General features: G+C 43.6%; 1 long non-coding RNA gene and 1 pseudogene across 1 annotated transcript; both read left to right on the forward strand.

The window, feature by feature from the left end:
• Positions 1-22,672: 22,672 nt before the first annotated feature.
• LOC101018211 lies at positions 22,673-23,107 on the forward strand (annotated as a pseudogene).
• A 24,336-nt stretch (positions 23,108-47,443) lies between these two features.
• On the forward strand, positions 47,444-59,335 carry LOC103885676. The gene is made up of 3 exons (XR_004185235.1): positions 47,444-47,740; positions 53,877-54,047; positions 57,246-59,335. It is a non-coding gene; the product is annotated as an uncharacterized LOC103885676 (long non-coding RNA).
• The last annotated feature ends 12,754 nt before the right edge of the window (positions 59,336-72,089 follow it).

Genomic DNA, 72,089 nt, shown 5'->3' on the forward strand with positions numbered 1-72,089 from the left:
TGTAATCCCAGCACTTTGGGAGGCTGAGGCAGGCGGATCACGAGGTCAGGAGATCAAGAACATCCTGGCTAACATGGTGAAACCCCGTTTCTACCAAAATACAAAAAATTATCCAGGTGTGGTGGCAGGCGCCTGTAGTCCCAGCTACCTGGGAGGCTGAGTCAGGAGAATGGCGTGAACCTGGGAGGCAGAGCTTGCAGTAAGCCTCAGACTGGGTGACAGAGCAAGACTCCATCTCAAAAAAAAAAAAAAAACAGATATGGAGATATATTAATTACTTGCCAAAGATCTCAAAATAACTGTTTCAAGGGTATTCAATGAGCTAAAAGAGAACATAAATGGACAACTTCATAAAATCAGAAAAACACATGAACAAAATGAGAATATCAACAAAGAGATAGAAACTGTAAAAGCAACACAGAAATTCTAGAGCTAAAGAATACAATAGTTTAGGAGGACGAGGTGGGTGGATCATGAGGTCAAGAGATCAAGACCATCCTGGCCAACATGGTGAAACCCTGTATCTATTAAAAATAAAAAAAAATTAGCCAGGCATGGTGGCAGGGGCCTATAATCCCAACTACTGAGGAGGCTGAGGCAGGAGAATCACTTGAACCTGGGAGGTGGAGGATGCAGTTAGCTGAGATTGCACCACCGCACTCCAGCCTGGCGACAGAGTGAGACTCAAAAAAAACAAAAAAAAAAAAACCAAAAAACAAAGAATACAATAATTGAATTGGAAAATTCACTAGAGGGTTTCAATAACAAACTTGATCAAGCAGAAAAGAAGAATCAGCAAACCTTCATATGTCAACAGTGAACTCATTTTCAAAGAAGATGCTAAGAACATACATTGGGGAAAGGACTCTCTTCAATAAATACCAGGAAAACTAGATAGCCACATGCAGAAAATGAAACTAGACCCCTATCTCTCACCATATACAAAAATCAAATCAAAATGGATTAAAGACTTAAACTTACGACCTCAAACTATGAAGCTACTAAAAGAAAACATTGGGGAAATTCTCCAGGTCATTGGTCTGGGGAAAGATGTTCTGAGTAATACTCCACAAGCACAGGCAACCAAATCAAAAATGGACAAGTGGGATCACATTGAGTTGAAAAGCTTCTGAACAGCAAAGGAAGCAATCCATAAAATGAAGAGATAACCCACAGAATGGGAGAAAATATTTGCAAACTACACATCTGACAAGGGATTCATAACCAGAATATATAAGGAGCTCAAACAAGTCTGTAGGAAAAAAAATCTAATAATCCAAACAAAAAATAGGCAAAAGGTCTGAATAGATATTTCTTAAAAGAAGACATACAAATGTCAAACAGGCATGTGAAAAGGTGCTCCACATAACTGATCCTCAGAGAAATGCAAATCAAAACTACAATGAGATACCATGTCACCCCAGTTAAAATGGCTTTTATCCAAACAAATACCGACAAGGATGTGGAGACAAGGGAACCCTTGTACACTGTTGGTGGGAATGTAAATTACCACAGCCACTGTGGAGAGCAGTTTGGAGGTTCCTGAAAAAACGAAAACTGGAACTACCATATGACCCAGTAATCCCACTGCTAGGTATATACACAAAAGAAAGGAAATCAATATATCAAAGAGATGTTTGTTGCGGCACTATTCACAATAGCCAAGATTTGAAAGCAATTATCTGTCCATCAACAGATAAACGCATAAAGAAAATGTGTTCTATATGCAGTACTATTCAGTTATAAAAAAGAATGGGATACTGTCATTTGCAACAACGTGGATGGAATGGGAGGTCATTATGTTAAGTGAAATAAGCCAGGCACAGAAAGACAAACTTCATACGTTCTCATTTATTTGTAGCAGCTAAAAATGAAAACAATTGAACTCATGAAGGTAGGGAGTAGAACAACGGGCCTGGCATGGTGGCTCACGCCTGTAATCTCAGCATTTTTGGAGGCCAAGGCGGAAGGATTGTTTGAGCCTAGGAGTCCAAGACAAGCCTGTGCTACATAGCAAAACCTCACCTCTACTAAAAATCAAAAAACTTAGCCAGGCTTGGTGGCAATGAGATCCAGTGGAACTCTTGAGACACCATCAAGCAAGGGGAAAGCTTCATGACAGTGGATTTGGCAGTGATTTCTTGGATATGACACCAAAGGCACAGAAAACAAAAGAAAAAATATACAAATAAGAATATGTTGAACTTTAAAATTTCTGTGCATCAAAGGAAACAATCAAAGTGAAAAAGCAGCTTCTGGTGGGAGAATATATTTGCAAATCATATATCTAAGGGGTTAATAGCCAAAAATTGGAAGAATGACTACAATCCAACAACAGAAAAACAAATAATCTGATTAAAAATTGGCAAAGAACTTGAATCTATATTTCCCCAAAGAAGACATACAAATGGCCAACACGTGTATGAAAAGATGCTCAATGTCACTAATCATTAGAAAAACATAAATCACAACCGCAATGAGCTATCACCTGCTACCCATTCGGATGGCCACTATTAAAATAACAGAAAACAACAAGCATTATCTAGGATGGAGAAATTGAAATCCCTGTGTGCTGTTGGTGGAATGTAAACTGGCGTAATGAATACATTGAAGTAAAAATATATAAGTAGGAGAAAGATATTAAGAATGTAAATTCAGTCCAGTCGCAGTGGTTCACGTCTGTAATCCCAGCACTTTGGGAGGCCAAGGTGGGCGGATCACGAGGTCAGCAGCTGCTATAACAAGCATTATGGAGGTTCCTCAAAAAATTGTAACTAGCAATACCACGTGCTCCAGCAATCTCATTTCTGGGTATACATCCGAAAGGACTGAAAATAAGATCTCAAAGAAATACTTGCACACCCATGTTAACTGCAACATTATTCACGGTAGCTAATAGGTAGAAGCAACCCAGTGTCCATAAGTGGATGAAACAAAAAAGAAAATGTGGGCCAGAGGCAGTGGTTCATGTCTGTAATTCCAGAACTTTGGGAGGCCAAGGCAGGAGAACAGCTTGAGCCCAAGAGCTCAAGACAAGCATGGGCAAAATAGTGAGACCCCCATCTCCACATACACATAAAAATTGTTTATTATTAGCCAGGCAAGGTGTCATGTGCCTGTAGTCTTAGCTACTCAGGAGGCTGAGGAGGCAGGATCACTTGAGAATGGGAGATTCAGACTGCAGTGAGCCATGATCATGCTACTGCACTCCAGCCTGGGCAACAGAGTGAGACTGTCTCAATAAATAAATAAATAAATAAATAAATAAATAAATAAATGAATGTGGTCTATCCATGCCATGGAATATTAGAATATTATCAGCCTTAAAAAAGAAAGAGGCCCTGTCACACGCTACAACATAGATGAACCTTGAAAACATTATACTAATTGAAATGAGCCAGTCACACAAAGCCAAATAGTGTATGATTTCTTTTACATTAGGTTGGAAATTAGTCAAACTCATAGAAACAGAAAATGGAATGGTTGTTTCCAGAAGCCATGGGAGAGAGAAATGGGGAGTTGTTGTGTGGTGGGTATAGTTTCAGTTCTCCAAGAGGAGCAAGTTCTAGAAGCTCGTTATTCAACAACATGTATATACTTAACACCACTGCACTGTATACTTACAAATGGTTAATACGGTAAATTTTATGTTGTGCGTTATCACCATAATATTTTTAAAAGAAGGGGCTTGTGTTTCCCTTTGTTGTGATCACCCATTTTTCACTTCAGCATTTTGAACTTTAGGTTTCCTGTAGCTATTTTCCTGAGCCCTGGAGTTACCAGCTGAGAATGTCTCCACCACCTTGTAACAGCAGGCAGACACTTCTCAGCATCTTATTGGCCTCCGTGTACTTGATTCTTTAAGTGACATGGAGACATGCCACTTGCTGAGAGGCAAAGAAAGGCAAAAGGTGACTGCCTTCCTGGCACTGATGAAGGCAGAGAAAAGGGATCTTGGAGGCACAGAGGTGAAGGCACAAGCAATAACAAGGGTTGCCAACAAAATAACTAACCCCTCTCCCAGCAACATTTGCAGGTGTTTTTCACAGGGCTAGTGGATTTCATGTGAGTGCTGTCCAGCACCAAAGGGAATGGCCAACAGGCATGGAGCAGCCTGCAGCGTCCAGCACCCAGGAGGATGGCCAGCAGGCACGGAGCAGCCTGCCTGTCCCAGGAAAGCAGGAGTCACAGGACACAGCTGGACCCAGGTAGGCATGTATATTAGTTTCCTGTGGCTGTTACAGCAAATTACCAAAAATGTGGTGACTCAAAACAACAGAAATTTATTTTCTCACAGTTTTGGGTAACAGAAGTCCAAAATCAGTACCACTGGGCTGAAATCTAGGTATCGGCAGAGCCAGTGCTCTCAGGGGCTTAGGGCAAAATCCATCCTTTGACTTTCCCAGCTTCTGGTGGCTGCTGGCATTCATTGGCTTGCAGCTCCACCACTCCGGGCTCTGCCTCCGTGGTAACAGGTCCTCCTTCTCTTCTGTCTGAACTTAAATCTCCTTTATCTCCCTAAGGAAGCATGTGCCAGGATTTAATGCCCACTGAGACAAACCAGGATAATCTCTCCTCAAGATCCTTAACTTAATCATACCCAAAAAGATGCTTTTTCCAAATAAGCTAACATGTACAAGTTCTAGGAACTAGGACTTAATGATTAGTTCCCACTTATCAGTGAGAACATGCAGTATTTGGTTTTCTGTCTCTGTGTTAAGTTTGCTTAGGATCATGACCTCCAACTGCATCCATGTTGCTGAAAAGGACATGATTTTGTTCCTTTTTATAGCTGCATAGTATTCCATGGTGTATATGTGCCACGTTTTCTTAAAAAAAGATTTATTATGGGGTCCCGGGTTACGTGATTATGAAGGCAAAGAAGCTGCCATCTGGAAGCTGAAAGACTCAGGAAAACTGGTGATTTAATTCTGTCCAAGTCAGAACTTTTGAGAACCAGGAGAGCTGATGGTGTCCATCCCAGTCCCAGGGGAGAAGATATGATGAGATGTCCCAGCACACGCACAGAAGCAGAAAGAAAGGGGCGAATTCCCCCTTCCTCCTTTTGTTCCACTCAAGCCCTCACCAGGCTGGATGATGCCCATCTCCATGGGGCCATCTACCTTACTGAATTCACTGACTCAAAAGCTAATGTCAAGTTGGCACATAAAATTAACCCTCCCAGTGTAATCCCAGGACTTTGGATGGCCGAGCGTGGCGGATCGCTTGAGCCTGGGAGTTCCAGACTGGCCTGGGAAACACAGTGAAACCCGGTTTGTTTTTTTTTTTTTGAGGTGGAGTTTCACTCTTGTTGCCCAGGCTGGAGTGCAGTGGCATGATCTTGGCTCACCACAACCTTTGCCTCCCGGGTTTAAGTGATCCTTCTGCCTCAGCTTCCCAAGTGGCTGGGATTGCAAGTGTGAGCCACCATGCCTGACTAATTTTGTATTTTTATTTTTTATTTTTTGGTGGAGATGAGGTTTCTCTATGTTGGCTGGGCTGGTCTCTGTGAACTGCCCGCCTCTGCCTCCCAAAGTGCTGGGATTGCAAGCATGAGCCATCGTGCCCAGCCGAGACCCGGAATGGAAAAACAAAACAAAAGCCACAAAGATTACCCTGGCCTGGTGGGCTCTGTGGGCAGTCCCAGCTACTCTGAAGGCTGATGTAGGAGGATTGCTTGAGCCCGGGGTGGAAGTGGCAGTGAGCTATGATGGTGCTGCTGTACTCCAGAAAGTAAATAAAATTGCTAAATCAAGGAACAGCTTGACAGTAATTACTGAGAGAAATAGAGGCAAAGGTTAGCAGACACCGGTGTTCACTTAGTGGGAACTGCAGGTGTTCCCAGACAGGAGGCTGCTACTGTTCCAAAGGAAATCTGCTATTGACTACCAATAAAAAAATACACTGTAGGTTTGTTACAATACACAAATAGCTAAACTTTATATAGCCAAGACCATATTCTAGCACTGCTCTAAGCCTTTTCCTGCTCTGAAATAGCTACTGTTGTTACCTCCATTGTAGAGAAAACAGATTCCAGAAGGAGGACCACGGAAACTATGAAATTGACTTGTTGTAAGTTTTGGACTGAAAGGTTCTTCCTGCTCTGCTCCTTACATTGCCACATTTTAGTTAACATACCTCTTAAAATACTGGTCCTTTCTATATTTGGAGGGACTCCTCTTGCAGTTTGAAGTTTTTTCTTGCACTGAGCATTAGGTCATAAGATCATCTGCGTTTCATGTCAGTTTAAGTACCTCTTTAGACATTGTTCAGTTAGGAATGTAAATAGGAGTTAGCATTGTATGTAAAACGAAAGAGCAGCTGCTTACAACCATTTTTGTTTCAGAATAAATATAAATCAGTATGTTATTGCAAATGCAGGCTGGGCGGGGAGGGAAAATACGCAGAGAGAAAAGCCCCATCTCTGCCTGGAGTTCAGCACTGGTTCTCTTTTCCTTTCCACCTTCCTTGTCAAGGTTGCCACAGTGACAGAAGCACACAGCACTGCCTTTTAGTGACACCTGCTGGGACAGACCTGGCAGAAGGCATTGCCGATGTGCATGTTTCCTGGCTGCCTCTGCCGGCCTGAGTCAGCAGCCCACTGCACTTCATGCTGAGCTTGGACAGCTCAGGTTTGAAAACTTCCCCCTTCCCTTGGAGCAACCGCTTTCCAGCCTCCTCATCATTCCTAAAGGAGGATGACCTACATGCCAGCGTGACAGAGATCCAGAAATTTATAGAAGCTCCATTGTGAGCCTAAATCCTTATCAGGGGCTCAAACTGCCAACACCGAATGAGGAGAGAGGTTTTGCAGTGAGGCAGGAAGTCATTGCAATAATGAATCACCCGGCTGGGTTTTGAGCTCCTTTCCCACTAATTTAATGGAAAGATTTATTGTCTTTACAATGTACACTTTCATAAATGTTGCATAAATGTATTATTTACATCTTAACATAAGTAACTCCTTTGTGTTTTATCACTGAGCAAATTCTACATAGCAAACCAATGCTATATTTTGGCAAACGCATGTTATAGCTTAGAAAATACTAAAGACCCATTGTAAACTGAGGGCAGCATTAAGCAAATTATAGTTACCTTAGTGACTACAAAACTTCACGATTTAATGCTCTTCCCATGAAATTTGTCTTTCAATACTGATAGTGTTTTTAATAAAAAATGTGAATTAAATATGTTCATATTCTTTTAATGTAAACACAGAAAATACATTTTATCTTAAAAGGCAGCGTATCCGATGGGAGAAGAAATAAATTTTTTAGTTGCTTTCTCAACCAAGAATGTGGAAGGAAGTTGTTTCCCTTTACATTTTAATAATTAATTTAGCCAAGGCTGTATTTGGAGCAAGACCGTTTCACTTACGCAGTAGTAGAATTTTCAGTGTTTTATGTCTGCATTCATAGCCCACGACATGAGGTGTACTAGCTCCCGATTTTTGCCTCACTAAATAGGGACGCGTTTCCAGGAAGAGGAATGCTGGGTACCAGGCAGGACTCTGGAGGCCCCACACAGCGCTGGCCTCAGGACACACGGGCTGGAGGAGGCATCCCGCCCAGCACTTCACGTCCTGAGCCTGCTGTTTGATCATCTGTAGGTTCTGCCTCACTCCTGTCTTGGAGGGCTTGGGCAGGAGGGTGGCAGCTCTCGTACAGGGGACGCTCGCATGTGGAGGGGACGCTCTGCGCTCCATGTGGTCCAGGCCAGTGGGAGGTGGGTTCTGTGTCCTGGCCTGAGCCTCTCCCAGGAAGCCACAGCGTTGAGCCGGGAATCTGGCGGAGGAGGTGAGGAGCGGAGATTGTTAGCTGCCTCCCTCTCAGGGCAGACACTGAAAAGAAGAGATGTTTGTGCAGAAAGGCCCCGCCCAGTGCCTCCTGCCCAGCTGGAGCTTGGAAGCTCCCAGGGAAAGGCCCTGGAACAAACCCAGGCAGATGTGAGGATGCTCAGGCTCAGTTCTGCAAGGAGAGAACCAGCTTCCTGGACCCCACGGAGGAGTGGGCCTCACTGGCCAAGCCTTCCCCACTCTAGGCCTCAGTTTCCCCTCAGAGTTGGGAGGCTAAACAGACCATCAGCAAAGGGTCTGTGTAGGAGCCACAGCCGTGGTCAGTACATAGTCACCAGGTGCCAAGCATTGCCTGAAACCAGACTCAACTATGCAAGAAATAGCCAGTCAGCAGGCCTGGCTGCAGGATCTGCAGGGCCTGTGCAAAGCAGAAACAACACAGAGACACCTTGTGAAAGTCATTGTGAAATTTAAGACAGCAACAGGAAAGGACTGAACACAGCAGTGACCCTCTGAGGGCTGGGCTCTGTGCATCAGCACAGGTCGGACACTCATGACATCACACCTGCCATCCTTCCATTTTTCTCTAAGTATTTTCCACAAAATGAATAGATGTCCCAATCTCTACTGACGGGAGGGAGGTTCAGTCTCTGATTTTGAGGGCTGCCCTGCCCTCCGCCCACTACTCACACAGGGCCATGCCAGGCCAGGTGACTACCCCCATCGCATGGGACAAGCCTGCAGGATCCCTGGGCCTGGCCTCCAGCTGCTTCAGACCCATTCCCTGTTAGGCCCTCCCATCGCCTTGGGGACACAAGAACCGCAGGCCACAGCTGCTCCTGGAACCGACCAGCATCTCCTCTCACCTGTGCAGAGGTCTGCAGCTCCTGCCTGGACTGCCTGGAAATGTTACAGCTGGCTTTCTCTCCACCTGTCACGAGCTGAAAGGCCTCCGTAGCAGAATCCTTCCCAGACAGCAAACTACGCCCCTCCCCAACCTTCACATGCTCTCCCAAGTTGAGGGACCCACTTGCATTTCCGTCTCTGAACAGCAAAGAAAGCGAAGAAAAACCAAACAGGGGGGTTTGCCTATAAAAACTGCCTGAACGTTTACACCCTGCCCCACTGTGATTGGGAGCAGACCCCTAACCCTCCCAGGACGACTCCTGCTCTGGTTGTGCTGACTTCATATTCTGGCTTCTGAGGCCACTCGGAAGGCCCGGGGCACAGCCCACCACAGCGCAGTGAGGACTGAATGGGCTCCATGGTCTTGAGAAAGAAACGCCCTCAGGAAGAGAAGAGAACTCAGAAGGAAGGTCCTCTCAGATGAGAAGGCGTGAAGGTCCCTCTCTCCCCGCGTGGTCCACGTACCAGAAACCCTAGACTGGCTTGGGAAAGCTCCCAGAAGGGAGGCCAGCCAGCAGCAGGTTATCTCATTTTTGTTCTTAGCTGTGATCCTTCCCCTTGTGCTCTGTCCAAAACTCTGGAAAAGTCACATTTAAATATTTCAACGTGACCTCTTGTGTCCAGGTGTGATACTGGACATTGAGGGAGAGCAGTGTATCCATAGTTGGGCTTCAGGGATTAACGGAGAAGGGGGCGTGCCTCTGAGCTCAGCATGGACAGCAGCAGCACTCGCCCGGATAACTTCATGACCCCTGGGGCACTGACGAGGTCCAGAAGATAGGGGCATGCATGTGACACATGGCTATCCTTCTAAGGGAGGCTTTCCAGTGCCTCCAGCCTCAGTGCAGGTTCCATTCACCTCACAGAAGCCCCTGCAGGCTCCTGCCAGACGCCCACTTGCACACAACAGGACCCTCACCTGTGGGGCAGGATGTACATGGAGCAGGCGGCAGTGCTGCCAAATGTGGACAGGATTCTTGAGTTTCAGATAAAGGTGGGGTGCCAGGAACACTCCAGAATGGGCCTTTGCGGCAGGGTCAGGGAAGATCCGTCTCAAAGGATGTTGCCTGGGCACTCTGGCCCTTGGGCCTGGATGGTAACAAAGTCCAGGCCAGGGACAGGCTGGGGACTGCAACTGGGTCATCTGTCCTATCCTAGACTGAGAGCAGGACCAATTTAGTGCCCATCAGTCAGAGTCCGCTTTGGAACCGAGATGGGGCCGCAGGGGAAGGTGGAGCAGCAGGGAGTATCCCTCTGGCTTTCCAGGTGAGGAAGGCTCTGTCTCAGAGAGGTCTGGGGAACTGTCCATGGTCATCCGGTTCCAGGGCTGGTATGTCCAGGCAGTGCCCAGGCTTGTCCTCTCTGCCCACCAGCCATGCCCAGACAGAAAAGCGCTAAAGTCACAACTGTGATCTGTGTGCTTTTATTTTTTTCTCTTTGTTCAACTTTTCTATCACCCCTGCTCCAGAAACTCCTACATATGGCAGAGTGCTTTCCACTGAGCTCCCTTTTGACACGCTGGTCACCGTGCAAGCTTTTAATGCACAGCCATGCACACGGTGAATTTTTACACCATTTCGCTCAAAAGGCAGAGCCACAGGTGAGCTCGGACAGTAGGGGGTTTCTGGTAAGAAAAAGAGAAAACAGAAAGTCTCAGAAGCTGCAAGGACAGGCCTCATGGAAAATTGAATCGCCCTTGTCAAAAAGCAAACGCATGACTCCATACAAATATAGAATGGACGTGTCTCGCTGCTTTATTTAACTCATCAGTGAAGAGTCCAGCAGGAAGGCAAAGTTGGTTCAAACGGAGTTCATGGAACAAGGTCTAGAGCATCAATCAGAAAGGAAAGAGGGAAAATGTCACTGAAATAAGTTTGCCAAGTGGCGGCAAACTTGGCTGATGTCCTAAAGTGGCAAAAGGAAAAACAAAGTAAGACTGAACAAAATGCTGAAGGCTTTGATATGATCTTCTCCACTGGACACCAATAGTTTGCATCTCTACTGACCAAAAGCAAGTTCACCAGTCACCTCACAAGATCTAGGCTTGAACGGTGCAGAATCTAAAATGACCCCAGGGCTTTTCACCCTAATCCCTGGGACAGGAAACATGATGAAACACCTTGCTCACAGTTATACTCCCTTATCTGGCAAAGGAGATTTTGCAGATGTAATTAAGGCTACCAAATTAGTTGACTTTGAGGTCATCAAAAGGGAGGTTGCCTGGGTGGGCCTACTTTAATCACTCTTGCCTTGAAGGCCAAGAGTTTTCTCCGGCTGGTGGTAAAAAGAAAAGTCAGCAGGTGGATGTGGGGGGGGGGCGGTGGGGGGAGTCTTGAGTAGGAGGTTTTAGGTTGTTTGGATGGAGGGGCCATGTAGCAAGAACCTGAGAGCAACCTGAGGGAGCTGAGAACCAGACCGGTGACCGGGAAGGAAATGCAACCTCGATTCTGCAATTCCACAAAACCTGCCAACAACTTGGATGTCACTCAAAACTAGAGAAAACAAACAATAATTCAATAAAGCGGGGCAAGAAGTGCAAGAACAGCTCATCTCATAGTTCATTCATAACCTTCCCAGCTGGCTTCTGGATCCCACGATCTCTGCCCCATCCCAAAGAGAAACACACCTGACAGGACACCCTTCCATCAAATCAAGCTTGTGTTTTTCAAATATTTTTGACCAACACCTACACCGTAGGAAATATACTCAAAATTGTAGCCCAATACATGTGTGTGTGCACGCACACACACGAACAGACACATGCACTTGAAGCTAAAGTTTCACAAAAAATACCTGATATGATGTACTACAGGCTGAATCATGTCCCCCACTCCCCACTGCCACAAAATTCTTATGTTGAAGCCCTGACCCCCAGGACCTCAGCATGTTCCCTTATTTGGAGAGGGGGGTCTTCAAAGAAGTAAGTTGAAATGAACTCATACGGGTGGGCCCTAATCCAGTAGGACTGGTGTCCTTAGAAGAAGAGGACATGAGGACAGACAGATGCAGGGGAAAGACCATCAGAGGACACAGGGAGAAGGCATCTTGCTGTCTACAAGCCAAGGAGAAGGCCTCGGAAGGAACCAACCCTCCAGGCACCTTGATGTTGAATCTCCAGGCTTCAGAACAATGAGACAATCCATTTCTGTTGTGTAAGCCCTCCAGTCTGTGGGACTTTGTTTTGGCAGCCCTAGCAAACCTAATGCATGATGCATTCCAATAATTTCTAACCTATTCCTTTTCTTTCCTTCTTCTTTAATGCTGTTGGAGACAAAATCGATTCTAGGATCACAAATAGACCACACATGCAGGTTGAAGAACTGAGAGAAGTCTAAGATCCATTTTCTATACCAGTAATTGAACACATATTACTAATAGCTTCAGAAATGAAAAAGTCCATATATATATCCAAATGAAAAAGTCCATATATATCCAAAACAGAGAATCACCTTGAGGGAGGGAGGCTAAATGTAATGGCTTTAACAGAGGAAATGCATTTCTCCAATCATCCCTGACACAAACATAATGAATGATACATTCCGATGCTCTTTGAAGAAGTACATGAACTCGAGTTGAAGAAGAGTAAAGCAACTTTTCCAGCTCCTTCTGAAGCAATGATCAAGAAAGGTCTTGGTATCTCCATGTCACGCTGCAGAGAGGAAAGCCAGGAGTGAGCCAGGATTGAACCTCTAGGCTTGTGCTGTCCATCCTGGCAATTCTGGGAAAGAAGAGTGGGTACCTCTGGGGCTGGGAGAAATCTCTTCTCTACTAAAAAGGCAAGAAATTATGCCAAGTTGGGTGTGGTGGCTCATGCTTGTAATTCTAAAACTTTGGGAGGCTGAGGATTGCTTGAGCTCAGGAGTTTGAGACCAGCCTGGGCAACAACAGTAAAACTCCGTCTCTACAATTTATTTTTTTTAAATTAGCCAAGCTTGGTAGTGTGTGCCTGTGGTCCCAGCTACTCAGGAGGCTCAGGTGGGAGGATTGCCAGGCATTCAAAGTTGCAGTGAGCTGTGATTTTGCCTCTGCACTCCAGCCTGGGTGACAGAGTGAGAAATTATACCCACATCAGGTGAAAACCTGCAATATTTCTAAGAGTAGAGTATTGCCAAAATGACACCGTCCTGCTTCCACGAACAGCTGGAAAACCATGATCTCGAAGTAAATATCATCATGATCCTCCACATCACATACTGCATGTAACGGGAGGGGTTAGAATAGTCATGAGAATATGTGTCTGGAATTTCACGGCTTAGTAAACACGTCCCACAGATAGCATGTTGAGGCCTATCGGATCTCTCATGAGTTGGGTGTTGGTGCACAGAGGGGCCTGTACAGGGTGAGGGTCCCACGCCCTGGAGCCAGGTGGGCGTGAGGGCCGGGGCCACATGGTGCGTGCCCCCTATCCTAGCCCAAACCTGCGGTGAGCCTCTACTTCTTGGAGCTCGCTCTGTACTGAGGGCAAGACAACACTGCTTTAAGCTGCGGTGAGGGGTAAATATATTAGTCCTGGGAAGCACTTAGAATGGTGCACAGCCCCACCCCCACCCCTTCTACCCCTCACTCCCCCAGTCCCTCTGTCCACCCCATCCCACTGTTTCTGTCCTGGGGTGTCAGTCCTTATTATGTGAACTCGAAACACCCAAGGCCCTTGTGAAAATGCGGGTTCTGTTTCAGTGCCTGGGGTGAGGCCTGAGATTTCACTTTCTTAACTGGCTCCCAGATGATGCTGAGGACGCTGGCCTGCGGGCCCTGTTTTGGGTAGCAAGCGTCTAGAACATGCGACAGAAACTGCTTGTTCCTCAGAGACAGAAGAGGTTGAGTACAGTTAACCATTTTTACATATCTATTTTTTTTAAAAACATGCTTGGATGTCGCCGTGCAGGAAGTACAAACCAAGGGCTGTGTCACACCTCCTGGCCAAGCCAATCACAAAGTAAAATTCCTGTGTGAGTCCACTCACGGGAGGCACCTAGAATTCATAAAGACAGAGTCTTTGGGGAGGGAAACATGGTCTTTAATGGGGACAGATTTTTAGTTTTGCAATATTAAAGAGTTCTTGAGATTGGTTACACAACAGTATGGAATGTATTTAATCCCACTGGACTCTACACTTAAAAAATGGCTAAAATCAGTGCCTTGGAAGACCGAGGTGGGAGGATCACTTGAGGCTAGGAGTTTGAAAGCAACCCAGCAACAGAAACCGTGAAATCTCCCTCCAATGAATACCCTCCACAAGCTACCCCAAACCAACATGAACACAAGGTTGTGTGAAGGTGCGCTTGCTCTTCAGACACCTCAGCACAGTCCTCTGACTTCCTTCCAAGTGGATTGCTGTCATCTCTACAAAAATTTAAAAAATAACTGGGCATGGTGGCATGTGCCTACAGTTCCAGCCACTGGGGGAGGCTGAGGTGGGAGGATGGCTTGAGCCTGGGAGTTCTAGGCTGCAGTGAGCTGTGATCACACCATGCCACTCCAGCCTGGGCAAAAGCAAAATCTTGTCTTAAAAGAAACCAAAAAAGGCTAAAATGGTAAACTTTATGTTATGTGTAGTTTACCAAAATTTTAAAAAAATATTTTTTAAAAGATTTCTTCAAGGAGTCCTCCCTTAGGATACGATGGGCCTAGAATGAAGATCTCTCTTCTCTTCTGGGGAGTATTTCTTGTTTCCACCAGGGGCTCATCAGCGGTGGCTTGAGGCAGGACATACACAGAACTGTGAAATCTCCATCCAAGGAATGCCCTCCACATGCTACGCCAAACCAACATGAAAGTGAGGTTGTGCAAAGGGGAGCTTGCTCTTCAGACACCTCAGCACAGTCCTCTAACTTCCTTCCAAGTGGGTCATGGCATCTGATGCCCTATGGAGCTGGTCCTGCACCTTTAATGTTGGGGGTGTCTTAGTCTGTGTGTGCTGCTGTAACAAAATACTGCAGACTGGGTAATTCGTAAAGAACAGAAATGTATTCTTTCACAGTTCTGCAGGCTGGGAAGTCCAAGATCCAAGCACCAGCAGGTTCAGTGTCTGGCGAGGGCCCAGGTCTCTGCTTCCAAGATGGTGCCTGTTGCTGCATCCTCTGAATGAAAGGAAAGTTGTGTCACCACATGGTGGGAGGCAAAAGCGCAAGCCAGCTGAATGCTCTGTGAAGCCCCTTTTGTGAGAGTCTGATCCCACTCAAGAAGGAAGAGCCCTCGTGGTCTAATCACCTACAAAAGTCCCTCCTCTTAATACTATGACATTGGCCATTAAGTTTCCACACCTGAATTTTGCAGGGGACACGTTCAAACTGTATCAGAGGGCCTCACAGCCAAGCAGAGTTCACTTGATTAAATACATACATCTTGGTACTGCAATCCTGTTATATATCAAATACAGGCACAACTGGGGAAAATCAGGAGATGTTTTTTGGGGATAAGAAGGATAAAAGTCCAACCTTATGTAGTAAGACAGTTTATCCTTAACTGGCCAAATGATAATTCTTCCTTACTGAAATCAGTTACTATCCCATCCATCCATCCATCCATCCATCCATCCCTCCCTCCCTCCCTCCCTCCCTCCCTCCCTCCTTCCCTCCCTCCCTCCATCCATCCATCCCAGCTGCTGGCTTAAAATGTGTCTTACCTGAAAGCTCTCTCAGACCACAGTGTGGGACAGAGGCCTTCATGAGTGCTTCTCACACCAGCACAGAACTTTGTATTATTCTTACTTGGAGGATGTCAAATTAAGTTTATTCTTATGAAAAGAAATTGTTCACGGGAAAGTCACAGGTTTTAAGAGAAATGAAATCAAGATGCCCGAGAGTTGTGCATTTAGAATGCTAGTGGCTATCTTCAGGAGTCTGTGACAAATGGCCATGTCATCAGGCTGTCAAATGTTCCAGCTGCCTTCCTAGACTCTTACATAATTCCCAGACCAAGATAGATCCCATTCTCCTTTTCTACATCTTCCCGCTGCAAACTCTGGCCTCAGATAAGAATACTGCTTTGGCAGGGGATGTACTGTTATTAGAAATAAAGTTAATTAGGAAACCTTTGTGTCTAACCTGTTGAATGTATGAAGTACAATTCACTTTCTGCATCAACTCTCAGAACTGTCTGTGAATTGAGCGGCAGGGGTGAGGAGTGGCAGGGGTGAGGCTGAGCTCACAGGAGGCTAGGTAAGCATTTTGCTTCCTGGGATTCAAAGAATTAGGTCCATGCTGTCAGGGCCCAAGCTTTGCTCTCCGTCTCTTGCTGCCTGGACATCTCTTTCCCCCGCTGTGTCCCTTGAACTGTCCTGGGACAGCATCCTCCAGCCCTCCCCTGTCTTCCATGTCTGCTGTGCCCCATGAATCGCAAGGAAACCCATTCGCCTCCATGCAGCCAATCAGCCCTTAGCCTTTCTCTCTCTCTCTTTTTTTTTTTTTGAGACAGAGTCTCACTCTGCGGCCAAGTTGGAGTGCGGTGGCGTGATCTTGGCTCACTCCAACCTTTGTCACTGGGGCTCAAGTGATTCTCCTGCCTCAGCCTCTCAAGTAGCTGGGACTACAGGCACACACCATCACACCTGGTTAATTTTTTTGTATTTTTAGTGGAGACAGGGTTTCACCATGTTGCCCTGGGTGGTCTCGAACTCCTGAGCTCAGGAAATCCACCCGCCTCAGCCTCCCAAAGTGCTGGGATTACAGGCATGAGCTACCACGTGCGGCCCTCTCCTTAAATGTTTCGAGTGTTTGATGACTGACTATTAGATTTTGGTGAATATTAGATTTCGACACATAGCATGCATGTTCTAACATCTCAGAACCATTCTTTAAAATCAAATACAAATTTAGAGGAAGGGACATGATATTTTTTTCAATAAAAACAGGAAAATGGACTTGGCAATGACTGCCTCCTAGGCAGTAAATGATTGAAGAGTGACTTCATTTCAGAAACACAGCTGCTTTCATCTTTTGGTAAATGAGTCTATGACCTTTCTCAGGGCACATAAAATAAGGCTAGACATTTTGATAAAACTTACATCTTTATTCAAAGTCCAGGAAAAGAATCCAAATGGAAAGCAAGGCAGTGTTCTTCAGGCTAAGCTTTTTTTTTTTGAGATGGGGTCTTGCTGTGTTGCCCAGGCTGGAGTGCAGTGGCACGATTTCATCTCACTGCAAGCCCTGCCTCCCGGGTTCATGCCATTCTCCTGCCTCAGCCTCCCGAGTAGCTGGGACCACAGGCGCCGCCACCACACCTGGCTAATTTTTTGTATTTTTAGTAGAGACAGGGTTTCACCATGTTAGCCAGGATGGTCTCGATCTCCTTACCTTGTGATCCACCCACCTCGGCCTCCCAAAGTGCTGGGATTAGAGGCGTGAGCCAACATGCCTGGCCAGGCTAAGCCATTTTTATTGAGCATTTACCCCCAGAGGGAGTTCTACAACCCACTGAAAGCCAGGCCTGACTGCATCCTCCCAATTCCCTGTTGTCAAGAAACCCTGGGCTGGGTACGGTGGCTCACCCCTGTAATCCCAGCACTTTGGGAGGCCGAGACAGGCAGATCACTTGAGATCAGGAGGTCAAGACCAACCTGGCCAATATGGTGAAACCCCTTCTCTACTAAAAACACAAAAATTAGCTGGGTGTGGTGGTGCATGCCTGTAATTCCAGCTACTCGGGAGGCTGACGGATGAGAATTGCTTGAACCTAGGCAGCAGAGGTTGCAGTGAGCTGAGATTGTGCCACTGCATTCCAGCCTGGCTGAGAAAGTGTGACTACTGCCTCAAAAGAGAAGAAAAAAAAAAAAAAGAAAAAGAAAAGAAACCCTGTAGCTAGCAATGTAAGCTGCGCTCCACTAGCTGGCACTGTCGTTCACAGCACACTGCAGGCCTCTGCACCTTTTGCCTCCAGTTTACCACGGAGCCCTGTGCCACTCAGCCTTCAAGTCGTGTCCCTCCCTTCAGAGGCCTTCCACGGAGCTCAGCCCCTCCCCAGGACTTGGAAGACGGTGGCAACAGACGAATCTACATATAGGCCTGGCATGTGTGGGCTGCATCAGCTGGAGTTTGAAGGAGAGAATCCGATTCAAAAGAGAGCCGGGAAAGTGGTACTGAGAGAAGCAAGGCAGATGGCAGCGCGGAGTCTGAGAGCCAGAGGGGCACTTTCAGCCTCAGGAGACGAGCCTGGTGCAGGTCTAGGGCCTGAGACGGGGCGGTGGCGGGCAGAGAGTGGCTTCCTTCCTTCTTCCCTACTGTCTCCCTCCCTTTCTGCCCCCTCAGGGGCAGCCAGCACACAGAGCGCTGCCACCCTCCTTCATGTAACACTTCATGCTTCACGTTGCCCTCTCTGTGTGGCCCCAGTTAACACACAGTATGTAAAACAAGGCGTTGAGGTGAGACCTCTACCGAATTACAGTGATACTCTGTCACGGTCCTCGTGGCACCTTTTCTTTGTAGACTCAGAACAAGACCCAGAGCACATGGGACGATGAAACCTGAGCGTCAGGGTGGCAGGAGCCATCAGTGAGGAGTGAAGCAGAGAGAGAGGGACAGACACCACCACCTACCCTGCCACGGTGCAGTCAGTGAAGGCAGGGGGCTGGGCGGACTCAATGCATTCACCCAGTGAGTGGGTCGCTCTAAAACACCATCATTTTTTTCCAAGGCAATATTAACATTGGCAGCTTTTAAGAGCACCTCAGAATCTGCTCAGAACACATGAACCCCTGCCTGACTCCTAAACCATGGGATGATTTAGGAGACCTGAGTGATGTGCCCAAGGGTAAGAGCTGAAGGAGAAGGGGGCGGACACGGTGTATTCCCAGACATTCCCCACTCCCTGTCAGCTCCGGGATCATAAGCCTAGGTGGCAGCCTGTGAGTGGTGCCCTGGGAGCCACATTTGTTTTCGTAGTACTATGCTTTGCTAATGTTTGGGAGGAGGACAGCTAGTACATCACACACGGGACAGCTCTGCTGTGCACCGGGACAATCCCCCTTCCAGCCGGGAAACCAGTGGGTTCTAAAAGGACACTGAACACTTTCCTCTGGAGCGGAGCAAGGCACTTTTCGGTTTTGGCAGCCCAAGGACGAAAAAGCCCAACCACATCCTTGTGGAGGAGAGACGGAAAGTCGATTTTAGGGACTCATTCTCCACCCTTTCACTCTCCACACCGCACAGCCACCCCCAAGACCAAATGGACAATTGTAGTGTTATTTTAAGATTTAAAATGTTCCAGAGTTCTGAAACACCCTTGAGAACTTTCAAAAGAAGCTATTTCTGTCCTTTGAAGGTTAGGCCAACATTTAAACTTCTACCTGAATTGTCTAGCTTCTAGCATAGTTAAGCACTTCCCAGCTTCTCCAGAGAAAGCTCTGTTCACGATGAGAAAGTTCTTACTGTGCAGTGATGTGGGGTGACACTGCTGGGGGTGGGCAGAGCCCCAGAGAGACTGTTGGAGATCACATGTTTCCACAGGAGTCCTGAAGAAGTACAGAGGTGGAATAAGATCTCCTTCTGTTGGGCTTCTCCCTCTCCACCAACACGCTCTTAGCTCCCTGAGAAGGCCTAACGTTGGTGTGGAAACCATAGCTTCATACTTCTGTGGGTCACAACCAAATTTATACATGAACAAGACAAAAGATCATTTCTGTTTCTTTTATGAAATAGAATAATTGTATGCCTTTTCTGTTACCAAATGCAAATTCACTGAACTGTAGGAATTTTAAAATTTACGAAGTTAATCATGAATGCACTCCAACCTCTTTTCTTCTAACTCAGCCCTAGAATTTCAGAGATAAGGATGTTCATCCTCAATCAGGGGATTGGCCCTTTCTTTCTCCTGCTCCATTCTCATACAGGAGTGATTTGTATGCACAAAGGACTATGTTAGTGAAGAGAAGCTGATGCTCACATGAGGGTCAGATGCCTGTATGCAGTTCACAGTTAAATATGAAATTGAACGTCAGCAAGCAGTTTGGTACAAAATGGGATATCCCTATAAATAGCTGGCATTTATTGAGGACTCACTATTGCCCCAGAGACTTTCTAAGTATATTTACTAATTATACTCATAGGGTAGGGTTTCTCAACTTCAATAAGATTGACACTTTGAGCTGTGTATTGTAGCATGTTTAGCAGCATCCCTGGCCTCTTTCCACTAAATGCTAGTAAGATCCCCTCCCAAGTCATGAAACCAAAACTGTTTCTGTACATTGCCAAATGTCCCCTGGGAGTTAAAACCACTATGCCATCACCCCCAGGTGAGAAACCACTGCCCTATGACTGTCCCATGAAACATGAAATGGTTGGCAGGAAAGCAGGCCTGGAAAAGTTACTTGGACCTAAGCTATGAACTGGGAGAAATGTTCCCAATGTCTTTGAACACAATAGTGTATGTTGGGAAAAGCCCTCCAGGGAAATTAAGGGGGCAAATTCTGCTTAAGAAAGAATTCTGGAAGTGACATCTGCAAGATGTCAGAACAGGAAGTGCCAGCCCTTGTTCCCCTCAGAAACACTGATTTAATAACCATCCATAGATAAAATTACTTTTCTGAGAGCTCTGGACTCCAAGAGAGAGTATTCAACACCCTGATGGGGCACAGAAATGAGAAAAGACACATTGAAAAGGGTAAGAATATTCTTACTTTACCCGACCAACCCTCCTCCAGGCCAGCAGAATGCAGCACCAAGAGAGATCTCCTTGGCCCATAAGTTCTCCCATGGGGGAAAGAGAGCATGCAGTGAGCATCTGACTCTTCTGTAGCCTTTTGGTTTACTGCCTGAGAGGCTCACTTCTGTTATGTCTCACCCAGAACACTGAGTAAATCAGAAAGGCTAGATTGCCTGGGGGCTGCTAAGAACAACAAAAATAGATGAGGGCTCTCAACAACCAGCATGCAGACCTCAACAGCATGCTCGTGGTGCACAGCAGCAGGCCACCTGCCCATGGATCCCAGCAGCAAGCCTGCTTACCCACTGACCCCAGCAGTTGGCCAGCATATAGATCCCACCAGCCAGCCCACTCAGAATCTCTGGCCAGCCTGACTGGTGAAGGGCTTTCCCTGCTGAAGTCAGCCTGTAAAGATTAAAAGAGATGACTCTTTCTTCAAAAGTACAGGCACCAATGCAAAGCCATAAGGATCACAAAGAATCAGGAAAATACAATGATGCCAAAAGAACACAATAAACCAGTAACTGATCTTTAAAAAAATGGAGACCTAAGAACTGCCTGGAAAAGAATTCAAAATAAGTGTCTTAAATAATCTCAGTGAGCTATTAGAGAACACAGAAAGAAAGCCACATGATATCATGAAAACAATACATGAACAAAATGAGAACTTCAACAGAGACATAGAGATGATAAAAGAAAATAAATTTTGGAGCTGAAGGACACAATGACTGAACTGAAAAATTTCAGAGGAAACTTCAACAGCAGACTTGATCAGGTAGAAGAAGCATCAGTGTGCAAAAAGAGAGATCATTTGAAATTATCCAGTCAGAGGAACAAAAAAAAAAGAAACAATTTTTTAAAAGTAAAGAGAACTTAAAGAACTTATGAGACATCATTAAAGGTACCAACATATGCTTTATGGGATTTCTACAAAGAGAAGAGGAAGAGAAAGTGGTAGAAAACTTATTTAAGGAAATAATGGCTGAAAATTTCCCACATCTGGGAAGGGAAATAGACATCCAGTTTCATGAAGCCCAAATAACCCCAATTACCCAATTAGAAGAGTAAAAAGAAAAAAGAATTTAAAAAAAGAATGAATAGGGCCTACAAGAATTGTGGGGCACCATCAAGTGAACTAATTTCCACATAACAGACATTCCCAAAGGAGACAAAAGAGAAAAGGGTCTAGAAAACATACTTAAATAAATAATGGCTAAAATTTTTCCAAATCTGAAAAAAAATGACACCATCCAGGTACAAGAAGCTCAGAAGTTACCAATAAAATTTAGTCCAAAGAGGAAATCCTAAAGGCACATTATCACCAAATTTACAAAAATCAAAGACAAAGAAAGAATGCTCAAAGCAGCAGGAGAAAAGAAACATACCAAATGCAAGAGATACTCAATACAGCTTTCAGTGGATTTCTCAGCAGAAACCTTGCAGGCAAGGACAGAGTGGAATGCTGTATTTGAAGTACTAAAGGAAAAAATTACCAACCGAGCATATTGCGCCCAGCATAGCTATGCTTCAAACACTAAGGCAAGATAGACTTTCCCACACAAACAGAAGCAGAAGGAATTCATCATCACCAAATCTGTGTTATAAGAAATGCCAAAGTTGTACACATGGTAAACACAAAGCAAAAACCTGTAATAGATATATTATAAATAAATGGCACAGAATCAAAACATACCACTAGAAAAAAATCACTTAACCATGAAGGAAGACAGTAACAGAGGGAAAAAAGAAGAAAAGGTCTAAAAAACAACCAGAAAACAAATAAAATGGTGGTAATAGACCCTTACCTATCAATAATAACCTTGAATATAAATGGATTAAATTATCCAGTTAAAAGACAAAGAATGACTGAATGGATAAAAAGCAAGACCCATGGCCAGGCAAGGTGGCTCATGCATGTAATCCCAGCACTTTGGAAGGCCAAAGTGGGCAGATCACAAGGTCAGGAGTTCTAGACCAGCCTGGTCAACATGGTGAAATCCCATCTCTACTAAAAATACAAAAATTAACCAGGCATGGTGGTGTGCACCTGTAATCCTAGCTACTCAGGAGCTGAGGCAAGAGAATGACTTGAACCTGGGAGGCAAAGGTTGCAGTGAGCCAAAATCATGCCACTGCATACCAGCCTGGGCGACAGAGCGAGACTTTGTCTCAAACAAACAAACAACAACAAAAAACAAGACCCAGCTATATACTATCTACAAGAAACTCATTTCACCTAAACCTGTGTGATACAGCAAAAGCATCTCAAAGAGGGAAGTTCATAGCAATAAATGCCAACATAAACAGGTAGAACCAGTGGAGGAATGTGGAACCATGGCCACTATAGTTGCTGTTTGCAGTGGTCTGGGGAGGAAGAAGTTGACACACCTCGTAATGGCTGCTGTTAGCCTTACACATCCCAGGACTCACGTGGTGCTATGGAGAAGAGGTTGTTCACAATATAAACAGATATCCACCAATGAGGACCTGTCCATTCCAATGGAAAATTCTTATAAAGAAGCCCTTAAGAAATGTATCTTGTGTGGAAAGCATGTAGATTTTAAGAATGTACAGCTTTTGTCCCAGTTTATTTCTCCATTTATTGGATGCATTTGTGGAAGGCACAAAACAGGTCTTTGTGGGAAGAAACAGAAAGAAATCACAAAAGCAATTAAGAGACCTCAAATAATAGGGCTTATGCCAGTTACATACAAGGATGCTGCATACCTCAAGGACCCTAAAGTTTGTAACATCAGATATCAGGAGTAAATTATACCATGTTACCACTAATAAACTTATTTTACAGTTAAAAAAAAAAAGGTAGAAAGACTTCAAATAAACAACCCACTGACACACCTCAAAGAACTAGAAAAGCAAGAACAAACCCAATGCAAAATAATTAGAAGGAAAAAAATAATAAAGATTAGAGCAGAAAAAAATTAAATTGAAACCAAAGAAAACCATATAAAAGATCATTGTTTTTTTGTTTTCTGTTTTAGTTTACAGAGAGTTTATTCAAGCACAAAGATTTAGGACTGTAACCCAGGACATGCTTCCAAGTTGTCTTGGGGAGTGCTCCAGAGAACAAGCAACAGACTCAAGTTTTTAACGAAAACAAAGGATGAATCAGGAGAATGGGCAATTACCAAAGTTGTTCATCAGCAATTCTCATTGGTTTACGAAAATGACATTGGTTAGTGATTGGCTATCCATTGTTCAATGATAGTGTGTATGGCATTGTATGGCTACTTGCTGTCAGTTAGTCTAAAGCCCACAGAGCAGGTGGCTTCAAGAGGTAATTATCTCACTCAAGTGGTAGTGAGACTTGACTGCTGTTACATTTTAAATGCTTTTCTGAGCCTAAAAATTTAAAGATTTATTTCTCATTTCTCCCTTTTGAGCAAAATCTTTCTTTTTGAAAGAACTGATCAAAATCTGAGTGTCAGAAAGCTCACTTCTGAGAGTCCTGTCTCACGCTGAGGCGGGAAGGAGGAGAAGTCTCAGTGAGGAATTTTTATTTTAAGAGCACTCAAAAGTAAAATTAGGATGGCATCACAGAGTGGCAAAGAATGGGACCTCAGTAAGATCCTTGATTTATCACCTGTTGAATCATCTCTAGTCTTTGGAAATGCCATCATTTCAGTTTTCTTGGAAGAAGTAATATATAAGGATTATAAACAAAAAGAGAATTTGTATGAAATAATGAAAAAAACAAAACGACCAGTTTCATTAGGGAGCCAACTGAAAACATCATGAAGAAAATTAAATCCAGGTTCTTCTTTAGAGATTTGTTGTAGCCAAGAAATAATTCAGAGCTTAGTCCAAATTGTAAGAAAATAATAATAACTCAGAAAAAGTGGTCAGGGCTGGAATCTAATAAAAAATGTATATTGTTTCCTGTGAAACAGTTTTTCTTTCTCTAGTTCCCCATTTTTTACCAAAGGTAAATATTAGTAGGACCAACTGACTTCTAAAATAAGTGTCCACATGACATTTGACCTGCTTATTTGTATGAAATACAACAAGAATAATGATTAGCCCTAAAGACAGCTTTGTAAGTTGGCTTTACTGGAGCTTTTTCGTAACAAATTTCAGATTAGACTTTCAAAGCCTCTTGAGGCTGGGAAGCCAAGCCATGAATTCACCATTAGACTTTGCTGTAATACTTACACAAATTGGGTGAATTCCTGTCTTCTCAAGGTCCCTAATTATCCTGAGGTTCCTGGGCCTGTCTGAATTTGATATTTTTTCTTACTGTAAGGTCAGGAACCTTGTAAGAGAACCATATAGACAATGTACCAGGCCAGTCTTTCTCCAAGTCTATTGGTTTTATAAAGCCAATTTCATTCCCTCAAGGCAGTCTGGTCATATCCGAAAATGTGACATTCCAGTCATTATGTTGTGGGAAACAGATTCTTATTGAACTTATGAAAATATCTATATTGCCATAAAATAAGAACATTCAAATAGTTTCCAAATTTTGGAGAAATCAGGTCGAAAGAAAGGCAAATGTTTTAACTTTGCTCATAAAACTCTACTTTACCCAATTGCTATAAGCTATAAATACCTCAAAAAGAAAAAAAAGTTTGGCTCTGAAAACAAAATAGAAAAAGAATTGGTAATGTTTCAACCAAAAAAGTCATAAAAAGCATTTCAGTTTTCTATCAGTTCAGTCCCATGTAATTAACTTTTGTTCTGCTTGATGTTGGGTTAGCAATCCTCATGAGAACATCAACTTTTTATCATTATTATTATTATTATTATTATTGAGACAGAGTCTCCCTCTGTGGTCCAGGCTGGAGTACAGTGGCACAATCTCAGCTCACCTCAGCTCAATCTCCACCTCCTGGGCTCATGTAATTCTCCCCACTCTGCCTCCCGAGTAGCTGGGACTACAGGCATGGGATGACGTGCCTGGCTAATTTTTCTACTTTTAGGAGAGACAGGATTTTGCCATGTTGCCCAAGCTGGTCTTGAACTCCTGGGCTCAAGCGATCCACCAGCCTTTGCCTTCCAAACTGCTAGGATTACTGGCACGAGCCACCACGCCAGGCCCACATCAGCTTTTTAACTGAAGTCCTGAAAGTCTTTACCTACTCCCATGGTATTATCTTGAAAGTTATGAGAAATCTGTGTTCACAAGTACTTGTCAATATTCCTTCTATGAATTTCCTTTTGCTGACTTGTCAGATTCTGGGTTCCCTTCACTGCAGCTTCAAGCAGAATGGCTTTGCTGTCCTACTCACAGTGCCAAAACTACAGGGTCCAAGGGAAAGTGTCCCCTTTGCCTCCTGAAAGGTTACAATAGCTACTGCAACCTTCAACAGGTTCAGCTGGACAAAAACAGTCCATGCCCATACCAGGATGCCAGCTGTCAGTGAAGCAGCAGGAGTCAATGGAAGCCTGCTTCAGGTCCCATCTTGGTCACCCAAAGGTCAACTTATGTTTACTAATTTATTAAAACGGATATTAAAAAGACACAGATGAAAAAGTGCATAAGCTAGGTCTGACAGAAGTGATTCAGAGCTTCCACGCCTTCCCTGGGCATGCCACTCTCTGGGAACCTCTATGTGTTCAGCTCTCCAGAAACTCAAAAATTTGTTTTTGTGGTTTTTTTTTTTGAAAAGATAAACAAAATCACCAAACCTTTAGCTAAGTAAAAAGCAAGCAAGCAAACAAACAAACAAAAAAACAAGAGAGAAACAAATAAATTAAAACAAAAATGAAAAGGAGACATTACTACTGATACTACATAAACATAAAGGATCATTAAAGACTATTATGAACAACTATATGCCAACAAATAGGAAAATCTGAAAGAAATAAATACATTTCTGCACAAATATAACCTACCAAGATTGAACCATGAAGAAACGGAAAACCTGAACAGACCAATAACAAGTAACGACATTGAAGTACTAATAAAAACTCTCCCATTAAAAAAAAAAAGTCCAGGACCTGACAACTTTGGTGCTGAATTCTACTAAACATTTAAAGAACTAGTACCAACCCTACTCAAACAATTCCAAAACATTGAAGAGAAAGGAATACTTCCAAAGTCCTTCTACAGTGTCAGCATTTCTGCAATACCAAATAAGGATACAACAAAAAAGATAAGGATACAGCAAAAAAAGATAAGGATAAGAATACAACAAAAAAGAAAACTACAGGCAAATATTCCTGATAAATATAGATACAAAAATTCTCCACACAATACTGGCAAGCCAAATTCAACAACACATTAAAAAGAACATTTATCATGATCAAGTGAGATTAATTCCAGGGATGCAAATATGGTTCAACATATACAAATCAACAAACATGATACATCACATTAACAAAATGAAGAGCAAAAGCCATATGATCATTTAAACAAATGCTGAAAAAACATTTTGTAAAATTTAACATTGTTTCATGATTAAAACTCTCAACAAGCTGTATAAAGAAGAAACATATCTCAACACAATAAAAGCTATATATGAAAAGTCTACAGCTAAAATCATACTGAATGGTGAAAAAGTTGAAAGCCTTTCCTCTGAAATCTGTAACAAGACAAGAATGCCCACTTGCACTATTTTTATTCAATATAGTACTGGAAGTCCTAGCTAGAGTAATTAGGCAAGAGAAGGAAATAAAGGACATCCAATATCCTTAACAAGCATCAGTACAAAAATGCTCAACAAAATCCTGGCAAACTAAATCCAGCAGCAAATCAAAAAGCTTATGCACCATCATCCCCAGGTTGCAAGGTTGGTTTGACATATGCAAATCAATAAATGTTATTCACCACATAAACAGAACTACAGATAAAAACCACATGATTGCCTCAATAGATGCAGAAAAGGCATTAGATAAAATTCAAAATCCATTTATGTTAAGAAGTCTCAATAAACTAGACATTGAAGGAACATACCTCAAAATAATAAGAGCAATCTATGCAAACCCACAGCCAACATCATGCTAAATTGACAAAAGCTGGAGGCATTCCCCTTGAAAACCGGCATACGACAAGGATACCCTCCTTCACTACTCCTATTCAATACAGTATTGGAAGTTCTGGCTATGGCAATCAGGCAAGAGAAAGAAAGAAAGGGCATTCAAATAAAAATGAGAGGAAGTCAAGCTATCCCTATTCAAAAATGACATGGTCCTGTACTAGAAAACCTGAGTCTCAGCCCAAAAGCTTCTTAAACTGATAAACAGCTTAAGCAAAGTCTCAAGAAACAAAATTAATGTGCAAAAATCACTAACATTTCTATACAACAACAACAGTCAAGCCAAGAGCCAGATCAGGAATGAACTCCCATTCACCACTGCCACAAAAACAATAAAATACCCAAGAATACAGCTACTAGGGAAGTGAAAGATCTCTACAATGAGAATTAGAAAACACTGCTCAAAGAAACCAGAGATGACACAAACAAATGGGAAAATATTCCTTGCTCATGGATAGAAAGAATCAGTATTGTGAAAATAGCCATACTGCCCAAAGCAATTTATAGGTTAAATACTATTCCCATTAAACTACCACTGACATTCTTCACAGACCTAGAAAAAACTATGTTAAAATTCATATGGACCCAAAAAACAGCCTGTATAGCCAAGGCAATCCTAAGTACAAAAATCAAAGCTGGTGACATCACATTACCAGACTTCAAACTATACTATAGGGCTACAGTAATCAAAACAGCATGATACTGGTACAAAAACAGACACATAGACCAATGGAACAGAATACACAACCAGAAATAAGACCACACACTTACCACCTTCTGATTTTTTACAAACCTGACAAAAACAAGCAATGGGGAAAGAATTCCTTATTCAATAAATGGTACTGGGATAACTAGCTGGCCATATGCAGAAGATTGAAATTGGACCCCTTCCTTACACCATATACAAAAATTAACTCAAGATGGATTAAAGACTTAAACGTAAAACCTCAAACTATAAAAATTCTGGAAGATAACTTAGGCAATACCATTCAGAACACAGGCATGGGCAAAAATTTCGTGACAAAGACACCAAAAGCAATTTGCAACAAAAGCAAAAATTGACAAATGGGATCTAATTCAACTAAAAAGCTTCTCCACAGCAAAAGAATCTATCAACTGAGTAAGCAAACAACCTACAGAATGGGAGGCAATTTTTGCCCGCTATGTATCTGACAAATGCCTAATATCCAGCATCTATAAACAACTTAAACAAATTTACAAGAAAAAAACAACCCCATTATAAAAGTGGACAAACGACATGAACAGACATTTTTCAAAATAAAGCATACATGTAGCCAACAATCATATTAAAAAAAGCTCAAAATCACTGGTCATTAGAGAAATACAAATCAAAACCACAATGAAATACCATCTAATACCAGTCAGAATGCTACAATTAAAAAGTTAAAAAATAACAGATGCTGGTAAAGTTGTGGAGAAAAAGGCTTGCTTATACACTCTTGGTGGGAGTGCAAATTAGTTTGGCTATTGTGGAAGACAGTGTGGTGATTCCTCAAAGACCTAAAGACAGAAATGCCATTTGAACCAGCAATCCTATTACTGGGCATATACCCAAAGGGATGTAAATCATTTTATTATAAAGACACATGCACATGTATGTTCACTGCAGTACTATTCACAATAATGAAGACATGGAATCAACCTAAATACCCAAGAATGATAGACTGGGTAAAGAAAATGTGGCACCTATACCCCATGGAATACTGTGCAGCCATAAAAAAAAGAATGAGATCATGTCCTTGGCAGGGACACGGATGGAGCTGGAGGCCATTATCCTTAGCAAACTAACACAGGAATAGAAAACCAAATACTGCATTTTCTCACTTATAAGTGGGAGCTAAATGATGAGAACAGATGGACACATAGTGGGAAACAACACACACTGGGGCCTTTTGGAGGGTGGTGGTTGGGAGGAGGGGGAAGGTGAAGAAAAACAACTAATAGGTACTAGGCTTAATATTCGGGTGATTGTTGGGGAACAGGCCCCCAAATCTGGCCATAAACTGGCCCCAAAACTGGCCATAAACAAAATCTCTGCAGCACTGTGACATGCTTGTTGACGGCCATGACGCCCACGCTGAAGGTTGTGGATTTACCAGAATGAGGGCAAGGAACACCTGGCCCACCCAGGGCAGAAAACCACTTAAAGGCATTCCTAAGTCACAAACAATAGCATGAGTGATCTGTGCCTTAAGGACATGCTCCTGCTTCAGATAACTAGCCAGAGCCCATCCCTTTGTTTCCCGTAAGAAATACTTTTAATAAATGTATAATCTATAGAGACAATGCTTATCACTGTCTTGCTGTAAGTAAATATGTGAGTAAATCTCTGTTCAAGGCTCTCAGCTCTGAAGGCTGCGAGACCCCTGATTTTCCACTGTACACGCTGTATTTCTGTGTGTGTGTCTTTAATTCCTCTAGCGCCACTGAGTTAAGGTCTCCATGATCGAGCTGGTCTCTAGTCTCGGCAGGTAATGAAATAATTCATACAACAAACCCCCATGACATGTTTACTTATGTAACAAACCTGCACTTGCACCCCTGAACTTAAAATAAAAGTTAAAAAAGAAAAGGAAATAAAAAGCATCCAAATTGGAAAGGAAGAAATCAAACTGTCCTCGTTCACAGGCGACATGATCCTGCATTTAGAAAAACCTAAAAAACTCCACCAAAAAACAACCGGAAGTGATAAATGAATTCAGTAAAGTGGCAGTATACAAAATCAACACACAAAAATCAGTAACAGATTTATACACAAAGAGTGAAGAAAGTGAAAAAGAAATCAGGAAAGCAATTCCATTTACAGTAGCTACAAAAAATACCTAGAAATAAATTTAACCAAAGGAGTGAAAAATCTCTACAACAAAACCTGCAAAACACTGATGAAAGAAATTAAAGAGGATATAAACACACATGTGAAAAGATATCCCATGCTCACAGATTGGAAGAACTACTATTGTTAAAATATTCATACTACCCAAAGTGATCTACAGATTCAATGCAATGTGTATGAAAATACAAATAGCATTTTATTTTATTTTTTTCTGATACAGGGTCTCATTCTGTCACCCAGGCCGGAATGCAGTGGCATGATCACAGCTCACTGTAGCCTCAACCTCCCAGACCCAAGTAATCTTCCCACTCAGCCTCCCAAGGAGCTAGGACTGCAGGCAGGTATCACCACACCCAGCTATTTTTTTAAATTTTTTGTAGAAACAGGGTTTTCACTATGTTGTCCAGGCTGGTCTCCAACTCCTGGCCTCAAGCAATCCTCCTGCCCGAGCCTCTCAAACTTCAGTGATTACACGTGTGAGCCACTGTCCCCAGCCAGCATTCTTTAAGAAATAGAAAAAACAATCCTACAATTTGTATAGACCCACAAAACACCTTGAATAACCAAAGCAATCCTGACCAGAAACAACAAATCTGGAATCACTATCTGACTTCAAAATATACTACAAAGCTATAGTAACCAAAATAGCATGGTACTGGCATGAAAACAGACACATAGACAATGGCACTGCAGAGAGAATCCAGAAATAAATTCAAATATTTACAACCAACTCATTTTCAACAAAGGCACCAAGAGCATGCATTGGGAAAAGGACAGTGTCTTCAGTAAACAGTGCTGGGAAAACTGGATAGCCACATGCAGAGTAATGGAACTAGAACCTTATCTCTTATTACATACAAAAATCAAATCAAAATGGATTAAAAACATAAATCTAAGATATGAAATTATAAATTTATTGAAACAAAGCATGGAAAAGAGATTCAGAATATATGTCTAGGCAAAGATTTTTTGGTAAGACCTCACAAGAACAAGCAACACAAGTAAAAATAGGACAGGTGAGGTGGCTCATGCCTGTAATCCCAGAACTTTGGGAGAACAAGGTGGGCAAATTGCTTTAACCTAGGAGTTTGAGACCAGCCTGGATGACATGGTGAAACCCCTTCTCAACAAAAATATATATATATAAATTAGCTGGGTGTGGGGCATGTGTTTATAGTCCCAACTACTCAGGAGACTGAGGTGAGAGGATTAGTTGAGCCCAGGAGGTTGAAGCTGCAGTGAGCTGTGATCACACCACTGCACTCCAGCTTGGGGAACAGAGTGAGAGACCCTGTCTCAGAAAAAAAAAAAGTAAAAATACACAAATGGGATCATATCAAGCTAAACTTTCTGCACAGCAAAGAAAACCACCAACAGAGAGAAAAGATAACCTACAGAATGGGAGAAAATATGTGTAACCATCTGCCAAAGGATTAATAACCAGAATATTAAGGAATTCAACTCAATACTGAAATTAAAATAATCTGATTTAAAAATGGGCAAATGATCTGAATACATATTTCACAAAAGAAGACAAATAATCAATAGGTATATGGAAAAAATGTTCAACATCACTAATCATCAGGGAAATATAATTCAAAACCGAAATGAGACACCATCCCACCCTACTTTAAATGGCTATTATCAACAAGAAAAAAACAATAGCAAATGTTAGCAAAGGTGCAGAGGAAGCGAAATGCTAGCACGCTGTTGGTGAGAATGTAAATTAGTACAAACACTAGGAAAACCATGTGACAGTTCCTCAAAATGCAAATCCAGCAATCTCACTGCTGCGTATACCTCTACAAGAAAGGAAATCAGTATATGAAAGAGATATCTGCACTCTTGTGTTTATTGCAGCAGTGTTCGCAATAGTCACGTTATGAATTCGACCTACGTCCATCAATGCATGAATGAGTAAAGAAAATGTGGCTTATACACAAACGGAATTCTACTCACCTTTAAAAACAAGGAAATTCTGTCATTTGCAGTAACATAGATGGAACTGGAGGACATTATGTTAAGTGGCATAAGCAAGGAACAGAAAGACAAACATCACATGCTTTCAGTCACATATAGGAGCTAAAAACATTGAGCTCATGAAGGTAGAGAGTAGAATGATGATTACCAGAGGGTGAGAAGGAGAAGGGGAAGGAAGCAATTTTAAAAAGTCGGGTTAATGTGTACAAAATTCAATTACAACCAGGCGCAGTGGATATTGCCTGTAATCCTAGCACTCTGGGAGGCTGAGGTGGGAGAATTTCCGAGCCCAGGAGTTTGAGACCAGCATGGGCAATATAGCAAGACCTCATCTCTGCAAAAAATGAAACTAAAAAACTAGCCAGGTACGGTGTTACATGCCTGTAGTCCTAGCTACTTGGAAGGCTGAGGCAGGAGGCAGGAAGGAGGATTGTTTGAGCCTAGGAGTTTAAGGCTGCAGTGAGCAATGATCATAATACAGCACTCACAGACTGGGCAACACAGTGAGACCCTGTCTCTAAAAGAAGAAAAATCAGTGGAGGGAGGTAGAAATTTTAAAAAGTAAAAATAGAAATTCAATTACATAGAAGGAAAAAGTTCTAGTGATCAATAGCACAGAAGGCTGACTATAGTTCACAATCTTTTTTTTTTTTTTGAGACAGAGTCTCACTCTGTTGCCAGGCTGGAGTGCAGTGGCGTGATCTTGGCTCACTGCAACCTCTGTCTCCCAGGTTCAAGCAATTCTCCTGCCTCAGCCTCCTGAGTATCTGGGATTACAGGCACATGCCACCACGCCCAGCTAATTTTTTATTTTTTAGTAGAGATGGGGTTTCACCATGTTGGCCAGGATAGTCTTGATCTCTTGACTACGTAATCCACCTGCCTCAACCTCCCAAAGTGTTGGTATTACAGACGTGAGCCACTGAGCCTGGCCCACAATAATTTATTTGTACGTTTTGAAACAGCTAGAAGAGAAGATCTGGAATGTTCCCAACACAAAGAAAGAATAAATGTTTGAGGTGATGGATATCCTATTACCCTGATTTGATCATTATACATTGTATACGTGTATCAAAATATCACATATAACCCATAATTACATATAATTATTATGTATAAATGAAAAACAAAGAATTTGGAAGATATTTCAAGACAAATGAAAACAAAAACACAACATATTAAAACTTATGGGATAAACCAAAAGCAATATGAAGAGGGAAGTTTATGACAATAAATGTCTTTAAAGCAATAAAAAAGAACAAATATCTCAAATAAACAACCCAACTTTACGTTCAAAGAACTAGAAATAGAGGAACAAACGAGGCCCAAAGTTAGCAAAAGAAAGCAAACAATAAAGATGAAAGCAGAAATAAATAAAATAGAGAATAGAAAAATATCAGATAAAAATGTAAAAGACTATGAGTTGGTTTTTTTAAAAGATAAACAAAATCAACAACTCCTTGACTAGACTAAGAAAAAAATAGAGAAGACTGAATAATATCAGAAAGAGGAGACATTAAAACTGATACCACAGAAATAAAAAGGAATCGTAAGATACTACTATGAACAGTTATATGCCAACCAATTTGATAACCAGAAGAAAAGGATAAATTCCTAGGAACATACAACCTAAGAAGACTGAAATCAACAAGAAATAGAAAGCCTGAAATAGAAATCAACAAGAAATAGAAAGACCGATAGCAAACAAGGAGATTGAATCAGTAATAATAATAATTTGGAAAACCTTCCAACAGAGAAAAGCCCAGGACCAGACGGCTTCACAAATAAATTTTACCAGTCAAAGAAGAACTAACCCCAATTCTTGTTAAACTATTTTTTAAAAAATGAAAGAAGAGGGAACACGCTCAAATGCATTTTATGAGGCAAACATCATCCTGATTCCAGTGCAGACAAAGACAACACAAGAAAACAAAACTCCAGGTCAATAGCATGTGAACACTGATGCAAAAATCTTCAATAAAATGTCACCAAACTGAATTTAACTACATACTAAAAGCATCATACACCATAATCAAGTGAGATTTATCCCTGGGAGAAAGGATGGCCCAACATACGCAAATCAATCAATGTGATATTGATTATTGACAAAATAAATGGTAAAAATCACATGACTGTCTCAGAAATGCAGAAAAAATATTTGAAAAAAATTCAATATTTTTCATGATATAAACCCTCAACAAATTAGGTATGGAAGGAACTTACCTCAACACAACAAAAGTTAGTTATGAAAAGTCTATAGCTAACATTATACTCAGTGGTGAAATACTGAAAGTTTTTCCAGTAAAATCTGGACCAGGCAAGGATGCCCACTCTTGCCACTCCTCTTAAACACAGTACTGAGAATTCCTAGCCAGAGCATTTAGGCAAATAAATAAATAAAAGGCATCCAAATTGGAATGGCAGAAGTAAAATCATCTCTGTTTGCAGATGGCATGACCTTGTATGTGGAAAACCCTAATGATTACACACACACACACACAAAAACCATTACAACTAATAAACAAATTCAGTATACTTGCAGAATATAAATCAACATATAAAAATTAAGGCTAGGCACTGTGGCTCATATCCATAATCCCAGCATTTTGGGAGGCTGAGGTGGGCAGATAGCTTGAGTGCAGGAGTTTAAGATGAGCCTGGAACAACATGGCAAAACCCCATCTCTACAAAAATTACAAAAATTAGCTGGGTGTGGTGGCATCCACCTGTAGTCCCAACTACTTGGGAGGCTGAGGCAGGAGAACTGCTTGAGCCCAAGAGGTCGAGGCGGCAGTGAGCCATGACTGTACTATTGTACTTTAGCCTTGGTGACAGAGTAAGACTCTGCCTCAAAAAAATAAAATACAATAGAGATGTAGAAAAAAGATTAGTTGCATTTCTATACACTAACAACAAACTATTCAAAAGGAAAATTGTATTAGTTCATTCTCACACTGCTAATAAAGACATACCCAAGACTTGATAACTTATAAAGGAAAGAGGTTTAACTGACTCACAGCTCTACATGGCTGAGAAGGCCTCAAGAAAATTACAATTATGGTGGAAGGCACCTCTTTACAGGGCAGCAGGAGAGAGAATGAATGTGGAACAAAGGAGAAAGCCCCCTGTAAAACCATCAAATCTCGTGAGAACTCACTCACTCTCACGAGACAGCACGGGGGGGAATCTGCCCCCATGATTCAATTACCTCCCACCAGGTCCCTCCCAAAACGTGTGGGGATTATGGAATTACAATTCAAGATGAGATTTGGGTGGAGACACAAAGCCAAACCATATTGGAAATGAAAGAAACAATCCTAGTTACAATAGCATTAAAAATTACGAATAAATTTAATCAAAGAGCTGAAAAACATGTACACTAAAAACTATAAAACACTGATTAAAGAAATTAAAGCAGATGCAAACAAATGGAAATACAGCTCATGTTCATAGATCGAATGATTAATACTGTTAAAATGTCCATATTACCCAAAACTATCTCTATATTTAATACAATCTTTGTTTTTCTTGTTTTTTGGGGGGGTTTTTTTTGAGATAAGAGTTTCACTCTGTCACCCAGGCTGGAATGCAGTGGTATGATACAGCTCACTGCAATCTCTGCCTCCTGGGTTCAAACAATTCTTGTGCCTCAGCCTCCCAAGAAGCTGGGATTACAAGCATGTGCCACAAAGCTTGGCTATTTGGTTTTCGTTTTTGTTGTTGCTGTTGTATTTTTAGCAGAGACGGAGCTTCATCATGTTGGCCAGGCTGATATCGAACCCCTGGGTTCAAGTGATTCCCCCACCTCAGCCTCTCAAAGTGCTGAATTACAGGCCTAAGCCACTGCAATCGACCTGAAATCTTTGTTAAAATCCCAGTGTATGTTGTACAGAAATAGGAAGGGTAATTCTAAAATCATATGGAATCATAGGTAAAGCAATTTAGAGCAAGAAAAACAAAACTGGAAGTATCACATTACTTAATTTCAAAATATATTACAAAGCTGCAGTAATGAAAACAATATGGTACTAGCTTATAGAAAGAGATACAGACTAATGGAATAGAATAGAGAGTGCCAAAATAAACCCAGGCATATACAGTCAACTGATCTTCCACAAGGATGTAAGAATACACAATGGGGAAGTGGTAGGCTTTTCAACAAACAGTTTTGGAAAGACTGGTTACTCACATGAGAAAGAATGGAACTGTATTATTATCTCAAAATACACAAAATCAACTCAAAATAAACATTTAAATATAAGATCTGAAACAGTAAAACTAATGGAATAAAACATAGAGTTTTAAAAAGCTTCTTGACAATGTCCTTGGCAATGATGTCATGGATATGGCCACCAAAGCATAGGCAACAAAAGCAAAAATGGACAAGTGAGATTACATCAAACTAAAAAACTTCTGCATAGCAAAGCAAACAACAAAATGGAAAGACAACCTACATAATGAGAGGAAGTATTGCAAACCATGTATCTGATAAAGGGTTAGTGTCCAAAATACATAAGGAACTCCTACAACTTATTAGCTGTTTGATGCAGAACTGTACTGCATTCTAACAGCAAGCAATGTTTATTCACGGATATATGAATTAATTAGGAAAGAATTCTCATCTGTTTCATTAAGTGATGCATTCCCAAAACAATTTTAGTAATTGTTTAATAACAATTGTAATGCATTTGTTGTTTTGATCAGTTTACGTATGTGACAGAGAAGTATGATAGAATAATCAATAAAAGACATCAAGAAAAAATCAGTATTACAATAAAATTGTGTGGGAAAGTAGAAAAAATAAACAGAAGAAAAAACACAATTTACAGTTTACTTAAAGGTTCATTAATCACTTTTTAAGGATGATAGTGTATTTCATATTACTGGAGCACTTAGATTATATTGTGTACATTTAGAGTATATACATTTACTATGTATATAGAACACATATTAACATATATAGTTTATATGTACATAAACACACATACACACAGAGAGACAGTAATACTGTTTCCAGTTTTTACTTTTAACAAAATTAAGTCAAGTAGTCAGATTGAAAATGATTTGTTTACTGTAGCCTTGTAGTATAGTTTGAAGTCAGGTAGCAGTGCCTCAGCTTTGTTCTTTTTGACTTAGGATTGTCTTGGAGATGCGGGCTCTTTTGGTTCCATATGAACTTTAAAGCAGTTTTCCAATTCTGTGAAGAAATTCATTGGTAGCTTGATGGGATTGGCATTGAATCTATAAGTAACCTTGGGCAGTATGGCCATTTCCGCGATATTGATTCTTCCTATCCATGAGCATGGTATGTTCTTCCATTTTGTTTGTGTCCTTTTTATTTCACTGAGCAGTGGTTTGTAGTTTCTCCTTGAAGGGTCCTTTACATCCCTTGTCAGTTTAGTTCCTAGGTATTTTATTCTCTTTGGAAGCAATTGTGAATGGGATTCATTTCCTTGATTTGGCTCTCTGTTTGTCTGTTACTGGTGTATAAAGATGCTTGTGATTTTGCACATTAATTTTGTATCCTGAGACTTTGCTGAGTTGCTTATCAGCTTAAAATGATTTTTGGGCTAAGACAATGGGGTTTTTCTAAATATACCAATCATGTCATCTGCAAAGGGGACAATTTGACTTCTTCTTTCCTAACTGAATACCCTTGATTTCTTTTCTCTTGCCTGATTGCCTAAGCCAGAACTGCAACACTATGTTGAATAGAATTGGTGAGAGGGCATCCCTATCTTGTGCCAGTTTTCAAAGGAATTTTCAGTTTTGCCCATTCAATTATGATATTGGCTGTAGCAGCATGGTACTGGTACCAAAACAGAGATATAGACCAATGGAACAGAACAGAGTCTCAGAAATAATACCACACATCTACAGCCATCTGATCTTTGACAAACTGAGAGGAAACAAGAAATGGGGAAAGGATTCCCTATTTAATAAAGGTGCTGAGAAAATTGGCTAGCCATAAGTAGAAAGCTGAAACTGGATCTTTCGCCTTACTCCTTATACGAAAATTAATTCAAGGCCGGATTAGAGACTTAAAATGTTAGACCTAATGCTCTACAAAAAACCTAGAGAGGAAAACCTAGGTAGTACCACCATTCAGGACATAGGCATGGGCAAAGACTTCATGTCTAAAACACCAAAAACAACTTGCAAAAAGCCAAAAGATTGACAAAATGGGATCTCATTAAACTAAAGAGCTTCTGCACAGCAAAGAAACTACCATCAGAGTGAACAGAGCTAGCCTACAGAATGGGAGAAAATTTTTGCAATCTACTCATCTGACAAAGGGCTAATATCCAGAATCCACAAAGAACTCAATCAAATTTACAAGAAAAAACAACCCCATCAAAAGTGGGCGAGATGTAGACGACATTTTCTCAAGAAGACATTCATACAGCCAACAGACACATGTGAAAAAGTATCATCATCACTGTATCAGAGAAATGCAAATCAAAACCACAATGAGATACCATCTCACACACCAGTTAGAATGGCGATCATTAAAAGTCAAGGAAACAGGTGCTGGAGAGGATGAAGAAATAGGAACACTTTTACACTGTTACGGTGGGATTGTAAACTAGTTCAACCATTATGGAAAACAGTATGGCGACTCCTCAAGGATCTAGAACTAGATGTACCATGACCCAACCATCCCATTACACAGGTATATACCCAAAAGGATTATAAATCATGCTGCTATAAGACACATGCACCGCGACATGTTTGTGCGGCACTATTCTAATATAAAGACTTGGAATCAACCCAAATGTCCATCAGTGACAGACTGGATTAAAAATGTATTTTATATACACCATGGAATACTATGCAGCCATGAAAAGGATGAGTTGTGTCCTTTGTAGGGACATGGATGCAGCTGGAAACCATCATTCTTAGCAAAACTATCACAAGAACAGAAAACCAAACACAGCATGTTCTCTCCTCATAGGTGGGAACTGAACAATGAGATACTTGGACTCGGGAAGGGGAACATCACACACGGAGCCTATCATGAGAATTAGGACAGAGAGAGGACTGCATTAGGAGTTATACAGTGTAAATGACGAGTTGATAGGTGCTGACGGAGTTGATGGGTGCAGCACAACAACATGACACAAATATACATATGAAACAAACCTGCACGATATGCACATGTACCCTAGAACTTAAAGTATAATAATAATTAAAAAAAGAAAATGATTTGTAATGGATTATTATGTAATTTGGGGCATATAACTCCAAAGACATCTAAAGTATTGAATATCATCATAACATACATGTTATATATATACACACACACACACCATACAGTATATGTTATGCAAATATATATACCTATATACATATATCACATATACTCTGTGTGTATACATATATAAAAAACATATACTACATGTATATATATTGTGTGTATATAAATATATATATAGTTAAGGGTCAATGTTTCTGATATACCAAAAATTACATTCTTTTCAGATATTTAAACTTGGGGTGAAACACGTCAACAGCCATCTTTGGAATGTGTAAAAAGGTATAGTTTTTCAGTGTATTCCAGTAACTATGATGTTTGAGTGGGTATGTTTTTCTGACATACAGAGGTGTACATCTTCTCTATGGTTGAATCCCATGTTTGTTTGTGCCGTTACTTTCGCTGCCTTGGTGCTTAGCTAGTCCTTCCTCATTCAGTTCTATCTTCTAGGGGTTTTAGTAGCTCCTTGGGAGTGTCTTTTAACAGAACAATCTCTGACGTCTCTCACTGATTCCATTTCCTAGTAACATCAGCACTTACCTTTCTGAGACATTTCTCAATGTCTTCCCACCACGGCCTGCAAGCCTTTGTGCTCTCCTTAAGAGAGTGTCCTGTGACTGCATACCATCTAGCATATTTTTAAGTTGATATTTAACATTTTTATCGTACATTGAAATAGTTTCAGCATATGGCATATGTTGACATTACAAAAATTACATGCTCTTTTAAATGTGTCCGGTGGAATCTAAACAGCCTGAAAATTCTATACCCACCATCCCCCAAATTTAAAAATGTGTGAATATGGCTGGGCGTGGTGGCGCACGCGGGTTATCCCAGCACTCTGAGAGGCCAAGGTAGGAGGATTGATTGAGCCCAGGGGCTCCAGAACAGCCTCGCAACACAACAAGACCTTGTCTCTAGAAAAAAATTTTTTTTAATTAGCTGAGCATGGCAGAATGTGCCTATAGTCTTAGCTACTCAGGAGGCTGTGGTAGGAGGATTACTTGAGCCCAGGAGGCCAAGGAAGCAGTGAGCTGAGATCACATCACTGGACTCCAGACTGGGTGACAGAGTGAGACCCTGTCTCAAAAAAAAACAACAAAAAAAAGTTTGTGAACAATCTCCTCCTTAAGTATCCATTTTTCTCCTGCAACTCCTGTTTTCATTCCTCTTCCTCCACAAAATTTTATTATAACAATTTCTTACGCTTAAAACTCTGCTGTACGTCACACTATCAGGTTTCTTGCTACAAAAGCTATGGATAAAAACTTAAAATTTTAATTTTCTTCAACATGTCTCTAAATGTTAAATAAGTTTTTCCAGTTATTGTAAACAATTTATTCCAGTTATCGTGGTTAACACTCAATTCATAAAGGTAAAATGACTACATTATAACTTGATAATTATTAATAGTGAAAATATACACTTATCAGAAACACATAATGAGATAAATGATACCGACACTGTTTTCAAATTACTTTATGTATCCGTGGATGAATGTTACTTACTGGTAGTATGAGATACGATTCGGTATCAGTTGGATTCCTATTTCTTATACAGGTAAGCACGGAGAAAAACTTTACATGAATAAACACATCTGAATGGAAAGTGTTTTATTGTAAAGATTCCACTCCTTCAGAGTTATATGCTGAAAATTACATGATGATTGATCATAAAAAAAAATTTTTGAGACAGTCTTGCTCTGTCACCCAGGCTAGAGTGTAGTGGTACAATCATGGCTCACTGCAGCCTCAAACTTCTAAACTCAAGGGATCCTCCCACCTCAGCCTCCTGAGTAGCTGGGATCACAGATGTGTGCCACCACGCCCAGTTAATTTTTATTTTTACTAAACACGGGGTCTCACTATGTTGCTCAGGCTGGTCTTGAAATCCTGAGCTCAACCAGTCCTCCCACCTCAACACCCCAAAGTGCTGGGATTACAGGCATGAGCCACTGCACCCGGCCTAAAAATTTTTAATGATCTAATCTATCAGTTTATAAATTGACTAGATCCTCCTTCAGTTCATGGAAAGCAAAGAACTAGAACAATCTGACTTGCCAGAAGATTAGTAACACAACCATTAGTCACTCACTTTCTCACACTTTCCCAACACTGCAAATATCCTCTGGTGGGCGGGCTGCGGCTATGGCCAGGGAGGCCTTCCTCCTCTGGGCTGATGCAACATTGCCCTGCATGGAAAGATCTGCTTGGGGAGGGAGCTGGGTGCTGTGGAGGAAAGCGGGGAAGAACTGCGTCTCCATCACGGCCTGACCAGGAAGATGGTGTTAGGTTCTAGAATACAGCTTGCTTAACACTGCCTGTGCCCTTGCAAACTTTGTGTCTTGCTGGGGTTTGTAGATCCCAGTCTGCAAATGGCAGCGTTGTGTAAATCCCAACTCCTTCAGGCAAGGGCAAAAGCACATCACCTCAAACTGTGTTTTGTGTTCTTTCTTTTTTGGCAGGGGGCCTAATGTTTTATAATTTACTTATTCATACATTTAGCAAACTGTTACAAAGGTTCCTACACCCACCTGACCCACCCTTCAGCTGAGAGCCCCACTCATGCTTGGTACCCAGGAAACTGCAGGCCTGGCCTGGAAGCGCAGCAGCTGAGTGGCACCTTGCAGGGGATGAAGAGCCAGGAGGATAAAGCAGCCTGGGGGGACCCTGAGGGCAAGAAACATGAGATGCCCTCCAGGGGAGAGAAGCAAGAAGCCAGTGCAGGGAGGATCAGCCTGGAACCCAGACTGACAGCTCTTCCTTTCCAAACACAGCCCCCAAGAGACGGAGAACCCAGGTCACCCCATTTCCAGACAAGCAAATGCCACTGCTTTTGTTCTTTCACAAACCTGGTTCCCTTGACAACTAAGCTAACTCCCCAGCTACTCGGGAGGCTGAGGTGGGAGGATCACTTGGGGCCAGAAGTTCAAGACCAGCCTGGGCAACATACTGAGACCCCCATCTCTATAAAAAAAAGAATATAATTAGGTTACAGATCATATTTTAGTAAACTTGTTTTCAGCACAATGTCTAATTTTAAAAACAACAATGTACTCTTAGTAGTCAGACTTGGATTATTGCTGTTGTTTAAAAAAATACACACACCTGGCTGGGTGCAGTGACTCACGCCTGTAATCCCAGTACTTTGGGAGACCGAGGCAGGTGGATCACAAGGTCAGGTGATCGAGACCATCCTGGCTAACACAGTGAAATCCCGTCTCTACTAAAAATACAAAAAATTAGCCAGATGTGGTGGCGGGCGCCTGTAGTCCCAGCTACTCAGGAGACTGAGGCAGGAGAATGGCGTTAACCCAGGAGGCGGGGCTTGCGGTGAGCTAAGATCGCGCCACTGCACTCCAGCCTGGGCGACAGAGTGAGACTCTGTCTCAAAAACAAAAAAAACAAAAATACGCATACCTTTTTCTCCAAAAGAGATGATTCTGAAAGTTTTCTGGCAGGAAGCATCTCTAATGTAACTAGAGTTAATAAATGATGACTTAGGTAAAAGACACTTTCTACCCACGCTGGCATGCCAGCCTCCTGGTCCGCCAGGGAGAGCTGTGGCCTGCAGCCCAGGGGTCATGAGGGTGAACTGGCCCAGGAGGACCACGTGGAAGGCTTCACGAGATTGCCTCAGGTGGAACGGCACAGCATGGAAGGCAAATCAGAGGAGGAGTGACCTCTTCTGTGGTTATAAGGAAGACAGGTGAGGCCAAGAGCTTGAAGAAGGGCTTGCAGCTGTCCTGACATTAAAAGGCTTGCTCATTATGGGGATCACGAAGCTGTTTCTCAGGTTGTTTGGACTCTTTGTGGAGCACAGATGTGACACCCTCACATCCTGAGGCTGGCATCTCAGGTTTTTTGGTGGCGAGTCCCCGAAGCCCCCTCGAGTGAGCCAATGACAGGAGTCCATGGGATACTTGGCCAGGACCCACATCCCTGGAACCTGGGCTGTGTGGGGCCCTAGACTAAGATGTCTCCTCGACCAACCTCCAGCCAGGCTCCTCTGAGCCCTCTTCTCAACAAGGCCTCCACCCTGGCCTATAAAGACGTCAGTTAACACTAACACGGCATCCAGCAGCTCATGGCCACAGCCCTAGAATGACACCAGCCCCACTTATTTATAGTCCCTACCTCAGGAAACTCAAGGCTGCCAAAAAATTCCCTGTTCCAGCCAATACCTGCAGCTACGGCCCGTCTCCAGGCCTCTGTGGGACATCTGGAGCTAACTTCGAGTGCCAGTTAGCAGCCCAGTGGGGCCAGCCCCTCCTTCCTGGGCTTTGCAATTTCTCACTTCCTGATTCCAGCAAGCCTTCCCTCACCCCTCCCTCCTCCCTTGGAAACATCCACTCACTTCTGTACACATCCAAGCTGACTTCAGTCCGCACTGCAACCTCTTCCCCACTTCAACAGTTACTGCTGTGGAAATCTCTCCTGACCCTCTCACTACTGCCTGGCTTTGTCTGTCTTTGACACTCTGGGTTCAGGTAGAACAGGGTGTGCCCAGCCACAGCTCCCTCCAGTGGCTCCGGGCTGGCTGGCTTCCTGCCGTGTGTGAGGTTTTGGAGTGGCGGGTTTGTTCTGCTTTGTTTCATAGTTTTCAGTCCCTCCCAATATCCCGACCTGTGGTCACCACAGTCAGCTCAGGCCAGCAACTGACCCTGGTTGGAGGTTAACACCATGGAGCCCCCCTCACGTGTACAAAACCCTGCCCATGCCCCAGCAATGGCCACAGGCTTCTCACCTCCATTCAGCCCCCTTATTTGGGTCCTTACCTTTAGCCAGCTAGCCAAGCCCTCATCGTAACCCAGTATTTGTATTCATTCTCCATACGAATTTTGTCAAATGGGTCATGCGTTTCTTTTTACCCACCTCTTAGTGACTGGGCTTATGATCAGAATCTAGTGCTATTTTGTGGCGACCAGTCCCTCATTGGCCCCTTCCTCAAACCCATGCTGGATCTGGAGTGAAATGCCCTCAGGTTGACCCCTGCTCGGAGCCCAGGCCAGGTGAGACCGGCGGGTGGGTGCACTGGGAGATCACACCCTGGTTGCTGGAGGGAACCTTTGAGCTAGAGCAACATGCATCAGTGTGCACCGAGCCCTTCCTGTGCACCAGCACTGCAACTAGAGCTTTCTAAGAATTGTCTCACTCCATTCCCCAAGAATTGTGTGGCTGGGGGGATATGCTCACCCACATTTTGCAGATGGCAGAGAGTCTTGCAGAGCTGCCAGCATTCCCGAGGCTCACACAGCCAGCCGTGTTGGGGCGGATGCTCCGGCCTCTTGTCTGGCTCCAGAGCTGGGTAGCGCCTTGCAGTACATTCCCAACAATTTCCTCATCGGGAAGTTTCCTAGCAAACCAACCTCCCTGCATATGTGGACACCGTGATGCATCAGCCCTGTCTGGTTCCTCCCAAGCTGAAGGCACCCACTCATGAACTGCCCTTGATATGTCGGGGCATCTCATGTTGCACTGGGTTCCTATTTCCATGTAACCACATTTCGCCACCTAAACAGTGCCCGTTTGTTATCTCATGGTTCTGGCGGATCAGGACTCCAGACAGCTTTGAGCGGAGTCCTCTGCTCAGAGTCTCTCAGGCTGAAATCCAGGCATCAGCACAGGCTGCAGGCTCATCTGAGGCTGGGGATCCTCTTCCAGCTCACTGGTGCTTGGCAGGATCCAGCTGGGCTGTAACATTGAGGTCTGTATATTCTCACTGGCTGTCAGCCAGGGGTCACTCCGAGCTCCCAGAGGCCACTCTCAGGTTTGGAGAGTGTCAATCAAAATATGATAGGGCAGCGGCTCACACCTGTACTCCCAATATTCACAGAGGCAGAGGCAGGAGGATCCCTTGAGCCAGGAATTCTGGACCTGCTTGGGTGGCATAGTCTAAAAAACGAAAAAAAGCAAAAAGCAAAACATGGCACCTGACTTCCTCAAGGCCAGCAGGAGGATGTCTATTGCCGCCTCTCGTCTCCTTTAAGGGATCACCCAATTAGGTCAAGCCCACTCAGGATAATCTCCTTTTTATTGACTCAAAGTGAACTGATCAGGGACCTTCAGTTCCCTAATCCACATTTGCAAAGTCCCTTTTTGCCTGTTCACACGGAACCCGTGTTGTCTTCACAGGACTATCCTACACTCAAGGGGAGATGCTATTCAGAGCATGTACACGAGGGTGGAGACGTTGGGAACCATGTTACAAGTCAGCCTACCGCACTCCCCATTATCAAATTCTCCCAGCCCCTCTTCCCGGGGCCACACCTAATGCTGGAATTCCTCACTCCCTCCCTGGAACTTAGAAGAGTGAACTTCACTCCCACATAAAAACAAGGACAGCTAAACGATGGACCTGGTGTTGTAAAACTCAGGAGACTGTACTGCCTTCGTGCACCAACCAGTGACAGAGGAGTAAGTGAATCTGTGAGTCGGAGGGGTACACTCCACTTAGACTCATGGAGGACGGGCACCCTCTCCCCACCCAGGCCCAGCTGCACACCGTTCTCACACTGTCGCTGTCAGACTGACCTCTGCCCATTCAAAGCATGGCACAGAAGCTTGGGCACTGCTTGCTTCCTTGCGAGGGCTGAAGTTTGTCCAGACAGATGAGGCTTTGCTCAACACCTCGGCTCCAACCACGTCACATGGTTCCTCCTCCGCAGTCAGCATTGCAGACTGGCTGAATCCCAAACGCCCCACGACTCGGGCAAAGGAAAGGCAGACCTTCTGAGACAGAAGGGACACGGTGAGTTATCCCAGGGCGGCTCGTGTAATAGGTATGATCCATCCACGAGAGTAACTGTCCACTCCCAGAGAACAAAGGGAAACGGTAAACAAGCCTGGACTCCCAGCTTACTCCCTTCAACCAGAACCCGCGAGAACTGCGCCTCCCCTGCTCGAGAGTTCCTGTGTGGAGCCTCCCCAGCATTCCACGAGAACCCGCGAGAACTGCGCCGCGCCTGCCCGAGAGTTCCCGTGTGGAGCCTCCCCAGCATTCGACGAGAACCCGCGAGAACTGCGCCTCGCCTGCCCGAGAGTTCCCGTGTGGAGCCTCCCCAGCATTCGGCGAGAACCCGAGAACTCTTTCATGCCGAGTTCCGTGTGGAGCCTCCCCAGCACATTAAGCCCGAACCGAGGCAGCCCGGCGCCTGCCTGAGGGATTCCGGTGTGGAGCCTCCCAGCGTGCGGCGAGAACCCAGCGAGGAACTTCGCCCGGCGCCTGCCTGGGAGTTCCTGCATGTGGAGCCTCCCCAGCATTCCAGGGAGGAGCCAGGGAACTGCGCTGCCTGCTCGAGAGTTCCTGTGTGGAGCCTCTGGCGTCCAGCGAGAACCCGCGAGAACTTCGCCTGCGCCTGCTCCAGAGTTCCTGTGTGGAGCCTCCCTGGCATTCGGCGAGGCCACTTGAGGAACCTTCTTTTGGCGCCCTGCCGAGAGTTCCCATTGTGGAGCCTCCCCAGCATTCAACAAGAACCAGCGAGAACTGCGCCTCGCCTGCCGAGAGTTCCCGTGTGGGCCTCCCAGCATTCAGCCACGAACCCGAGAACTCGCCCAGCGCCTGCCCGAGTTCCCGTGTGGAGCCTCCCAGCATTCAACAAGAACCCTTGAGAACTAGCCTCGCCTGCCCAAGGGAGTTCCTGTGTGGAGCCTCCCCAGCATTCAACACAGACCCCGCTTGAGGAACTGCGCCCAGCATGCCTGCCGAGGGAGTTCCTGTGTGGAGCCTCACAGCATTCCAGGAGGCCGAGGAGCCTGCGCCTCGCCTGCCTAGGGAGTTCCCGATGTGGAGCCTCCCAGCGTTAAGGAGAACCCGGCATTCCAAGGAGGGGCGCTTCGCGAGAACTGCGCCCGGCCGCCTGCTTTCCGAGAGTTCCTGTGTGGAGCCTCCCCAGCATTAGAAGCCGAGAACCGGGGGAACTTGCCTGTCCTGCTCCAAGTTCCTGTGTGGAGCCTCCCCAGCGACCAGCCGAGAACCCGCTTGAGGGCTGCGCGCCTGCCCTGGGGATTCCATTGGAGCCTCCCCAGCATTCAACGAGAACCCGCGAGAACTGCGCCTCGCCTGCTCGAGAGTTCCTGTGTGGAGTCTCCCCAGCAGCCATCAGCACGGCAGCCATCAGCACGGCAGCCATCAGCACGGCAGCCATCAGCACGGCAGCCATCAGCAGAGCATGCAGCTTTAACTTGTCCCTGTTAACTGATGTCTGCACGCGGTGAAGGAAGAAATTCACATGGTTCAGAAGGGCCCTCAGTGAAATCACAGGCCTTCTCACTCCACTGAGGTAACCACTGGCCATAGCGTCTGGCTCCGGTTCTTCTGTGAGTTTCCATTTATGTCTTTTTCATGTAAGTCCTGAGAGATTTCCCCGGCTTAACTTCCAGATTTGCAACTTGGTGTTCAGCCATTCCCGATTGATTATCCTGCTCTAACCTCTGGCTCGTGTTTCATTTATCATGTTTCAGAATTCCAAGAACACATTCTATTTCTCTAAGACTCCTTTTACATAGCAGTCACTTGTCATTTTAAAGCTGTATCTTCCTATAGTGTGTGTGTGTGGTGTGTGCATGTGTGTGTGTATACACAGTCACTTGTCACTTAACAACAGGGATACACTCTGAGAAATGCTCATTAGGTGATTCTGTCATCCTGCAAACTTCATGGAGTGTGCTGACACAAACCTAGATGGCGAAGCCTCCAACACATCTAGGCTGTATGGGACAGCCTACTGCTCCTAGGACCCAAACCCATACAGCATGTTAGTGTGCTGAATACTGCAGGCAGTTATAACACAACGGTAAGTATTTGTCTATCCACACATATCTAAACGTAGAAAAGATGCAGTAAAAATGTAGTCTCAAAGATGAAAAATGGGACAGCTGGTTAAGACCATTACCATGAATGGGGCTTGCAGTACTGGGAGTTGCTCTGAATGAGTCAGTGAGTGGTGAGTGAATGTGAAGGCCAGGACATTACTGTAGAATACCGTAGACTTTAGAAACACCATACACTTAGGCTGCACTAGATTTATAAAAAATAGTTTTTTCTTCAATAAGAAACTAACCTTAGCTTACTGTAACATTTCTACTTTACAAACTTTTAAATTTTTTATAACTTTTTGACTCTTGTAGTAACACCTTAAAACACAAACACAAAGTCTTTTGTTTCTTTATATTCTAATACTCTAAGCTTGTTTTTCTATTTAAAAACTTTATAAAAAACCTTTTTTAAACTCTCTTGTTAAAAGTTAAGACACAGCTAGGTATGGTGGCTCACACCTATAATCCCAGCACTTTGGGAGGCCGAGGCAGAAGGATTGTTTGAGCCCAGAAGTATGAGACCAGCTTGGGCAACATGGTGAAACTCCATCTCTCTAAAAAATACAAAAGTTAGCCAGGTGTGGCAGTGTGCACCTGTGGCCCCAGCTATTCAGAAGGCTGAGGTGGGAGGATTGCTTGAGCCCAGGAGGTGGAGGTTGCAGTGAGCTGAGCTCACACCACTGCACTCCAGCCTGGGCAACAGGGCAAGACCCTGTCTCAAAAAAAAAAAAAGAAAGAAAAAAATGAAGACACACACACATTAGCCGAGGCCTACACAGACTCAGGATCATCAGTATCACCACCTTTCACCTCCATAACTTGTCTACTGAAAGGTTTTCAGGGGCCATGACATGCTTGAAGCATGGCTGAGATCGCCCACTGCACTTCAGCCTGGGCAACAGAGTGAGACCCTGTGTCAGAACATTAAATATATATATAAAGAACAAGCCCTTCTTCTGGAATACCTCCTAAGGGAATGCCTGAGGCTATTTTACAGTTAACTATTTTTTTTATAAGTTGAAGGAGTACATTCTAAAATAAAAAGTATAGTAAATACGTAAGCTAGTGACATCGTCTTTATCAAGTACTTAGTCTTTATTATCAAGTATTTGGTACTGTATGATTGTATTGCTATACTTTTATGAGACTGGCGGTGCAGTAGGTTTACTTTCACCAGCATCACCACAAACACATGAGTAATTGCATTGCACCAAGACATTAGGATGACTACAATGTCACTAGGAAGTAGAAAGTTTTTAGTGCCATTATAATCTTATAGGGCACATGACTGTGTGTGTGTGTGTGTATGAGTGTGTATATATATATATATGTGTGTGTGTATGAGTGTGTATATATATGAGTGTGTATATATGAGTGTGTGTATATGTATGTGAGAGTATATATATATAGGCCTTGTATATATAAACAATATTAATATAAACAATTGTATTACACATATGCACTTAATATCTGTGTCCAATTAAGTTTCCTCTGTTCTCTGGATTCCCTCTTGATCTTCCTCCCTTCTTGGTAGTTTTCCTCACACTTCAGGTTTTCTTTTTTTTTTTTTTTTTTTTGAGACGGAGTCTCGCTCTGTCGCCCAGGCTGGAGTGCGGTGGCGCGATCTCGGCTCACTGCAAGCTCCACTTCCCGGGTTCACGCCATTCTCCCGCCTCAGCCTCCGAGTAGCTGGGACTACAGGCGCCCGCCACCACGCCCGGCTAGTTTTTTGTATTTTTAGTAGAGACGGGGTTTCACCATGTTAGCCAGGATGGTCTCGATCTCCTGACCTCGTGATCCACCCGCCTCGGCCTCCCAAAGTGCTGGGATTACAGGCTTGAGCCACCGCGCCCGGCCACACTTCAGGTTTTCTTTTGAGGACTGCAGAGTTTGGTACAGGTGGTGAGGAGGGCGGAACCCTCTGGCGGTCAGGTCAGGCAAGGTGTGCTGGTGGAGGGTGGGCCGTGGGAGCCTTGTCCCCAGCATGGTTAGCTGTGCCCCATCAGGACCAAGGGCAAAGGGTGGAAAGCAAGGACCCAGCGCCTTCAGTGAGCCCACGCAGTGATTCACCAGATCCCCCCACCACTGCTGCTCTTTGCCCTGAAAGACCCCAGCTTATTTCTCATGTCTCCCAGGGAAAAACCCTGCTGACCTTCTCACATTCAGACTACAGTTTACCTCCTGCTTAAACACTCAACCCCACCCTCAAAGTCCTCTCAAGATTTCCTCAAAATTTGTGGCCCACTGATGCCCCTTTTCTGTGTTCCTGCATCTGTGTGTTTTCTTTCTTTTGAAAGTCTCTTTTCTGTCATTTCATTGAGTCTCCTGGAGGAGACGACAGAGCTGCAAGGGCCCTGCCGACTGTGGCCATCATTGTCTCTGCACCCACTGCCTCCACCCACCTTGTCTCTTGAGAGCTGGGGCTTGGGTGTTGGCTGAGGGCTTAGACACCCTCTTGCATTCAGTAGATGGAAACTCCATGCCTTCCCTGGGGAAGCAGAGACCATGGCCTGCACGTGGTTCTCAGTACTCAGAGGGCCTATAGTGGACACAGAGCCCAGGCCCTGCTTTCAGAGATGCTGATCCAAGAGGGTTAAGGTGGACCTGAGACTTCAGCCAGGGTGCGTGGGGATGCAATGGCAGGACTCTGACCACTGTCGCACAAGGCTGTTGAGGAGCAAAGAGGCCTAGGTCTGACCTCTGTCCATTACTTCCTCGCTGTGTGCCCTTGGGGGAATCTAGCTCAGCTCTCCAAGCTGTAGAAAGGAAAGGAGAGTGGTCCCTACCTTCTGGATTTGATTGGATGATTAAATGGTAAAATGCAGCACAAGAAGGAACATAGCACATGGCATGCGCTAAGTGGATGCTAGCTATTAGAATTACCATCTACACAGTTGCGTGCACCCCAAGGTTCTCCATGCTTGTGTGGCTGGTGTTGGCAGGTTTTCCCGGGTGTTGAGGTTGGATACCACTTCTGGGGTGTCCTCAGGAGCCAGTGGAGCATGGAGGACAGTCTCTTCCTTCATGAAGGCCTCTGGTTCAATGCCAGTGAACCCTTCCTGATGGCTTTTCCTGGTCTTTCGGACTACTCCGTGAATGGCAGCCTGTCTGCAGTCAGTGCTCTTTTATTTTTACATTTTTGTAGAGGCAAGGTCTTACTATGTTGTCCCAGGCTGTTCTCAAATGTTTTTCCTCAGGGGACCCTCCTGTCTCAGCCTCCCAAAGCACTGGTATGACAGGTGCGAGCCACTGCACCCAACCAAGTCGTCAATTTCTGCAGCAGGCAGAATACTCTAACTCTCTCAGATAATTTTTCTGTTTCTCATCTACTATTCTTGGGAAGACTAAATACCAAATATATTAGAACTTTGCCCAAATTCGAAGAAAAGGCAGTGAGGCTACTGAGTCCTTCATTGTACTGTCTGATTGGATCAGGTGAATGCTGTGGTTGGGGCCACATTCACATCCCTGCGTGCATTCTCTTTTCTGGGTGCCTTTGCAGGAGAATGTTCTCCAGAGGGTACTTTGTGTCAACCCAGCACCAAATAAACAATTGTTCTCTTTCTTTTTCTTTTCTTTCTTTTTTTTTTTTTTCTTTTTCTTTTTCTTTTTTTTTTTTTTTCCACTGCAATGGAGGCTTCCACTGAGGGAGAGAGACTGGACTCAATCACCAAATATTTGTTATAAATATCTGTCCTTGGTAACTAGTGCCTTCATTTTCTGTGAGGAAAAAGAAGTAAAAAGTCACATTGTTAGGAACACTGATCTACAACTAGAGATGTAAGGACATCTTCAACACGAGGAAGAGTTGGATAATAGCTCCAGAGATTCCCAAACAGCCCATGATTGCTGGATTCAGAACTGGGCCTATAGAGAGAACAGAGATCAAGACCAGAGCTCTAGCTGCTGCCAAAATGAGCAACAAGAGTTTTCCCCACTTTGAAAAGATGAGAAGATACCAGCTGGTGATAAATCAGGTGATTGTGATAAAATGGAAAGTTTTCCTTTCTGATCTAACAGGAGTGTCAATGGTTGGAAAAGAAAGCTGCTATGGAATATCAGTGTAGGTGGGTCAAAGTTCATCTTGATAAATATCAAAGGAAAAAATGACTTTGATTTAAATCATTGGTACATAACCCTTCAAAGGAGAAAGGTGGTTGCTTCAAAGGACCCCCTTTATTCTTTTATCCTGCTGTGGAACTGAAAGATGGAAACATCATTGTGACAAAATAGATGTCAATTTAAATAATGTCTACTCTGGAAAACATGATCTTATCGAAGAAAAAGGAGGGAGGGAGGAAGGGAGGAAAAGGAAACAGCACAGTGATTCTGAGAATCAAGGAGATTATTTCCTTCTGGCACAAATGCAAAAGCATGAGATTATTAAAAATTAGATTACTATGGAAGAATTTGTTTCCAATTCATCTTTGCTGTTATCTCAGTTCATATTTTAATGACATTCCAGGGAAAATTGAGTGATTTATTTCTCTTTTAAAAATTTTATGATGCATCCTCCCTGGTCCCCTGTGAGTCTAACCTGGACGCAGCAGGGCCTTCCTCACATTGCAAGTCTACAAGGAACACAGAAGGAACTTTCCTTGGACCACAGAGCCCAGTGGTGCTAGCATGGCTCGCCGCCTGTGTTACACCCGATGGCCACCTGGGGTTGGCTCTAGTATTGCAGACCATGGGCACCCTGGTCACCAAACACTCCTACCCCAGCAGCCTTGAGATCAGGAATGTGGTTGCCACCTGGCAGTGAGACTGGGAGAGGCTGCTCTGTTAGAAGAGTTGAAGTCACTTTGGTTCAGATACGGAAAGTTTTTCAAAAGTCTTTTCCAAAAGAAACTACTTCTCAGTATTTCTATCATTCTTACATATGTGCTTTTGGATACTGATTTAGAATGAAGCTTCCTTGCTGTTATTTTGTTCTCAGCTCTACCATGTGTTGGACTCAGTAGCACTCCCACCTGTTACATAGTTCACTTGAGCTATTGGCAGGATGTTTATTAAATACAATAATAATAATATTCCTCTGACCCCAACAATGTTTAAAAAGAATTACACACCACAGCCAAGTGGGATTTATCCCAGGTATGCAAGGCCACGTCAACATTTAAGTCAATTAATGTAATCCATCACATCAACAGGCTGAGAAAAATCTCATGGTTGTGTTATAGATGCAGACAAAGTATTTGACAAAGTCCAACACTCATTCATGATTTTTAAAAAACCCTCAGCATACTGGGAATAGAGAGGAACTTCCTCAACTTGGTAAACAGTATCTACACAAAGCCTGCAGGTAACATATTAATGGCGAGAAACGAGAAGCTTTCCCACTAAGTTCAGGAAAAGCAAGGATGTTCCCACTCACCTCTGCTTTTCTGTATCATCCTGGAAGTCCCAGCTAATGCAATTAGACAACAAAATAAAATAAAGGTATGCACATTGGGAAAAAGCTTCTGAGACTAGTGAGTGATCATAGCAAGGTTGCAGGATACAGGGTAAATGTACAAGTGGACTTTGAAATAATAACACTCCTTTGTGATCATTTCGATTTGAATTCCCAGTGCTTAAGTTAACATGCAACTTTTTTTTATTTTCTAGTTGTAAAGTTTCATCTTTCTGTTTTCTTCAGCTGTTCTCTGCCCCTGCCCTGTCTTCCAGTCCAAGCCCACGGCCCGGGAGCACAGTGAGTGAGCAGGTCCCTCTTCCTTGCCTGTCCCATCCTCATGGAGAGCACACATCAGTCAGCAGGAGCTCCATGCAGTGCTTAGCTAGTCACAGCTGCCCTGGGAAACAATTACAGGTAAAACAATAATTTGCTTATAGTTTTTAGTGAAATGTGTACTTCTGTGTCAAATGCAGTAAACTCTTGTGGTTTGGAACACCATATTTTCTCTTGGGAGAGAAGGAAATTAAGAACATTTTTTTCCTCTAATTACACAACAATAAAAAATTGATTCCCTTTGTGGTAGTGAGGATTGGTGGGGAGGGCAGCGGGGAAGGCAGGCTTTGAGAATTTTAAAGCATAAAAGATGACATTCCTTTAAAGGATTGCCACTTTTTATCACGTGATAACTTAAAACATAGAATTTGGAATTCATACAATAACAAAACTGTTAGGTGCGCCTAGATCAGCTCACAAGTTCTGGTAGTGTTACACTCCAATTCTCTAGAAGTGCTGCATGAAGAATCCAAGCTAGATATAAATTTACTCATTTAACTTTATTTTAAAGAACACCAGGGTGATGTTTTCTACTTTGAACACGTACCAGGTTAACTTGGAGTATGAGGTTCTAAGGATCCCAACTAGTTGATGACATTTTTAACATATTTTTAACTGAAATGATGAAGAATCACTTATTACATCTGAAATCAACTAATCATAACTCTTTGTATGTACATTAACCGTTACCAATGTTTATCTCCCTCCTGCCCCAAGATTTCAAAGGTTCAGTATTTCCATAGCTTTAAAAATCCCAAATGTCTTATGTTCTCCCGTCTTCTGAGTCCAGCCCTCATTTTCAGTCTCATTTCCTGTGGTATCCACGGCACCCCTTTTCTACCCCAACATTATTTGTTCCAGCACCAAAACTCATCACTGTCCCACAAACCCACCACACGCCTCCTTGCCTTCTGCTCTTCACACATGGCATTCCCTGTCTGGCTTTTTCTCCTCCACACAGCCTCTTGCAGCTACTAGAATCTGATAACTCTTCAACACCAATCGCAAATGCCACCTCCTTGTGAAAAGCTTCGAATTCCAAGTGAACATCTTCTTCTTCTGTTCCCCCTTGAAATGGGATTCCAATCTAGCATTGATCACACTCATTCATTTAATGTAATTCAGCGTTTTACTGGACCTTGGCGATTAATCCAGCTCCAGCACCGATGTTTAGGCACTTTCTACTAAACGGTTCCTGCCCTCTAGGAACTTAGGTTTCTTCCTTGTGTTGTAGTACTTTGTGCTCATTCTTCATTAGATTGTAAGGCTACCTAGGGTAGTACTTTTCAACTTAGCTTTGTGCCTAGGTTATTGACCAATGGTAAAGGAAGACAGGTATAAATGCAAATTAACTCACACCCAGGAGGCTGCTCTCTGTACCTGTGGGATTCCAGACACTCTGCCTTCAGAAAGCAACCCAGTAATTATAGAAGACCTGAATGTACAAGTTGATCATAATGTTCATATGGAAATATAAACAAGTAAAAGTCACCAGAAAAACTCTGGAAGAAATAACAAAGGACTAGCCCTGTCAGATATTAAAATATAGAGTTCTTTCTTTTTTTTTAGATTATGCTCATTCATTTATTTTTCATCTTATCCTCATTACATTGGGCTGGGAGAGGAGGAGTCATGCACCAGTGTATAGATTGTGCTATTGCCTTACTTTCAGGAAGAATTAAGATCCAGGTTCTAATTGTCTCCAAGTTCAGGATCTGGAGGGGAGTCAGAAGAAGTTGGCTGTTGCTGCTGGGGGCTGGGGGCAGCTGGGAAAACAGCAGGAGGAAACAGGCACGGGGCTGACCCTTAGGTTCATGTTTCAGGACTCCCATCTGGGTATCTGAGGATCCTCCATGGAGATCGTGCATGGGGGCTGACAGCAGCCCCTTAAAGCAATGGGGATGACAGACCTGGAACTGGTATCGGGAATTGCAGGAACAACCATATCTGCACTGAGAGGACCTGAAAAGACCTTGTCCTTCCATCTGTATCCCAGAATCCTGGCAGGGCCTCTCCATGAGGACAGGGCCAGGGCTGGCTCCTTGGCCCACTGCTGGCCTCATGAGTGGCCCAGTGTGAGTCCTGCTCTCTCCAGCACCTGTAGACATTGTTACCAGCTCCTGTTGGTGCCTCTCTGCTGGAGGCGCTGGGCCATTGTCTTGGACCATTCACGATCCTCTTCCTCAACTGTTTGCATTCAAGAAATCTCCATTCTTTTAAGAAACGCTGGCTCTCCTGGTCACTCTTGGTTTTAATTGACTGCATCTGTTGGTTTTTCTGGTTCCTTGGTTTCTTTTTCCTTCTTTACTTCCTGGGGTTTTCTAGTAATTTCAGCCTGAAGGCTCACTGTCTCCATTTTTATTCCTGAGTTTTTTGTGCAGCCACAGGGTCTAAAAGCACAGGCAGAGAGTTGGCACAGCCTGTGCTCTGCTGGAATTCAAGTGAGTCAGGAGTGCCCGAATGGAAAAATGTGTTTGCTCCTCTCTACTCCTGACCAGCTCTCTCTGAAGCTTCCTTAATTAAATTTGCTAATTTATTTTATTAGCAAATAAAAGGATGGCAGACCAGTGAAACAGAATGTAAAGAGCTGAAATACAGCCAGGTACCCATGGAGATAGAGCAAATGATACAGACCCAAAGTCAGCAAATAAAAGATGGAATCCTCAAATAAATATTTTGGGGACAGATAGCTATTTAGAAGTAAAATTAAATCCATACCTTACTCTCCACACTAGAACAGTATATTACAAATGTAACAAAAATCTAAATGTAAACCAAGTGCAGTGGCTCATGCCTGTAATCCCAGCACTTTGGGAGGCCGAGAAGGGAGGATCCCATGAGGCCAGGAGTTCGAGGCCAGCCTGGGCAATAAAGTGAGACCCTATCCCAATTTAATATATCTTTAAAAATCTAAATGTAGAATATTAAGACTATCTAAAATCTAGAAGAAAATATAAGTAAACTTCTTTATCATCTGGAGTAAGAAAATCTCCCTAAATATAGCTCAAAATTCGAACTTCCTAATTATGACTCAAAATTCAAAATGTATGAGCTTCAAGTCAGTGACAAGAAAAAAATTAAAAATAAAGTAGAAATTCAAATTTTAGAAGCAATGAAAGACCAATAATAGAAAGATGGGCAAGACATCTAAATAAAGAGTGAGTTCCCAGGGGGAAAGCTGTAAATAGCCCTTAACCATATGAAAATATGATCAATGTCAAACAAAATAGAAGAAATACAAATTGAAACTAAACTGAGATGTCATTTCTCACTTACCAGGTTGACAAATGCAAACACTGATGACAAATGATGCTGAGAGGCCCTGAGAAGCAGGCATCCTCAGATATTGAGGGCGGCACTGCACAACGGTGAGCAAAACTGCATATGCGCTTACTCATGACCCTGCAAACACACTTCCTGGAATCTAACTTAAAGCTACATTTGCAAAAATGTGCAAACATGTAGGCAAAAGGGTATCTACTCACTGCAGCCAAAGGCCAGCCAGGGACAGCCCACATGTCAAAACAGCAGGAAACTGATGGAATACATTATGTGTGCAATGCAATTGTAAAAAGGAAAGAGGAATCTGGGCAGGGGTTATGTTGAAGTTGTTATATTATTCTCTTGAGTTTTGTATTTCTTTTGGAAAAAAAGTATCATACAATATTAAATTCTGCACCCAGCCCTCTGCCCCCAGGGAGACGGGTCCTGAGAGAAAGTCGGGGCATCTTTTATGAACACAGAGATCTGAGGGTGGCCTGTGCCTCTTCAGGAGCTCACAGCAGCCTTCTAGTTGAGGAGTGTTAATAGAGTTTCTAAAGTTTGAAAGTCACTGCTGTATAAGACTTATGCCTGGCTACTTTACAGAGAAATATTTTGTTGCCATCGCAATTCTTTTCCACTCTTCAAATTTATGAGCCTGGCTGCTCTTCAGACACCCCCTGGCTGCATCCACTTCAGCTGGCATTGTCCCTGGCTGCCGGCATGCAACTGCAGTGAAATGTGTTGCTACAGCTTGAGTTACCTCTTGCCTTTTCAGTACTGAATAGCCCCAAAGTCTCTCTCTCTCTCTCTCTCTCTCTCTCTCTCTCTCTGAGCCCTTAGGAAGCACTGCTCATGGGAGCTAGGGCATTACTAGGACTGCTAGATGTCTTTCGCAGCCAAAACACACAGCCCCCACAAAATCCCCACCCACTCGCCCCTGGCACTGAAAAGCAGCAGTCATGCAAATGAATACATGAAATGGGTAAAAGCTTTGTGTCCAGACAAAAACTTGCACAGGGATGTTTATAGCAGCTTTATTCATAACTGCCAAAACTGGGAAGAAACCACCATGTCTTTCAGCAAGCGGGTGGCAAAATAAACTGTGGTACATTCAGAGAATGCAATATTATTCAGTAGTAAAATGAAATGAGCTATCAAGCCATGGAAACACATGGAGGAAAGTGACACACATGTCACAGAGTCAAAGAAGTCAATCCGAAGAGGCTACCCGCTGTATGGTTCCAACTGAACGACATTCTGGAAAAGGCAAAACCATGGAGACAGGAAAATGATCAGTGGTTCCTGGGGGCTAGAGGAGAGAGAGGGATGGGTAGGAGGAGCACAGGGGATTTTTAGGGCAATGAAACTACTCTGTACAATACTGCAACAGTGGATACAGGGCATTATACATTGGTCCAAACCCACACAATATACAACACCAAGAGTGAAGCATAATGTAAACTGTGGTCTCTGTGTAACGATGTATCAATGTGACTTCATCAATCATAAAGAAAGGTGCCACTCTGCTGGGAATGTGGACGGCCGGGGAGGCTATGCTTGTGTGAGGACCCTCTGCTCTTCTTGCTGTGAACCTAAAACTGCTGTAAAAAGATAAAATATTTTTTTAAAAATGAGATTTTGTTGATAAACAGAATGTGTTAGAGAAATGGTTATGTGCCCATTAAGTGGGAGGTATGTTATGCAGAAATGCCAGCCGCGTAATTTGACCATCTCATGATTTCTTATTCCTGCAAAGACAGACGTGGCTCATAGCTTGGTCCACCCAATGCAGAAACAATATGAATAAGCATTTCCATTCTAGCCTAAACACCTTCCCCCTAATGCTTCCAAATCCTTTATTTCCTTTCCCAACTCAAAAGCAGTAAATTGAAGGTAGTAGTTTTAGGATCCTATCTGAATTTTCCACATAACTAACTTTTCTTTTTTCTTAAATCTTGGCAACTTATGAATCTGCACATATTCCTCTGTCTTGGAGACCTTAAAAAGATTCTAGTGGTTAGGCGCGGTGGCTCACCCCTGTAATCCCAGCACTTTGGGAGGCTGAGGCGGGTGGATCACGAGGTCAGGAAATCAAGACCATCCCGGCTAACACGGTGAAACCCTGTCTCTATTAAAAATACAATAAATTAGCCGTGGTGGCGGGTGTCTGTAGTCCCAGCTACTTGGGAGCCTGAGGCAGGAGAATGGCGTGAACCCAGGAGGCGGAGCTTGCAGTGAGCCGAGATTGCACTACTGCCCTGCAGCCTGGGCAACAGAACGAAACTCCGTCTTAAAACAAAACAAAACAAAAGATTCTCGTGACATAATAAATTCTGCCTTATTTCCACCCAAGATCAAAAGCTCTTCACACTTAGTTCCACAGGACTGTGGGGGCAGCAGGTGACCTTAGTGGTTGATGTGAATCTCTCAGAGGCTGGATGCCTCGGAAGAGATCAAGCCTTAGGTCTTCCTTCCTGTGCATGCCACTCTGCAGCTAAGTCTCAGAAGGGCATCTGTACTCACATTTGCAAAAGGTAAGCCGAGCATGATGGCTTGCACCTATAGACCCAGCTACTCCGGAGGCTGAGGCTGGGGGTCACTTGAGACCAGGAGTTTGAGACCAGTCTAAGCCACATAATGAGACTCTGTCTCTAAAAAACAAACAAAAACCAAATTGTTTTAAATTATCAAGCCATGGTGGCATGTCCATGTAGTCCCAGCTACTCAGAAGACTGAGGCAGGAGTTGCTTGAGCCCAGGAGTTCAAGACTGGTGAGCTAGGATCAGGCCTCTGCACTCCAGCCTGGGTATCAGAGAGAGACCCTATCTCTAAAAACAAACAAACAAACAACAACAACAACAAAACTTGCAAAAAGTCATGATGGGCATGGAGAGAAGGCACTGGCAAGGAGATGGCTCCCTACAAGTTTCTTACGTCTTCCCTTACACGCTAAATCCTGCCCTCTTTTCCTCCTACCTGGATAATGAGTTTCTTCCTTTGCCCTCTCTGATGTACATCCCACCCTCATTATCTTCCCTTTAGTCTACTTTCCATGTTGTCATTATGAAAACTCTGGGAAGGAAGGAAGCTTCAAAGTCAAAATCCCCTCCTGTTCAAAATTATTTAGGAACCATGAAGTACCAGTTTTCCCCATCAGATGAGCAAAAGAGACAAATGGATATTATCTTATTGGTTTGGATGTAGGGACATAGCTCACTCCATGCGGTGGCAGATACAAACTCCATGCAGTGGCACAGCATTTTGGAAGGACTTCATCTATTCAAATTCAAATGCGTGTTTCCTTTGACAGAGACACCAGTTCTAGGAATCTAGCCTGTATCAATTCAGTCAGTGCACAGAGGTATACGTGTAATCTGTGTTTGGGGTCATATTGTTTGCAATAGAAAACCACTTGTATGATCTAAATGCTTATCAGTATGTCACCGGTCAAGAAGGTTTTGAAAACACTTTGCTAGAGAATGCAACAGAGCTACCATAAAAGGTAAGATCCATACAGCCTGCAAAGAAAGATTCTCCGTGTTGTACTTCTGCTGTTATATGATAAGCAAAGACCAGGGTCACATGCTGCTTTTGTAGTTCAGCCGTACGGACTCCCAAGGTGTAAACACCACCCTCCACGGAATCATGGCACCAGACTCCTCAGCAACCTCAAGGACAGGTTTCAGAGTAGCAACTGGACTGTGTCTCACACCCTTGCCTCAGCCCAGTGACGTTCTCCCTGCAGAATCTTACCCTGGCTCACGCCTCTCTTTCATTCCAAAATACAAAGAAGAGCCATGATTCCATCTCAGATCAAATCTAGAAAATAACAGTTATACATCGAGGCCTAAAAAAAGAAAGAAAGGATAAATATTTTAAAAACAAAAAATACAGTGGACAGGCTAGGTGCAGTGGCTCATGTCTGTAATCCCAGAACTTTGGGGAGACCAAGGCAGGAGAATTGCTTGAGACCAGGAGTTTGAGACCAGCCTGGACAAGAGAACAAGACCCTGTTTCTAGAAAAAAACAAAATAGCTGAGCATGGTGGTGAGTGTTTGTGGTCTCAGCCATTCAGGAGGCTGAGGTAGGAAGACCTCTTGAGTCTGGGAGATTGAGGCGGTAGTGAGCCAAGATCACACTACTTACTGCACTCCAACCTGGGCAACAGAGCAAGATCTTCTTTAAAAGATGAAGGAAGGAAAGGTGGGAGGGAGGGAGGGGAAGGAGGGAGGGAAGGAAGGAAGGAGGGAGGGAAGGAAGGAGGGAGGGAGGGAAGGAAGGAAGGAGGGAGGGAGGGAAGGAAGGAAGGAGGGAGGGAGGGAAGGAAGGAAGGAGGGAGGGAGGGAAGGAGGGAGGAAGGGATAAAGAAAAGGAAAGCTCACTAAGGAACCAATAATGAGAAAAGTGTGAGCACAGCTAACATTCAAGAACAACAGCCATTTGGAAAAATGGCTGCAAGTAACAAGCAAATAAAAAAGCAACAAAGTACAATTTTTACATAAGTCAAGAAACATAATGATAAAAACCCTGGGCTCCAGAGGCTCTGTGGAATCTGCTGTACTGTGCATACAAGTGAAGTCCCCACACCCTTTCCCCTCCCAGGCAGACACTTCCCCAAGCCAGGCATAAGCACCCAGATCTGCTGGCACAGAATGGGGAGGTTGGGCAAGACTGTGTGGGAACGGCACAGAGATGAGGGCCTGGGAGAAAGCATGGGTGACTTGACTAGAGGCCTTGAACTTCCCCTCTCACTGGCCTTTTTCTTCAAAACAAGCCCGCTGACCATCCCTCCACCCCTCCATGTTCCCTGCTGCTCCTGATTGACGGAGAAGAACAAACACATTCATTTCCTAACAAACACCCAAGTGGTGAGACAGCATGTTGATCTGAACCGACATGTTTATCATTCCATCTTTCCCCATGGCCTTATTTCATTTCGGCAGCTACTTGAGGTCTTGTCTTACCAGCTCTCGAATGTTGGCTGGGAGAGGAGGGGAGACCTAGTGTTGGAGTTCTCAGCCTTTGCATCCCAAAATAGACTTTTGAAACTTCATGGGGAGAAAGAGAGGCCTCAGGGAAGCTCATGAGGAAAAGGCATTCCTCTCACCCACTTCATCCCAGACTTGACAAGGATGCCAGAGTCCAGGGAAGGAGGAAAGGAGAAAACCAACACAGAGCATTCTACACGGCAGGGGGCCTAGTGTCCTGCCCTGCACCCACAGGCCTGACTGAGGGAGGAGGAGCAGAGGGAATTCCCTTTTCCTTTCGCTCTCACTTGGCCCAGTCCCTTCCTGGCTTCTGCCCACCACAGTCTTGGTTCCCTTTGATTCAGTGTTTTGTTATAGCTGTATTGGTTTCACTATCTTTCATCAGTCCTATAACCTCTCTTCCCAACTCCTCTGCCTCCCTTTTTCTCAAAATCATATACCTTTTTTACACTGACAGTTCCTGACGTACAATGGTTTGACTTAGACTTTTCAAACTTACTGTGGTGTGAAAGCAATACACACTCAATAGCAACAGTACTTTGAGGCCAGGCATAGTGGTTCATGTCTGTAATCCCACAAGTCTGGGAGGCCGAGCGGGGTGGATCCCTTGAGGCCAGGAGTTCGAGACCAGCCTGGGCAACATGGTGAAACCTAATTTCTACCAAAAATATAAAAATTAGCCAAGCATGGTGGCGGCGGGCACCTGTGATCTCAGTTGCTCGGGAGACTAAGATAGGAAGATAGCTTGAGTCTCGGAGGTCAAGGCTGCCACAGAGCAAGACCTTGTCTTACAAAAAAAAAAAAGAAAGAAACGGTAGCTGGAGAACACACACAACTGTTCTGTTTTTCACTTTCAACCATATTCAATAAATTATCTGAGATATTCAACACTTGATTATAAGATAAGCTTTGTGTGAGATGACTTTGCCCAACTGAAGGCGAAGGTACGCACTTTGAACATGGGTGAGGTGGGTTAGGCTGAGCTAGGATATTCAGCAAGTCAGATGCATCACATGCACTTTCTACTTAAGATATTTTCCATTGACCCCCGGTTCATTGTGACGTAATCGCATCGTAAGCCGAGGAGCATCTGTATTGTTACTATTATTATTATCGTTATTATTATCATCATTATATGTGCACACCAGATGTTTCTCAGTTTCTCATTTTCTTTTCCCAATTGTCTCATGTATTCATTTTTCAAACATTTATGGATAATCTATGCGCCAGGCATTGTTGCAGGCACTGGTGCTACAGGGGTGGACAAAGTAAACGCGATTTCTCTCCTTTCCCTCTCATGGACCTCATAGTCAAATAGGCTGGGGTGATGTAAAAATGGTATCAACACATAGACCATAACACCAGATGGTGATGAAGGTTCTGAAGATAAGTCAGTCTGGAAGAAGGAAGCTGCCAAACACAACTGGAGAAGTGTCAAAAAAGTACATGCCAGTAATCTCAGCACTTTGGGAGGCTGAGGCAGGAGAATTGCTTGAGACCAGGAGTTGGAGGCTTGAGTGAGCCATGGTCATGCCACTGCACTCCGGCCGGGGTGAGAGAGACCCTGTCTCTAAAAAGTAATAACAAAATAAAATAAAAACAGACTGACTTGAATGTCCGTGCATTAGGAAAGGTCTTTGAGAAAGCTGACAGCCTAATGCAGTGACAGTGGCAGTTAGGCATCAACTGCTCAGACTCGCAGATCTACAGATTATTATAAGGTGGAATCCAATATGCTGTGTACAGCAACCGCATTAAAATAAGGATATCCATCACAGCCAAAGGGCGTCTCCCAATAAGGGGCCAAGAGAGGGCAGGGCAGGATCCTCATGCTCCCTCTGAAAGCACTCGGCCAGATGCACACTCTCTCAGATCAGGACCTAGGAGCTACAGAGGCATGCACTAGGCAGGCTGTTAAAGCCAAACCAAGAAGCAGAGCCAAATTGGGAAGGGGAGGTGCAAGGACCACAGAGACTGAGTGCAGGCAGCAGAGGCAGGCATGGGGGGTGGTTGTGAGCTTTGTATATGTATTTTGGTTCATCTTAGTGTGTCCACTTAATGGAGCTAGAATAAGTCAGCAATTTCCCTGTGATAGTCCATAATTAAAATGAATAATACCATGTTAACCAAAGAAAAGACAGTTGAATAAGAGGTTCTTGGCTTCATTAAGCCCATTAGGTCAGTTTCCTTCTGGGAAAGGCACAATGATTCCTACCGTGCCAGAGAATTCAAGTGAACCCTGACAGCTCTCAGGATTAGGAAGTATTTGATCAAGCATGGAAGACAGGTTTCAGGGGTGGCTAAAGAGTGTCTGAGCCTGACCGTGCAGATGCCACGTGTAACTACACTGTGGGAGGATAGCATATATGGACAGTAAGTCGCCCAAAGGGCTTCTGATTTTTGACTTATTATAAAAGCATACTGCGCATTCCAGAAAATGCACACATCATAATGTACAGTTAAAGGATTACCACAAAGTAAATACCGTCATGCCAAGAAGTAGAGCACTGCCAACACTACAGAAAATCCCTTATGCTTTCCCCAGCCACTGACACCTTTCCTTCTTAAGGGTAAACACAAAAGTAAAAAGAAATGCAAAAACCCAGGTAACGCATGCTATTCAGCTAACAGAATATTACAAAACCCCACAAAGTTTCCTTAGGACCCTTTCCAATCATCTTCCACCCCTCAATACCAGAGGCAACCATTATAGGCTGTTTTCCAAGCTACATTAGTTTTGCCTATCCGTGAACTTCAACTAAGTAGAATCACACATTAGGGAGTCTTTTATTTCTGGCTTCTTTCACTCAGTTTAATGCATTGTGATTCATCTATGTTCTTGAATGTATCCTTAATATTATTGAATAATAGTCTATCATATGGAAATAACACATTTTGTTTATCTGTTCACTTGTCAATAGACATTGCAGTGGTTTCTAGTTTTTGGCTATTTTGAATAAAGCTGCAATAAACAACCCTTTTATGTACATACATTTTCATTTATCTAGAGTACATGACTAGGACTAGAATTGCTGATCACAGATAAATATATTTCATTAAAACAGAAACTACCACACAGAGTTCCAGAGTGGTTGTGCTGATGCCGGACAGACGAGCCCCCAAATTGGGGCTTAGCCTGGCAGGGTTCTTGGCTTTACCCAGGAAAGAATTCAAGGGTGACCCGGCAGTGTTAAACAGCAACTTTGATGGCAGCACAGTGCACAGCAGCAGCAGCAGGGGTACTGCTCCTTGTGAAGCAGGGCTAACCACAGGCAGTGTGCCCAGAGTAACAGCTCAGGGGGGTTCTGCAGTGATTCTATACCCACTTTTAATCACAGTCAAATCAAGGGGTGGATTATGCAGAAATTTCTAGAAAGGATGGTAACTTCTGGGTTGTCAGGTCATTGTCATGGAAAGTGGTGGTGACGTCTGGGTGTTGCCATGGCAATGGTAAACTGACATGGCACTGGTGGGCATGTCTTATGGAGAGGTGGTTTTGCCTGTTGCCTGTTTCCGCTAGTCTTCAATCTGGTCTTGAGTCTGAGCCCCGCCTCTGGAGTCAAGTCCCGCCTCCCACCTCAGTACCAGCTTTACACTTCCACCTGCAATGCATGAGACTTCCAGCTGCTTCACATTCTTTGCCAATATTTGGTGGTATCATTCCTTTTCACTTGAGCCATTCTAATATGTGTGTAGTTGTACCACCTGGGCCTGGAGTTTCCTTTAGGGGAAGGACTTTCATTTTGTTTTTATTTCTATTTTTATTCATTTTAAATTTGAAATGGACATTTGGACTGTTGCCCAGGCTGGAGTGCAGTGACACAATCATGGTTCACTGCAACCTCAACCTCCCAGGCTCAAGCAGTCCTCCTGCCTCAGCCTCCCAGGAAGCTGGGACTAAAAGTGTTCACCACCATGCCCGGCTAATTTTTTTTTTTTTTTTTAAGAGAGATGAGATCTCACTATGTTTCCCAGGCTAATCTTGAAATCCTGGGCTGAAGTGATCCTACAGCCTTGACCTCCCAAAGTGCTGGAATTACAGGCATGAGCTACTGCATCTGGCCTAGGACTTAGATTTTGAATTTAATATCTTTAACTGATATATAGAGCTATTCAAATTTTCTCTTCATCTTGCACTGGTTTTGGTGAACTCTGTTTTTCAAAGAAATATCCTGTAACATCTAATTTGTTGAATGTATTAGAAGTCTCCACTATGGTTTTTTTTTTTTTTTTTTTTTTTTTTGAGACGGAGTCTTGCTCTGTCGCCCAGGCTGGAGTGCAGTGGCGCGATCTCGGCTCACTGCAAGCTCCGCCTCCCGGGTTCACGCCATTCTCCCGCCTCAGCCTCCGAGTAGCTGGGACTACAGGCGCCCGCCACCACGCCCGGCTAGTTTTTTGTATTTTTTTAGTAGAGACGGGGTTTCACCATGTTAGCCAGGATGGTCTCGATCTCCTGACCTCGTGATCCACCCGCCTCGGCCTCCCAAAGTGCTGGGATTACAGGCTTGAGCCACCGCGCCCGGCCTCCACTATGTTAACTTGTTATTGTTTTAATAACTATACTTTGTAGTGTTATAGTGAGAGTGTAATTTCAACCTCCACTTGTTTGCTATCAGTGTCATATATTTTAAATTTGCGTAAGTTAGAAACCTCACAATAGATTGGTATAATTTTTGCTTGAACAATTGTTTGCTTTTCAAAGACATTAAGAAATTGAATATAATACAGTATCTTTTTTGTTTTACAATATTCAGTTTTCTCCACTTCTTTTCACCTGAAAGAACTTTTAGCTTCTCCTCTAATTCAGGTCAGCTGGTGGTGAATTCTCTCAGCTTTGTTTATCTTAAACTGTCCTATTTCACATTGATTTTTGACAGATATTTCTTCCTGGATATAGAATTATGGGTTGATGGGTTTTGATGAGAAGCAGCTGAGTTTATATGTCATTCCTCTCTATGTAACATGTCTGGTTTTCTCTGGCTACTTTAAAGATTTTCTCCTCTTTTGATTTTTTGCAGTTTGACTCTACTGGGCCTAGTTGTATTTTTGTTTTATTTATCCTGCCTGGAGTTTTCTGAGCTTCTTGGAGGCTTATGGAAGCTTATATTTTAACCAAATTTGGGAAATATTTGGCCATTATTTTCTCAAAACATGTTTCCGACTCATTCTCTTTCTGTTCTCCTTCTAAGACTCCATCTCTCCATATGTTAGACTATTGAATATTGTCCTACAGATCAATGAATCTCTGCATACTTTTTCTCCCTGATATTAAGATTGGATAATTTGCATTTATCTATATGAATGTAAGCAGAGTATGCTTTGATCATCTTCCATCTACTGTTAGGTCCATCCAGTGAAATCTTCATTTCATACATTTTACTGTTCTAGAATATCCATTTAGTTCTTTTTACAGTTTCTACTTTTTCCACTGATGTCCCCTTTATTAAAATTTATTATGACCATTATGTATGCTAGGTTGCTGAGAGTCTTTTTCTTTTTGGTCTTCTTTTAGATCTGTGTGTTTTATTCTGGCAGTCAGTTAATGTACCGGTGGTTCAGCTTGATCCAGCTGAGGCTTGCTTCTGGACTTTGATATTGATATTGTGGGTCTAAAGTAGCCCTTACTCTTGTTTCTTTTTTTTTTTTTTTGAGGCGGAGTCTCACTCTGTTGCCCAGGTTGGATTGCAGTGGCGTGATCTTGACTCACTGCAACCTCTGCCTCCCAGGTTTAAGTGATTCTCCTGCCTCAGCCTTCCAAGTAGCTGGGATTACAGGCACGTGCCACTATGCCTGGCTAATTTTATATTTTCAGTAGAAACAGGGTTTCATCATGTTGGCCAGGCTGGTCTCGAACTCCTGACCTCAGGTGATCCCCCTGCCTTGGCCTCCCAAAGTGCTGGGATTACGGCATGAGCCATCGCCCCTGGCTGAGTAGCCTTTACTCTTTGACTGATGTAGTCCTGTCGCTTAGGCATGGCCTTGCTGTGGTCTCACTTGAATACTCAGAGTGTTCAGCATTCTGTTTCTGGCAAGGCAGAACTCCTGTGTCTCCCAGCTCTCCACGCACTATACAGTCTCTGGAATTTCCGTTCAATCTAGCAACTGCTCACTGCCAGGTCTTGCAATTGACCTACACATAAGCATAGCTTAGCATCTAGCCAGTTAAGTGGACACTGTGCGGACTTTTAAACTCCTTCTCTGCGCAGTTCCCCATTCTTTCTGATACCCTGTCCTGCAAATTGCCACCCTGAGCTCCAAGCAAGGCCTCTATTATGCAGTGAGACCATCGATCATGCTCTGGGTGGATTCCACTTCCTCTCGCCTCCAGCTGCAGTTTGGAAAATGCCCTCAGGTGGCAAACAGAGGCAATTTTGGTGCCCACCCTACACTTTCCTCCTCTTTCAGGGATCACAGTTCAATCTTGCTGTTGCCCGGTGCTCAGAAACAATTGCCTTGGCTGGTCACCATGGCTCATGCCTGTAATCCCAACACTTTGGGAGGCTGAGACAGGAGGACTGCTTGAGGCCAGGAAACCAGCCTGGACAGCATAGTGAGAACTCGTCTCTATAAAGTAAATAAATTAGGTGGGTATGCAGCACATACCTGTAGTCCCAGCTACTCTGGAAGCTGAGGTGGGAGGATCGCTTGAGCCCCGGAAGTCAAGGCTGCAGTGAGCTGTGATCGTAACCACTGAACTCCAGCCCGAGCTGCAGAGTGAAACCCTGTCTCAAAGAAACAAAATGTCTCATCTATTTTGCCCATATTTATAGTTGTCGATGGTGGAAAGGTTAGTCTGGTATCAGTGACTCCATCATATGGCAAGAAATGAAAGTAAATTGCCAAGAGTTTCATTGTCTTTTTAAATTTGTACTTTAATGATTTACAAACATCATCATATACTGGTTATATTTTACAACATGTTGTCCAACTTTTAGAACAAACAAAAAAACACTTCAACAAATATAAAGTAAGGAAACAGATTTTTAAGTAGCTTGGTTTTCAAAAAATTCATTTTGAGGAAAGCAGAGCCATGGACAGGTCTTCTGCTGGCGGTGCTGCTACACTACCTTCCGCCACGCCAGCAGAGTCCCTGGATGCTGGGATCTAAGTGCATTTGGCAGACACAGCTGAGAAATAGATGTGTAATGTTAATAAAAGAAACAGTTTAAAAATGCATGATTTACTCCAGTCTGTACCTATGTTTTTTATATTTTTGTCTTCTGCAGCCCTCTCATTTCCTTGGAGCTTATTAATTATTGCACTTGCCAGAGTCATCATTCTAATAATAAAAATGCTAAATCTAAACTTTCACTTTTTTTTAACTGAAACTCTCAATTCTGCCTGTAATCTCAGCTACTTGGGAAGCTGAGGCAGGAGAATTGCTTGAACCCAGGAGGCAGAGGTTGCAGTGAGCCGAGATTGCGCCATTGCACTCCAGCCTGGGTGACTGAGCAAGACTCTGTCTCAAAAAACAAACAAACAAACAAAAAACAAAAAAAGCCCTCTCAATTCTACTGGAAAATATAGCCTAAGGTTCTTTTTTTTTTTTTCACTTTAAGTTCTGGGATACATGTGCAGAATGTGCAGGTTTGTTACATAGATGAACATGTGCCATAGTGGTTTGCTGCACCTATCAACCCATCATCTAGGTTTTAAGCCCTGCATGCATTAGGTATTCATCCTAATACCCTCCCTCCCCTTGACCTCCACCCCACAACAGGCCCTGGTGTATGATGTTCCCTCCCTGTGTCCATGTATTCTCATTGTTCAACTCCCATTCATGAGTGAGAACATGTGGTGTTTGGTTTTCTGTTCCTGTGTTAGTTTGCTGAGAATGATGGTTTCCAGCTTTATCCATGTTCCTGCAAAGGACATGAACTCATTCGTTTTTATGACTGCATAGTATTCCATGGTGTATATGTGCCACATTTTCTTAATCCAGTCTATCATTAATGGGCATTTGGGTTGGTTCCATGTCTTTGCTATTGTAAATAGTGCTGCAGTAAACATATGTGTGCATGTATCTTTATAGTAGAATGATTTATAATCCTTTGTAACCCAAGTTTTATTTCAAAAAAAAAAGTTAAAAGTTTCAACCAAGCCAGAAGATCATAACTACGGACAAAAGAAAAAGAGCATGAAATATTCAGTTTTCTACATGAGTAGCTAAAGTATATAATATATGTGCATTACTTTTACTCAAAGTTACTTTTTTCTTATAGAGACAGACTCTTGCTCTGTTTCCCAGGCTGGAGTACAGTGAAATAATCATAGCTCACTGCAGCCTGCAACTCCTGGGCTCAGGCAATTCTCCTGCCTCAGCTTAAGAAGCTGGACTACATATGTGTGCCACCATGCCTAGCTAGTCTCTTTGTTTTTAAAATTTTTTTGTAGATACAGGGTCTCCCTCTGTTGCCCAGGCTGGTTCTGAATTCCTGGCCTCAAGTGATCCTCCTGCCTCAGCCTCCCAGAGTGTTGGGATTATAGGCATGAGCCACGGCACCCACGCTCAAAGTTGCATCAAAGTTGCCTATGCGGTATGGAAGCCATTTCTCTTTATTCTAATTGCCTCTAACGAAGCAAACATGTTTCATGTCTAGATTATCTGCAGCCAGATGGGGAAAGCATTTAGGATCTAGAACTTGTCAGATAATAGGTGTAAAATTATGTTTGGGTAGCTGAAGAGCAAAGGAAGTTGGTAGAATCATGTAACGCCTCACCACATTTAGGATACAGAACTAACACACTGACATAACTCAAACAAGAGCCTCTTTTACCTGGCCCACTGCCTCCGTCCGTGCTTATTCCTTACCACACCTAAATTCCAGACACACTGAAACTCTTGCGAAAATACTTGGTGATCTTATGCTTTGCTTCCACCGCTCTCTCTGCTGCGCCTCCTTCTTGTTTCTGAGTGGCAAGCTCCTACTCTCCTTTTACAACCCAGTCAAGGATGGCCTCTCGACTACCTCTCTCTGCGTATATTATTATTATTTTTTATTATTTATTATTTTTGATATGGAGTCTCGCTCTGTCGCCCAGGCTGGAGTGCAGTAGGAGATCTTGGCTCACTGCAAGCTCCGCCTCCCGGGTTCACACCATTCTCCTGTCTCAGCCTGCCTCGTAGATGGGACTACAGGCACCCACCTCCATGCCCGGCTAATTTTTTGTATTTTTAATAGAGACGAGGTTTCACCATGTTAGCCAGGATGGTCTTGATCTCCTGACCTCGTGATCTACCCGCCTCGGCCTCCCAAAGTGCTGGGATCACAGGCATGAGCCACCGCACCCAGCCCTCTCTGGGTAGTATTAACAGTTCTCTGACTTCCAGAGCCCTTGGGAATCAAAAAGGAAGGGCTGAGGTGGTATATTACAGCAGAGATGGAAATGCAGTGGGAGGGAGAGCGAGACCACCCAAGACCACCCCACGGCAGGGAGAGTGGAGGAGGTGGCCTGGGCGGGGCCTCTGGCCTGTGGGCTGTTGAGGAGACCACAGCTGGCACTGAAAGCCTGCCTAGCCTCACCCTGTGTAGCTCCTGGGGGCGACACCTGAAAGCCGTGGAGGCAGGCAGTGCCTGCAGACAGGCCGGAATTGGCTGGAGCCTCGAATGCTGCTCTGCGTTCTGCCCTTTTTCCTTGGCTTGCTGCCCGCAGTTGTCATCCTGAACTTTCCGACAGGGAATTCCTTCCCTGTGTTTAGATATGATGCTGAGCCTTCTCAGAACTGCCCTGGTAGACATCCCTTCCCGGGCAACGGCCCAGAACGCATCTGTGTCTTTCTAAAACAAGGATGGGCTTCTTGACTCCTAGAGGGGCAACAGAGGGTGTGAAGGGAAAATTTCAGACTTAACACTTGAATGTGGCTGGGGAG

This window comes from Papio anubis, chromosome 7 (assembly GCF_008728515.1).
Source record: "Papio anubis isolate 15944 chromosome 7, Panubis1.0, whole genome shotgun sequence".
NCBI lineage: Eukaryota > Metazoa > Chordata > Mammalia > Primates > Cercopithecidae > Papio > Papio anubis.